The sequence below is a fragment of the Adiantum capillus-veneris genome, chromosome 13 (assembly GCF_014529385.1).
Source record: "Adiantum capillus-veneris isolate H3 chromosome 13, ASM1452938v2, whole genome shotgun sequence".
NCBI lineage: Eukaryota > Viridiplantae > Streptophyta > Polypodiopsida > Polypodiales > Pteridaceae > Adiantum > Adiantum capillus-veneris.
In genome coordinates this window covers 147556131-147628219 of record NC_140943.1, presented here as the reverse complement: position 1 = coordinate 147628219, position 72089 = coordinate 147556131, and the positions used below count along the sequence as shown (strand labels likewise).

The following is a 72089-nucleotide window of genomic DNA, read 5'->3' as shown; positions in this document are numbered from 1 at the left end:
AAACTGAAAAGCCCAAAATAATCAAAGTTTTGACTGAGTAGGTGCAAGGGCACGTAACTGTCCCATTGTTGCCGATAAAACAATCAATTGGATAGTAGGTGAAGTGTTTCGAGGATCTTCTCTCCCCATTTAGCCTGATGCGGTCGAGACTATATTGTATGGCCATCGATTGTACCTTCATGTATGCTTTGTGATGAGTTGTCCAAGGAGCTACCATTAGCTTCCGAGTTGTACATGTTTGTGAGCACGTACGCACGGATGGATATTCCAAATAAAATAAAACGAAGATTGCGTATGACAAGCATGTATAACACTCAAGGCATGTATTGTATGCTAGAATCATTGTGTGTGTGTGTGTGTGTGTGTGTGTGTGTGTGTGAGAGAGAGAGAGAGAGAGAGAGAGAGAGAGAGAGAGAGAGAGAGAGAGAGATGGAGGTAGTGTTAGAAAAAATCGGGGTCCAATGTATTTTAGCCGGTTAAAATTATAAAATCCCGGTTAAATTTTGAGCTTGTCTTTAAGAAAACCAAGAAATTTACACAAGTTCTAGTGTTATTACCAGCAAAAGCTTCAAATTTTGAACTAAAAATTGGAAGAATTTCAAGTTTACCCTTATTTTCATCGGTTAGGGAGAATCTATTTTTGTAGTTGCGTAGGGAGGGAGAGGGATATGATCTTCTTTATACATTTTTAATGCCTCACATCAATACCAATATAGAGACACCTTTTTAAAAATTAAAAAAAAAAGTAAAACTCACAATTGTAAGTGAATTATATTGATCATCTTGAAAACATTACGAGAACTTGCCTTGCTTGTGCCGAGACATGACACTATCCACATAACAAACTTACATCAGCTATCTGGGGAGCCACCCCTAACGACATGCCTCCATGCCCTTGATACACAAGGTTCATTATCATGTTCTTCACTAATCTTTTGGTTTCATGATTTTCCCCTTACCTAAGCATTCCACTGACATCAAGGCACAGGTAACCCTAGACCAATCATCCGAGTTTTGCTTGCGCCCGAGCGTCCATATTAGCACTCTGCTTTCTTGTATAATTTCTGCGAAGCTTGCCACCTCAAACTCTCCTTCAAACACACGGCGGTTCCTTGTTTGCCATACATTATGTAAAAAGCAAAACCTGATAATTTGAGTGCAGATGAGGATGGCAGGGCTACCCAGGTTCTTACCTCCAAGGAGTAAATCAGTCTTGAAAAAACCAATTTTCCATGTTCTTTGGACCCACTTGCAAATTTTTCCTGTAAGGCCTCTGATGGCTGGACATTCCATAAAAAGGTGGGTCATATCTTCCCTAGCCATCCTGCACCCCAGGCATCGATCTGTCCCTATCCCTCTCTCCTGAATCTTCACCCCGTCGGAAGAGCACCCTTAATTACTTTCCATAGAAATACCATCATGTTATACGAAACCTTTGGCACCCAGATGTTCTCCATTACTTGCTCCCACCTTTCCTCCGACCATTGTTTTTTCCATATCTTGTTAAGGGGGCTAGACCAATTCTTCTTTAGCATCATTGTATGGTAAATGCCTTTAGAATAGGGTTTCTATAAGAGGCTGCTTCCGGGCCATATCCAGGCATTCCAGTCAAACTCCAAGTCATAGATTGGCATCACTGCACTGTCAAGTTCTTTCATCACTTTGTCGACTAGCAAAACCTCCAAGCTATTAAGTTGGAATTGGGTTACCAGAAGTTCAATGAAGTTTTCTAGCTCTTGTTGTAACTGTCCCAGAAGTGCCCTAGTCGGTTCAGACCCTTATTATTCAGTTTCCTGACTACTTCTATCCAATAGGGATTTTGCGGCACATCTACAACTTTGGAAAGCAAGGGGGACCAATGCAGAATGGAGTTCTTGAAGTATCTGGTTTCTTCCCCCCACTTTAGGACTCCCGCTGCTCTGTTGCATTTCCTTACCAATTCCCTTGAGCCACCCCCTAGACTTAGGGTAGCCCACATCGGGGCTAAAAGTTTGCCATAAAACTCTACCCCTCTCCACTTTCCTCCTTTCGAGCCAAGTTTAGTTGCTTCTAGCATATCTCTGATCATGATAGCCCAAGCATGGTCTTGTTTAGCCAAGGAGACTACAAATTTGGCACAACAAGCTTCTACATGGGCCACAGGGTTGAGAATTCCCAGGCCTCCTTGATTTATTGGCCGAGCGAGTGACTCCCAATAGGCCCATTGCCATGGCTTGGAGGACTTTGTGTTATTTTTCCATAAAAACCTTTTTACCGGTTTTAAGAACTCTTTCCAGTGACATTTAGCTATCTTGAGAAGCAGGCTAGTGAAGGCAATATACGGGAGCATAAAGGCATTAACCACTGTTATCCCACTTGGGAATGGGAGAAGAACATACTCCCACCTACTCATTTTTGTTCTGATTTTTTCAAGGACCGTCTAACATCTTTGTTTGTGAGTTACCTCCACCCCCAAGGGGGCCCCCAGGTTTCTGAAAATATTCCCTTTTGTAACAATATTCCCTGACTAGTTGGAAGGGCCAAATGAGTCATTTTCTGATAGGGAGATCAGCCTTGACTTCTCTATATTGCACTGGGACCCCGAAGCTATAGAGAAAACTTGTACAATCTCCAGAGCTTTCCTTATGACCTGGGGACGTGCCCTCAAGAAGAGGAGAGAATCATCTGTAAACATTTTTGCAAGTAGTTGGTTGTTTCCTGGAAGAGCCAGGCCTTGCAACTCCCCACGCTCAGCACTAGCTTTGAGCGTCGTGATTAAAGGATGTGAACCTATGGCAAAAAGTAGGGGGGCCAGAGGGCATCCCTGCTTAATAGACCTTTTGACATCAAAAGAGCCCACTATTCTATCGTTGAATAGGAGCTCTGACTGGCTACCAATCCCTAGTGCATGAATAAGATGACATAGGCGAGGCCCAAAGCCCATAGCTTCCATGATTGCTTCTATATATGTCCATGTTATTCTATCATAAGCCTTATCTAGGTCAAAGCTGCAGAAAAATGCACTCTTGCTTTGTGAAAGTTGCGTATTCAATACCTACCATTGCGTATTCAACACCTTTTAAAAACACTAAAATGAAGAAAACATCATATTGTATGTGATTAGAGTGCAAACAAAGGTTATATTACATGATGAAAAGACTAAAGTGCAAACAAAGGTTATATTACATTTAATGTGACAATGAAGCTTTTGATGGTGAGAGATTTGCTCGTTTTCTCCACCACTCCCTAGTGGCCTTCTTAGGTCAAAAAATAGAGAGGAAATTTTCCCTCCTAGTGAACATCTGCTACATGCACTAGCAACGTCTTTCGTCCCTTTGTCCTGAATGCATGTAGCTCATGATCTAGCTCTTCCCTACAAATGCCAGTGCAGAACTCATCACCTATCGCTAGGCGTCCATAAGGCCAACCATCACCTCCCGTGCATCCTTGCCTTACCCTCATCTCACCTTCCTCCACTAGATCCCCACCTTGCCGCAACATCTCCCATTTATTCCACTATTTTTTGAATTAATTCCATTTGGTATCCCCTACTACTACTGTTATGAAGCAAGAGAATTTCCGCCCAAATAGAAGATGCCACACATAATTTTTGAATGCCCCAAGAAAAAAACACACATACTAGGCAACCCGAAAGGAACATTCACTCTCTTATTTTCCAGAGCACAAAATGGTCTGCCCTATATTTTCTCTCGCACATGTCAAATATTTCTCCCCTATCCATGCAAAATGTGTAAGGTTTTTGGGGCCAACTGATCCACGATGATGATGACCAATCTTTTGTGCTGCAAGGTAAATCGTTGGAGAGAGAGCTTGTAGATGCTTATTGCCCATGTGTGTGATGAAGTTGTCACTAAAAGGCCCTTGATGAAGAATATGTTGTGCTTTAATCACCTTCTATGCTCCAAAAATAGGATACTTTGGTCAACATGTATGCCAAATGTGGGGTACTTTTAGAAGCTCAAAAGTTGACAATGTGCTTTTTGGTTGGCATGCAATCGCTTGGAATGCATTGGTTGCAAAAGGGTCATGGCTAGGAAGCATTAGGCTGCTTGCATACATGACATCAGCATTTATGCTCATACTTACTAGGGGTACACATAAGAGTAGGCCAATCAATCTTGGATTGTGTCATCACATATGCAACAACAAGAGTGTATCTCCCTAGATGAAATCTCTTTTGTCAGTGAGGTCAATGATGTGTGCAAAATACAGGATGTAATCTTTGTTACAAAAATGTAATCTTTTGGGATGCATTGATTGCAAGATATGTACAAAAGGGGCATGGCCAAGAAGCCTTAGACTCTTTGCAAACTTGGAGGAAGGGAATACACATAATGGGGGGTAGCTCAAGCATGCCTGTACGATTTTTAGTGTAAGCACAAGAATGCATCTCCATGGATACAATTTCTTTTCTATTGAGGTCAAATAGAGTATTTTTAGCACATGCAACATGGGCTCATCTCTTTGGATGCAATCTCTTTGTTAGCAAGGTCAATGCATGTATGTGTGCATAATGTAGTGTGTTTTCATTGGATGCAAAGCCCGATGCAAAGAAAGGGTTAGTTGTAGATACAATACCTATGCTTGCATCTTGCCCTTGGTTGGCATGTATTCAAAATGCAATGTACTTCTGAAAGGATGAAAGATTTTGAACTACACTTTTGATTTGGGATGTAGTCTCATGGAAATTGTTGATTCAGGATATGCACAAGACGGTAATTGCTAGGAAGCCTTGGGTTGTTTCCAAACATGGAGGAAGGGCTTATCACCGAATGTAGTCTTTGTTCCAGGAATTGAGAGGATATACACAACACATGGGTGGACCTAGCAAGTTTGGATTGTTTTTGGCATTACAACATGATAGCAATCCTGGATGGCACTTTTAGGAGGATAAGCACAACAAGGGTAGGCCAACCAAGCTTATACTATTTTTTCGGGCATGCAACAAAAGTGCATGTTGCTGGATGCAAGTTCTTTTGTTAGAGAGGCCAATCCATGGATGTTTGCATAGTATAGGTTTGCAAAGCTAGGGCTTCTTTGAGATGGGTTAATTATATTTGCATTTTCACCTTGAAGGACATACATTTAAGAAGCGGTGTATTTTAAAGAGACCCATAAGTTTTTAGTGCACTTCTTTCTTGGATACAATCCCTTGGAATGCAAAGATTCGTGTATAGAAGAGGGGCAATGCCAAGAAGCTTTGGCTATTTGCAAACATGTAGGAAGGGTTTTTGTATGAATGCGGTGTTGGTTCACACTTATAGGTGGATTACACACGATAAATGTAGGCCAAGAAAGTTTAAACTCTTTGAAACACATGCAAATAAAGTGTTCCTCTCTAGATGTAATCTTATTTGTGAGCACGGTCAATGCATGTATGTGTGCATAGTAAAAGCTATTTTCATTGGATGTATGTGGAGCACCTCAGGCCTTCCTTGCGGATGCAGTGACTGTGATCACATCTTGAGTACTTCTAAAATCTCAAAATGTCATGTATTTTTGGGATGGCATGTATGCAATAGCAATGTACTTTCAAAAGCTCCAAAAGTCTTTATTGCACTTTCTAGCTTAGATGCATTTCTTGGAAAATGTTAAAGAGGTGCATGGCAAGGAAACTTTGGATTGTTTGCAAACCCGGAGGAAGGCATAGTTGCTCATCATCACTTATAGGACAAGGGTAGGGATTTCAGTGCTGCATGCAATAGAATTGCATCTCCCCATATGCATCTCCTTTGTTAGTGAGGTCATTGGACTCATTTCAGCCCACACAATGGAAGTGTGTCTCCTTAGCTAAAAAGTCCATCATTACAACAACACTACTAGCTTAGCAATACTTTGGACGAAAATGTGAATGTGCTTTATGAGAGGTGTAATACTAACCCAAGGAAATCACTTTTCAAAATGTGTATCATATCATGTGAGTGAACACGAGAGGGTTACTAGCAGTAGGATCAAAAGAGGCTTAGTCGTTAGTATCATATTTTACAGTAGAACCTAATTTTTTAATGTAAAAATTAGAGGGGTTTGGTAAATGGACAAATACTGTAAAGCTAACAGGTATAGTTGGCCAAATCAACTAGTGAAATATTCACATGAAGAGCACTAGAGTAGCAAAGAAGGTCTTATAAAAAGGGAATCGACACATTCACAACAAAAGTCTATTTTCTTTCTCTTTTAAGTATCCTTCTCTTAGAGGTATGTTTTGTTGGAGTTGTGGATTTTGTCGCATCTCACACCCATAAAAAAACCCCCTAGTTTAGAAGTCATGGGGAGCATGTGTGTCTTTATGAAGACAAAAGGTGTGTGTAAGAAAATAACTTGTGTGTGTGTGTGTGTGTGTAACTTGTGTGTCAGCAAATAACTTGTGTGTGTGTGTGTGTGTGTGACATGTGCAACAGGAAAGGTGCACGTGACAAGCTAACATATAAACAGCTCTTTGTAATCTCTTTTGTATGCAATAATCAACTTTATTTTGTATATACTCTATTGTGAAATTCTCTCTCTCTCTCTCTCTCTCTCTCTCAAACTTTGATACCACTTGTAGAGTTAAGGTGGGTAGATTAGTGTGCCATTCATGGTAATCTAAACCTTATTGCTTCACATCAATTTGCCCTCGCTACCCAGTTTTGCAGCATGTTGTCATGCTCGCCTTGCCTTACAGACGGCCACCATCACCTTGCATCGGCTCATAATTTGGCAAGTATCCCCCTTACTACTATCCTCGTCATGAAATTGTTTGGGCTTGGGTTTCAAGTCATCTGCAATGTTGTCATAGTTGATCGTCTCCTGCAGGTGGATGGAAGCAAAGCTTAGGAAAGCACCAAGGCTGTAAGAGGGGCAGCCCAAGGGAGGGCACTAGACCTAGTGCAGAAAGCCCTCAGTTTCTCTAGCAAAAACATCACTTGTGAGGTCGCATGATGACATGACTACAAATGGCGCTCTATTGCCCTCACAATCCACTAGACAACTGTTTTTTGCTCTGTGTTGCAGGCCGTCAACACCCGCGGCCCTCGCTTTGTTTTCCAGCCCTACTTTTTACTCACCCACTACCAATGTCTGCTCACTGTCAACATTAATTCTTCCAATTTCCAAAAGGCTTTAATTAAATTAAAGCCTCCAAAACATAAGAGGCCACTCCCACGACACCTTAAACCCCTAAGGGTTGCTTCTGTAGGTCTAGGGCGGATAAACAAGAGAGCCATTCATAATAAAAGGATGCAGAATTATTCGATTAGAAATTCATGTACAAAGTGCCTCATATATAGGCATAGTGATGGACGTAGCCTTCTAACACATAGCCTTCTAGGTGTCATCACATGCATAGGATTCAAGGTCTTTGTTACACATGGTTGTCAAGCTTTAGAGGGGTTTCACATGTAGAGGTATTTCCCATAGTCATTGAAGAGGGACATGTCTATCTCAACAATGCTCCCCTTAGGCATGGACTATACTAAAGCAAGCTGGGTTGAGACTCAATGCCACACAAGCAAGTTGTCACATAGACTGGGGTAGTCACATAGGCTATGGCAATCACACATACTAAATCAGGTCTCAAACAGACATGGTGTCACACAGAGTCAAGGATGTCTCCCCTTAAACATGAGAGGCGAAGGATAACCATATCTATAATTGTCAGTGTCTACTCTTAGTAGCACCTCCCTTGGTCCTAGTCGTCTTCATCATCTGATATGGTTTTTTGATGCCACCGTTGCAGCCTATGCATATTTTTTTGACGATAGCTTCACCTTTGGTTCTCTTCTTGACAAAGATATTTAGCAAACAATGTGCGAATGATGTCAGCACGAAGGTTTCTTTCGAGGAATGTCTTACTTCCAATTATAACTGGGGTAGTGTCTAGTCCTCTCACATCTCTTGTAGATAGTTTTGATAGACATAACAAAAGGCAAGGCTCTGTTATCATGCCTTGAGTGCAAGAGAAAATAAAATGCATGGTGAAACGAGAAGTATGCAGTGTTTTTTGTACAAATGCAAAATAAGTTTGTGCAATGCTTTCAATATGCTTGAAACTTGAGAGAATGTGCGAAGTTGAGAGGTTTCAAAAAAATTTGAAGCTCGATTGTGTGCCCGATGCAAGGCTGTGCAATTTGTAGGCGGATCTAAGAGCGACTTGCTTATCAAGTTCGTGGGCTGAACATGGGGTCGACTATGTTGGCTACAAGCGTGGGGATATCGATTGTATTATGCTCAGTCAGGTGAGATTGGACGAGCTGTGCATGGGTACAAGGGCTTATTTATCATAAAAGGTTACAAAGCATTAAAAAAATGAAAGCTTGCAAAATCTATTGATTGCCAAAATGAGCAGAAGCCGTCCAAGGGGCAATGAGAGTAGCTTGGAGCTATTCAATGAGCGAAAACTGCAAGAGGGGGCACCTTCCTGCCGTGATTGCATCCGTGAGGTCCGATTGGAAGCTACTGTTGTCAATCAGCTGACTTGTGTGTGTGTGTGTGTGTGTGTGTGTGTGTGTGTGTGTGTGTGTGTGTGTGTGAAGATAACCCTGTTGTGAAGCTTGAATTGAGTGCTGCAAAGTAGCATGTGCGTGGGAACCCGGGCAACAAGCAGAAATAGGTCAGCTGGCCGATCACACGGTGTTGGATGATGACAGGTAGAAGCAGTACCGGGACTATGAGACATGAACATCGCATGAGAAATGAACAACAGCAGGGTATGGCGGGTGAAGATTGAAAAGATGGTAGCTAAGGAGGTGCAGGTGTTTCTGTGGATGGCAAGCTCAACCTAAGATTAGTGCACGATGTATGGTTGAAATATGCTGAACGTTTCAGCAGTGCATGTTGGAGCTTGTGAAGTTGGGAGGAGGTAGAGATGATGGGCCAGAGGGTATGCACTAGCAACGAGCTGGGCATGTATTGATGGCAAGCTCTACAGAGACGAAAGGAAGCTTGGGTAAGGATGAGGGTGAGCATCCACTCGAGCCTTGGGAGAGATGAGCTCACCATGAATGGATAAGGTATAACGTGTAGCGTTATCCGTGCTTGACATGAGCCCTCAACTTGCCATGGCTTAGTTTAGGATTTTTGTTCGCTATTATTTTTTTTAAAAAGGGAACTCATGCTATTAAAAACAAAGCTATCAATGAGGACAATGAGAGAGAAGGAGGTATGGTGGCCACATGGCTCTGATACCAGTTGTAAGGTCTAGGGCGAATAAACAAGAGAACCATTCATAATAAAAGGATGCAGAATTATTCGATTAGAAATTCATGACAAAGTGCCTCATATATAGGCATAGTGAAGGATGTAGCCTTCTGACACATAGCCTTCTAGGTGTTATCACATGCATAGGATTCAAGGTCTTTGTTACACATGGTTGTCAAGCTTTAGAGGGGTTGCACATGTAGAGGTATTTCCCATAGTCGTTGAAGAAGGACATGCCTATCTCAACAGCTTCCCGATAGCAAAGCCCACCGACCATGGAAACCTACTCATAAATTGTTGTGGCTTGAAATATGGGTTTGATGCCTTTACGAGAGGCATAACATATATTTCAAAGTTAGCAAAAATGCACATGAAGGTGTTACCAGGCTACACATAGTTTGCCCTTGAGGAAGGTCTTGCTGTTGTAATGATAGAAGTATTTAGTCCTCTCACACTTATGGGTGTGAATGCCAAATCATGAATGTATACATATAAATCAAGTGTGAGGTCAAAATTATACACAAAATTTGCATACACGGCTTTGTCTTTCAATTCACATGTAAAGAGTGTGTTCACACTTATGGGTGTGAATGCCAAATCATGAATGTATAAATACAAATCAATTGCGAGGTCAAAATTATACATAAAATTTGCATACATAGCTTTGTCTGTCAGTGCACATGTAAAGAGTGTGTTGGTGCTCACAAATGGGCGCATTTAAGCAATGGCAAACATCATCAAAAACAAGGGCACAACACAGACAACAATCAATCAACATGGCAAAGCAACAATTATGGTTTGTCTGGGGGAGAAAATCCTCCAAGTGAGAAAATAACCTTGTGTATATATGAAGTACTCAGTTTGTGTATTCCTCATACCCTCATTCATGTTGTAGGGGAATATTTGTGTGATCTCACATTGTGTTTGGGGGATTTTGTGTTCCATACCATACTTTGTTCCAAGGGAGTTCGGTGTGCCTACACCCTCTATGTTAAGGGGAGGTAAAATTGTGTACCTACCCCCTAGTGTATTGTGAGGAGAGGATGTTTTGTGTGAATGCTACAATAAAAAACCCATAAGGGGGGGCTTTTTCGGGTTGTGGATTTTGTCACACCTCACACCCATAGGAAAACCCTCTAGTTTAGAAGTTATGTGGAGCATGTGTGTGACTTTATGAAGGCAAGAGGTGTGTGTGTGTGTGTGTGTGTGTGTGTGTAGCATCTGCAACAGGCAAGGTGCATGTGACAAGCTAACATATAAGCAACTCTTTGTAATCAGCTATAATTTTCATGTGCAATTGTCTCTCTCTCAAGATCTACACTAACCTATCCAAGCATGCCATTATCATAAATGGCACACTAATCTGCCCGCCTTAACTCTACATGTCTAACTTGTTGGCAAGCAAGGTAGGAGCACTAGAGTAGAAAACACGGTCTTGTAACAAGGGAACCCACCCACACGTTCACAACAAAAATCCCTCCAAAGGACTAAAGATAGTGCTAGGTCTAGGAAGGAGGAGGAGGAGGGGAGAGAGATATATATATATATATATATATATATATATATATATATATATATATATATATATATATATATATATATATATATATATATATATATATATAAAACGTCTACAAAAGGTCACTGTGGCCTATGAGACAAACACCAATACATCTATGTTTGATGTCATACAAGCCACCAAACATGCCAGAATACTTCAAATGACACTATCAAACTCAAATTGTTGCGTAGACACCTACCAACAATGCTATCAAAGAATCAAACATAATATTACATGCTATTCTTTGGTCTTCTCTTCACATCACAATTTTTTTCTCCTCACCAAAGAAATATGCATCATTCCACCATTGCTACAACCTAGTTTAGAAGAGAAACTACTTTCAATGTTAAAGAATTTTGCTTGCGTAACCATACACAATAGAATACCATTAAAGATATGCATCTTCTGGCTTTTCCAAACAATAGGTAGTTGAAATTTTCTTATTAAAAAAATCACTACCTACATAGTGCAAAGACACTTTAAAGAGAAGAAAATGATAGAGAGAAAATAAGAGAGAAGAAAAACACAAATATACCAATGTGAAGCCCACCACCTCTTTATATGGACACAAAATAAATGTAAGCCGGAGTGACAACCTCCCTAGAGTTTGCTTCTTGCGAAGCCGTTGAGCAGGGAGACTCTAATCAGTGCTACGACAGGGGGAGCTCTCGGGGGTGGTCACTAGGTTTGACAACTACAAGGTGGGCTTGTCTCCTGGAGTAGTGAGTGAATCGAGAGGGAAGATCCGGGGCTACATGGTGTGACAGTCTCTTTGCTACATGGTGGCTCCGGAATCTCCTAATGGTGGGCTGGGCTGCCCTCTTAGCCTAATGTGGTGATGGGTGGTCCAGCTTCTCTCTGGCGGCAAGATCTCCATTTCTAGAGGAGATTACCACCTAATTGGCTGGGGGTTTTGGTGGACGGTTCAATAATTTGAGATTCTACATTTTGTCTTGGCTTGGGCCTGCTCTATGGTGTAAGATACTTTAATTTATTTTGGGGACGAGTGGGAAACCTAGAGGTGATTATATTTTTTTTGAACGAAGCAAGTAGTAGGTAGTAGGAGACACACATATTGAAAGCAAAGCATGGAAAATCCCAGAAGATGATATGATGTTCCTTTTTAAAAAATTGCAACCACCAAGGACTCATAGCGTGTACTCCTAGAATACGAATGAGCGATGGAAGTTTTGATTGTGGCAAACATTGTCCGTTATTGCTTGAAACATTAGCATCTGCCACCATCTATAAATTTTTCATGCTCGCTTCCAAATTGATGAGGAAGCTAACTCGTAACTAAAAATGAAAAGCACACTACGAAATGCACATTTAAGCGCATAACTCTATACATAGGGGGGAAAAAGGCGTAGAAAGGTTGAATGAGGCTAATAACATCATGGAGAATCAAAATAAATTAACAATTATGGACAATAATTGCACACTTGATTTTACCAAAAGAGTCTTATCTTTATTTTGACAAAGGAAGAGGAACTTTATTCTCTAGATAGATGTTTGGGTCCTTGCTCATGTAGATGTCCTTTTCAAAGTGCCAAGGGGTGGCTCTACTATCAGTCTATGTATCTAGGGGTATTAGGACACATCATGGATCGGATCAATCATGATAAAAACTTTGTAATTTTTTGGTTAAGCTAATATATTACACTCACCATTGTGAGTGTAATATATTAGCCTCACCATTGTGAGTTTAGCAAGATTACACTCACCATTGTGAGTTCTACAACAACAAAAAAAAAAAGGTAGGAACTTTACAACGATGAAGTGCATTATGTGGTCTTTTTGCCTTTTAGAGTGAACACCATGAAATATTTCAAAGGTATTTCTTAAAAGTGTGACACATGAGCCTCTTACATGTTTCTAGAGGATTCATCAGTCCAAAAGGCATGACTTGGTAAGAAAATATGCCCCAATTTATGTCTAAGTTTGTTTTGTGATGTTGTCTCCTTAGCTAAAAAGTCCATTATTACAAGAACACTACTAGCTTAGCAATACTTTGGACTAAAAATGTGAATGTGTTTATGAGAGGTGTAATATCTTGAAAGATACCAACCCAAGGAAATCACTTTTCAAAATGTGTATGATATCATGTGAGTGAACACGAGAAGGGTTAGTAATAGTAGAACCTAATTTTTCAATGTAAAAATTAGAGGGGTTTGGTAAATGGGCAAATGTATAGTTGGCCAAATCAACTAGTGAAAGATTCACATGAAGAGCACTAGAGTAGCAAAGGTGGTCTTATAAAAAGGGAATCAACACATTCACAACAAAAGTCTATTTTCTTTCTCTTTTAAGTATCCTTCTCTTAGAGGTATGTCTTGTTAGAGTTGTGGATTTTGTCACATCTCACACCCATAAAAAAACCCCTTAATCATGTGGAGCATGTGTGTCATTATGAAGACAAAAGGTGTGTGTAAGAAAATAACTTGTGTGTATGTGTAACCTGTGTGTTAGCAAATAACTTGTGTGTGTGTGTGTGTGTGACATGTGCAACAGGCAAGGCGCACGTGACAAGCTAACATATAAACAGCTCTTTGTTATCTCTTTTGTATGCAATAATCAACTTTATTTTGTATATACTCTATTGTGCAATTCTCTCTCTCTCTCTCAAACTTTGATACCACTTGTAGAGTTAAGGTGGGTGGATTAGTGTGCCATTCATGGTAATCTAAATCTTATTGTTTCACATCAATTTGCCCTCGCTACCCAGTTTTGCAGCTTGTTGTCATGCTCGCCTTGCCTTACAGACGGCCACCATCACCTTTCATCGGCTCGTAATTTGGCAAGTATCCCCTTACTACTATTCTCGTCATCAAATTGTTTGGGCTTGGGTTTCAAGTCATCTGCAACATTGTTGTATTTGATGTCTCCTGAAGGTGGATGGAAGCAAAGCCGTGGAAAGCACCAAGGCTGTAAGAGGGGTAGCCCAAGGTAGGGCACTGGACCTAGTGAGGTCGCATGATGACATCACTACAAATGGCACTCTATTGGCCTCACAATCCACTAGACAACTGTTTTTTGCTCTGTGTTGCAGGCCATCAACACCCGGGGCCCTCGCTTTGTTTTCAACCCTGCTTTTTGCTCACCCACTACCAATGTCTGCTCACTGTCAACATTAATTCTTCCAATCCAAAAGGCTTTAATTAAATTAAAGCCTCCAAAACATAAGAGGCCACTCCCACAACACTTTAAACCCCTAAGGGTTGCTTCTGTAGGTCTACGGTGGATAAACAAGAGAGCCATTCATAATAAAAGGATGTAGAATTATTCCACTAGAAATTCATGTACAAAGTGCCTCATATATAGGAATAGTGAGGGATGTAGCCTTCTAACACATAGCCTTCTAGGTGTCATCACATGCATAGGATTCAAGGTCTTTGTTACACATGGTTGTCAAGCTTTAGAGGGGTTGCACATGTAGAGGTATTTCCCATAGTCGTTGAAGAAAGACATGCCTATCTCAACAATCCTCCCCTTAGGCATGGACTATACTAAAGCAAGCTGGGTTGAGACTCAATGCCACACAAGCAAGCAGTCACACAGACTGAGGTAGTCACACAGACTATGGCAATCATACAGACTAAATCATGGTCTCAAACAGACATGGTGTCACACAGACTCATGGATTTCTCCCCTTAAACATGAGCGATGAAGGATAACCATATCTATAATTGTCAGTGTCTACTCTTAGTAGCACCTCCCTTGGTCCTAGTCGTCTTCATCATCCGATATGGTTTGTTGATGCCACCGCTGCAGCCTGTGCATATTTTGTCGACGATAGCTTCACCTTTGGTTCTCTTCTTGACAAAGATATTTAGCATACATAACAACGTGCAAATGATGGCAACATGAAGGTTTCTCTTGAGGAAGGTCTTACTTCGAGTTATAACAGGGTAGTGTCTAGTCGTCTCACATCTCTTGTAGATAGTTTCGGTAGACATAATGAAAGGCAAGGCTCTGTTATCATGCCTTAAGTGCAAGAGAAAATAAAATGCATAGTGAAACGAGAAGTATGCAATGTTTTTTGTACAAATGAAAAATAGGTTCGTGCAATGCTTTCAAAATGATTGAAACTTGAGAGAATGTGCGAAGTTGAGAGGTTTCAAAAAAAATTGAAGCTCAATTGTGTGCCTTGAGTCGAAGCTTTTGGCCGTGTGTACTTTGAGAATTAGACTTTGAAATTTTTGAATGCCCAATGCAAGGCTGTGCAATTTGTAGGCGGGTTTGAGAGTGACTTGCTTATCAAGTTCGCGGGCTGAACATAGGGTCGACTATGTTGGCTACAAGGGTGGGGATATCGGTTGTATTATGTTGAGGCAAGTGAGATCGGACGAGTTGTGCATGGGTACAAGGGCTTATTTATCATAAAAGGTTACAAAGCATAAAAAAATGAAAGCTTGCAAAATCTGAAGATCGATAGTAGGTAATTTGGGGTCTCCATTGTCTTGGCTTAGATATTGCCAACATAGGAGAGACATCATCCAGATGGTGGAACCATCAAGCTAGGCTTAATTCTCCACTTTTATCATGGGAGGTGGGTCCCCTAGAAGAATAATCTTTTCCCAAGACTTCCATCCCCATTGAGTTCTTCCTTTTTGGGAAATTTGAGCTGAAAACAAGTGCTTGTGAAGTGTCTAATTGAGTCTTGTAGCTTGGGCCCGCGTGACCACCATTAAAGATGCTATTTCCTCTTCTTTTACTATAGTTAAAGAAGGTAAAATTGTTATTAAATTTAAAATATGATCTTAAGGGGATTTCTCCTCAGGCCTGTGAGATTAATTGTTACTTAGGTGATTCACATGACATTTAGCATAGTAGTTTCTCACCATTGGTCAAGGATTGTCTTTATCCCAAGGGAAATATCTTATTCAATAACTCCCACCACGTTTGTAATGGGCACTTCCATTTGGAGGTGTTTTGGGTAGTGGTGTTCCTCTCATACGGTTCATAATTATTATCAAATATGGCCCCTCACTTGGATTCTCATGATAAGCACTAGACTTGGCATCATTCCTTGGGAAGTAATAGTCCCCTTCATAATATGGCATCACTGGAACTAATTCCTTCCGTTTTCCCAAATTCTTGTCACCCATCACCTCTACATATCTAGCAGCCGTAGTCTTGAGTAATGGAGACCGTGATCCTCAAGTAAGAGTTAAGTGAGAGGCATTCCCCTTGCTAGGCCTTCTCCCCAAGTTTGAGTGGCTTGTCTTCTATAATCATCCATTTCTCTTGCTCAAAAGTAACAACTTTGTTTATCAATATTACCTACTTTTCTACAAATATTACACCACAACATACCACTTGAAGTAGGGGCAACATTAGCACCTATTTGGTAGACACTTGTGAGATGGCTACCTCTACACATATTGCAATTTTAAGGTCTTGGATTTCTTGTAGAAGCTTGGCCCCGTGTTCCTTTGCCTCATTCTCCTCGATTGACTGTTGGTCTACAATTGCCTACAAATTCACATGCCTTAAAGTTGCAATTGATAACTTTGAGTTGGCATGTGTTTCTTTAAGATACACCCTCCAATTCCATAATTATTTGAGGTTGACTCTCAAATAAATAAATATAAATTGTTTTATCCTTCAATCCTTCCAAGAAGCATGAGATGAGCTTTTCTTTGGATGGTGTAGGGAAAGGACCTCTTGTGTCCTTTCCCCGTAATACGTGCGACCTCGTGGCGATCGGCGTTAGCCGGGAGTCACGTGGGAGCACGCATTAGGGGGAGAGGACACAAGAGGTCCTTTCCCGGCCGTCAATGGTCCGGGGCGAGGGGGGCCAAATATGAACTAATTTTAGGCTTGCCTTTTGGAAAAGTGTCGGCTTCAGCTAACCAGACGTGCGAGTGAAGCGGGAAGCAGAGTTCGAGGGCAAGGCATGCACGAAAGGGTGGGCGAGGGCTGAGCCGAACTCTCTCAGTCAAATGGCAGAGGGTGAAGTGCCATCGTTTTGTCTACTGCCAGTTGATGTTGGCGAAAATGGATATGTAGATTCAGGTTGCACAGGAACTTGTGATGTGTTTTCTACAAGAGCTTGTGATGCGACTTCTGCACAAGACTTAAGAGCTCCCGACACCCTTTGTGGAGGAGGCTCTAACCTCCTTTGTGGAGGAGATTCTGCGCCAATTTCTGCAACAGGATCTGCTCCCCTTTGTGTAGGAAGCTTGGATGTAATTTCTGGAGGTAAGGTTTTCCACTGATTTGGCTTTCTTTCTGTAGGTTTATTTCTTTCTATTATAAGCTGCTTTTCGTTCCATTGCTGTTGCTAGCAATTAGGGGTTGTTGCGCCTGTAATTATGTTGTCCTCAGATTTGAGGAATGATTTCAGGGGAATTTGGAATCGCAAGAGCTCACCATTATATTAGAATAGGGTTTACCACTTATATTATGACTTTCTTGACACTGTACCTATAGTTGTTGTGTAGTCTTATGTAGGTTTTATTTGAAAAGCTTACCTCTATGGTGCTCTTTGACTTCTTTATAGAAGGTGATGTCAGCCAGCGTGCATGTGTTCCAGATCAGAGAAGTATTGGCAACAAGGGGCATTCTCTACGTGCAGGTGGTAGAAAAAATTCTGGTTTTCTTGTTACTGGGGGTCAGTTAGAGGAAGAGCTAGTCAGTTTGGGGGAAAGTAGCACCAAGAAAAAGGATAATTGGGCTCGAAAGAAGTTCGACGAGTGGAGAAAGATTTGTGGCTTTGAATGTCAGGTTCCACTTGAGAAGCTAGATCTCTGTCAGTTGAATGACATGCTGTCACAGTTCTTTGTTGTTGTGTGCAAGCAAAATGGATCATTGTTTCCATCTGACACACTGATGGGCATGCTTTGTTGTTTTGGCCGGATGATTAAGAAGGAGCAAGAATTGAGGGTAGCACTTACGGGTGTAACTGAAGTTCCCTTTGATATAGTAAAGAATCCAATTTTCAAATCGACCCAGAATGCAGTGATTTCAACGATGCGAAGATCGGTAGCTCGTGGAGTATGCAAAGAGCGAAAGAAATCATCAGTTCTTGGCGTCACATTGGAACAAGAGATCTTGCGTGACATCGACTTCAGTATTCAGCATAGCCGTGGTTGTCAGTCTAGGTTTGCCTTTTTTTGCATGTTACACTTTTGTGTGAGAGGTGGGTTGGAGTTATACAAGCTGGAACGAGCTATGTTTGCTACGGGTGCTGATGAGCTTGGCCCTTTTGTGCGTGGGTTCTTGTGAAAGTCTACTCCTGCGTTTTAGTTTTTTAAAAAAATTTGTGTACTTTTTCTATTAGCTCATAAGGTTTTATGTTCTATTGCTTTGCAGCTTCTCTGAGCGCTTGAGTAAAAACTATAAAGTAGACCTGATGCATTACCATCCAGAGCACTTTCGACCTCCAGTTATAGTTCGTGATAGTGATGTGTTGGATACCTTCGATCACTTGATGCGTCACATGCCTCCAATTGTGGAGGGTGACAAGAACCTATTGCATGTGTTTTTGCAGTCGATTAGTAGTCCTCGAACTCAGGTAGGTCTTGTAAGTCTTCTTGCAGTACATGGTATTGAATTGACTCACGATTGGCTGTTTTGCTTGTGTATGCAGACTTGGTACAATAGAAATCGAGTTTCAGTGAAGGTGCTTGGTGGTTTGGTGAAGTTCATTTGTGAGTGTTCTGGGGTCGGTGGTAATTTCTCAAACAAGAGCCTGCGTAGCACCTCTATGACTAGGATGAGCCTAGGACAGGTTCCTCCTGATGTTGGAATGTTAGTAACTGGCCACAAGCGAGCAACTTCATATGAGAAGTATGACCTTTCAAGTGAGGTCAGGATTGCTGCAGCTCAAGACATTTTATCGCATCCATATGATGATTCAGGAAAGCTAAAAGCTTATCCACAGGTCTTGAAAGAAAAATTTAATAACTTCTGTCAAAACGTCGAAGGTGGGGTGTTGTTTTGTATTACAGTTGGGTTTGAACACTGATATTGTTATGTTCATAGTTGTTTTCCTCTTGTTTTGGTGTGCAGGTGCTAGTAGGGATATACGTGAAGATGTTTGCCATCTAAGTGCAGGTCTCTTGTCAGTTGGTTCTGTTGATAACAATGTTGGTGGTGAATCTAAGTCGAAGATTTCTTGTGGTCACTTGTCTACTTCTGTTGACAAAGTTGCTAGTGGGAAATCTAAGTTAAAGAGTTCAGATGGGATATGCTTTGGGTCTTACAAGTTGGGGGATGATATACCATTTGACGAAAAGCTACTGCAAGATCTTCCTCCAGAATCTGCTCGAGCTGTTGGGATTGTTCCTCGTTCGCCTGGAGTTTCGATGTTTCCATCGTGTAATATGCATAATTGTGTTGTGAATGTTTACTTGGGAAAGGAGAATACGCTGCCAGGTGCTTCTAAAAATAACTAGCGTTTGATTAGTGTAAATGGTGTAAATAGCAGTTGAGTTGGCACACACATGGACCATAGCAGCTGCTGAAATTACATATGCAAGTTAAATTATGAATGTGTCTTTTGGTTGATTATGAATTTGTGTAATTCTCTGTGGTGGCCAGTGTATTCTACAGGTGTGGTGAAACTCCTCTTCTTTTAAATTTGTAAAACTGTTGTTTGTTTAGCGCGTGAAGCAGCTCTTATTAAGTTGTGTGTCATGCTACAGTTATATTCGCTCTGCTGAGATGTCAATTTTCTGTTGAATTCCCTCTGCTGATGTGTCATGCAGAGCTTCATATTCTTGTTTGCTGATGTGTCGAGCATTGGTGAAATTCCCTTTGCTGAGCTGTCTATTTATTATTTGATGTTGGTGAGTTGACAAATCTGCAAGTAACAGTGTGTCCTCTGACATTCTGCCTGCTGACTTGTCATACATCCAATGATTGGTTGTGACATTCCTTGATTTAATGTATCCTAGATGTATGGCTGGGATCTGCAGCCCCCCTCCCTTGGACCTTGACGGTTTCTCTATGATTCTGCATGTTGCTATGTATCTATTAATGTCGTCTATTGTATCCCTTATGGGCTCCTTTTGCATCTCATGCAAAACTCAAAATTTGCATTTGGGGGTTGTTCCTAATTTTGATCATCATTAGAAGTCATATAAGATTGGAACATCCAAGGTTTGGAACTAATCCAAAGCTTTGCCCTCTAAAGTAAGGCCAAACCCTTGGATCATGGTGTGGGTAAATATGAACTAAGTTGCATTGTACATTATACGAGGTACGTATAAATCCGATTTAATCAGACGTATTTTACAAGAATGCCACTTAAACGGACGTATTATATGATGACACATCAATAAAATCATTGTTTCATAAAATGTTTTAGTAATTCGATCAATATATAGTTCTTTCGAACTAAATTGTTATATATTACTATGATCTACGAGCCTTTTACCATTGTGAGCATCTTCATTGAAAGTTTTGCCTTGAATTCACCCCAAAGGTGAATGCTAAACCCCCAAAAACAAAAAAAAATTCAACTTTTTATTCATTGAGCTTTTAATTAGAAATACAGTTATTTTAGTGAAAAATAAAAAGTTTAAAATCTAGTTTGAATTGTGATATGTAGAAATGGTGTAGTGATTAGAAACTATTAATACATTTCGTGTAGAGTTTTACTCACACTTAGAAGTAAGTTGGTTAAAGTAAATCTAGTGATTGCGAGGATTAGAATGGAGCGAGCTTTGGACTGAGCTTTTTTAAGATATTGCTCAATTGTCCAAATCTTTAAAAAAAGCTCACCCCAAAAACAGTCTTAGAAGTGAGATTTTTTCTCTCCCCCCCCCCCCCCCCCCTCTCTCTCTCTCTCTCTCTCCCCCTCTCCCTTCCCTTTATCTCCTTTCTCTCACTCCCCTTTGGTGTCCCACTACCTCTCCCTAACTCTATTTCTCCTATCTCTTGTGACTCCAACCTCTCTCTCTCTCTCTCTCTCTCTCTCTCTCTCTCTCTCTCTCTCTCTCTCTCTCTCTCTCTCTCTCTCCATTAAAATCCAATGCCCAGTAAAAATACACAAACAATACTTCATTTTAATGTTCTAATTGCACTCAATAAGATGCACAGTTTGGGGCACGAAAATTTATTCAATGCAAAATCACGTACACATGTAGGCTTACAACATGTACACACAAAATAGTGGTAATAACCAAGACGATTACTTTGGTAAATTGTTTATATATTGCCTTGCTTGCTCAACCATTATATCATATAGATGCTTTCCATTAAAAATCAAAGGAAAAAAGTGCTTGCGGGCCCTGAAGCCATTGAATCATCTCCAACCTGTTTGGGATTCTTCCACTGAACCCAAATACAATAGGACTACGGTTTGTGCGGTGCCTTGGGGGCCAATGTTCGACTCAGCTAATTCTCTTCAAGGCTTCAATCCTGTCTGGGTTGAGTTTGTGGGTCTGCCTAGCTGGCTTTGGGACAACCTCAGGATGCTTGCCAGTCAGCTGGGCACCCCCCTATTTATTCCTAGCAAGAGAGGGTTTGGCAGAACATCAAATAGGGTTTGTATAGACTGGGATGTTTCTAAAACGCCACCTAAGAGCATGGTAATCAATGTTGGAGCTGGGCTTGTTACTATCCCGCTAAACTTTGGGACATACTTTGGAGCATGTTTTAAATGCAACACCTTTCGACACTTCGCCAAGGATTGCGCCAAGAAGGCTAATGGTACTGCAGCTCCGGCAAGACAGGTCCCCAGTGAAAAGGAAACCCCGATGGAAGGGTTGGAGAAGCAAGGAGGTAGTAACGAAGGGGCAAGTGTAGGGAAGGGTAAAGAAGCTATGGTATGCGACAAAATGGATATAAAGATGCAGGAAAAGGTTGTGGAGAAATCGATTCCCATGCAATGAATCCCAGAAGGCTCATGCAAGGATAAGGTAATCATTACTCTCGTTGCTCCCCTGAAATTCATGACGGTCACAACGGTGACAGCTGTTCAAGTCCCTGGTCTGAAAAGAGCCAAAAGGGTGAAGGCACTGGCAAGAGACTCCAAAGTGCTCGAAGTCGTGAGAACACTAGAGGGGAAAGGATTTGCTTCATCCCCCACCCCCTTGCAAGGAGGGGGGTGCACTATCCCACTTCACAATTCATTTGCAGTATTGCAAGAAAAGAAATTCCCTCACCTGAAACCCTCGGACTCTCTTGAGACCAAGGAGAGGGAGTGTGTGCACGATTCGGATGCTGAAGAATTTGTTCCTCTTTCCCAATGAGCCCTCTTTAATGATGGAGTCTCTCACTATACAATCTTGGAATGTAAAGGGAGTGAAGACCCAAAAGAAGAGTACCCTTTTCTGGGAGGAAATAAAAAAGGAAAAGGCAGTCAACTGCTGGGCCATCCAAGAACATCACTTGGATGCTCATAGCAAGAGGAAGGGGGCTCTAGGAAAGAAATTGTTTTCTATGGAGAAGGAAGTAACGGTTTCAGTGGTGTCCTCAGTATTGTGGACAGGGAATTGGAGCCGAAGCTGGTTCTGAACCACCCCTCTGGCAGAATCTTGGGAATTAGAATCAGATGGGAAGGGCATCCCTTCACCATTGTGAATGTGTACGGACCTTGCAGTGCAAAAGATAGAGCTAAACTATGGATGCAACTTAGAGATACTCCTATAGAAGGAGAGTGGTTGTTAGTTGGCGACTTCAATATGGTGGAAAAGAGCAAGGACAGAATAGGATCCTCTGGTATGCTGGCCGGATTGGAAAGGACTAAATGGAAAAGTTTGTGCGAAAAGTGGGCGATGATCGACTTATGGCAAGTTGGCCCATGGAACAGCACGCCAGGTTTCACCTACACAAGTCTCCAATATGCCCGCACTACCTCCAGGCTAGACAAATGTTACTGCTCACACCAAGCTGACTGGATACCGTGGATTCTAGAGATGAAGGTAGTCCCAACAAAAATCCTTTCGGATCACATACCCCTACACATACATCTTAAGAAGAATAAAGAGGAGGACCAGACCCCAGGAGGTAGGAAAAAATTGCTAGTTACAAGGGCACACCTATTCAAAGATCCTCTTTTCAGGAATTTAACCAAGAAAGCACTGGGTAAGCTCAGAAAATATGTCGATCTCAACAAGCAGAATGCGTGGGACCTATTTGCTCGAAGTATTCAGAAAGCAATCAAAACCTTGGACCCCTGATTTAAAAAATCTAGGGATGCGCACCTTCTTCATCTGACAGGTGAGGTACGACGACTTACCTCCACAAAAGCCAATGGGCTTGCTACAGAGGAAGAGCACAAGCAATGGCTTGAAGCCAAAGATTTCCTAGCTAACAAGCAATTGGAAGATATCAGAAAGCAAGGATTCTCTCCAGGGAAACTTCCTTACAACCAGAAGCCTCTAATCAAGCTCATTTTTTTAGGGCTTTGAAAATCAAGAAGAGTCGGGGTCACGTCCACTCGCTCTATGATGAGAAAGGGATAGCAGTTCATAACCAAGATGAGATGGCCGACCTGATGTTGAACTGTCTTAGCCAAATCATTGGACGACCAGAAATTCAGTCCCGGGAAGTAGATGAAGCCAGAAGGACCTTGCTTCAGAGTGTCAAGAAGAAGATTCCCCAGTCAGAAGCTAAAATCCTGGAAGGGGCATTTTCCGATGATGAATGCTCACTAGCTTTGCAAACCCTTGGGATGGGATGGGATGATGACAAAATTCTTTAGAGAATTTTGGGATGATTTGAAGGCCCCTTTCACAAGTTTGGCCAACAAAGCCATTGTCCAAGGGTCGTTGGAGATAAGTGTAAAGAGAGAGCTTATCAAACCCATCCCCAAACAGTTTTGTTGTTCTCAACTAAAACATTGGTGTCCCATAACGATGATGACGGTGGCCTACAAGATTTTTGCCAAGGCAGCAGCCCTCAGACTAGCCCCCTTACTTAACAAGATCATATCTCCCCATCAACATGGGGTCATCAAAGGAAGGTCCATATACGATAACATCTTGGCAGCAATGGTAGCTATTGAATACGCAACTTTCACAAAGCAAGAGTGCATTTTGCTGCAACTTGACCTGCATAAGGCTTATGATAGAATAACATGGACATATATAGAAGCAGTCATGGAAGCTCTGGGCTTTGGGCCTCACCTATGTCGTCTTATTCAGACACTAGGGGCTAGTAGCCAGTCAGAGCTCCTATTCAACGATATAATGGTGGACTCTTTTGAGGTCAAAAGGTCTACTAAGCAGGGATGCCCTCTGGCCCCCCTGCTTTTTGCCATAGGTTCACATCCTTTAATCACAACGCTCGAAGCTAGTGCTGAGCGTGGGGAGTTGCAAGGCCTGGCTCTCCCAGGAAACAACCAACTACTTGCAAAAATGTTTGCAGACAATTCTCTCCTCTTCTTGAAGGCGCGTCCCCAGGTCGTAAGGAAAGCTCTCAAGATTGTACAAATGTTCTCTATAGCTTCGGGGTCCCAGTGCAATATAGAGAAGTCAAGGCTGATCTCCCTGTCTGAAAATGACTCATTTGACCCTTCCGACTGGTCGGGGGAGATTGTTACAAAAGGGACTATTTTCACACATCTGGGGGACCCCTTGGGGGTGGAGGTAACTCACAAACAAAGATGTTAGACGGTCCTTGAAAAAATCAGAACAAAAATGAGTAGGTGGGAGTATGTTCTTCTCCCATTCCCAAGTGGGATAAAAGTGATTAATGCCTTTATGCTCCCGTATATTGCCTTCACTAGCCCGCTTCTCAAGATAGCTAAATGTCACTGGAAAGAGTTCTTAAAACCGGTAAAAAGGTTTTTATGGAAAAATAACACAAAGTCCTCCAAGCCATGGCAATGGGCCTATTGGGAGTCACTCGCTCGGCCAATAAATCAAGGAGGCCTGGGAATTCTCAACCCTGTGGCCCATGTAGAAGCTTGTTGTGCCAAATTTGTAGTCTCCTTGGCTAAACAAGACCAAGCTTGGGCTATCACGATCAAAGATATGCTAGAAGCAGCTAAACCTAGTTCAAAAGGAGGAAAGTGGAGAGGGGTAGAGTTTCATCACAAACTTTTAGCCCCGGCATGGGCTACACTAAGTCTGGAGGGCAGCTCAGGGGACTTGGTAAGGAAATGCAACAGAGCAGCGAGAGTCCTAAAGTGGGGGAAAGAAACCAGATACTTCAAGAACTCCATTCTGCATTGGTCCCCTTGGCCTTCCAAAGTTGTAGATCTGCCGCAAAATCCCTATTGGATAGAAGGAGCCAAGAAACTAAATAATAAGGGTCTGAACGGATTGGGGCACTTCTGGGACAGTAACGGCAAGAGCTGGAAAACCACTGAACTTCTGGTAACCCAATTTCAACATAATAGCTTGGAGGTTTTGCTAGTCAACAAAGTGATGAAAGAGCTTGACAATGCATTGATGCCAATCTGTGACTCGGAGTTTGACTGGAATGCCTAGAAATGGCCCGGAAGCAGCCTCTTATGGAAACCTACTCTAAAGGCACTTACCATACAATGATGGTAAAGAAGAATTGGTCTAGCCCCCTTAACAAGATATGGAAAAAACAATGGTCGGAGGGAAGGTGGGAGCAAGTAATGGAGAACATATGGGTGCGAAAGGTTCCGTATCACATGAAGGCATTTCTATGGAAATTAATTAGGGGTGCTCTTCCAACGGGGGTGAAGATTCAAGAGAGAGGAATAGGGACAGATCGATGCCTGGGGTGCAGGATGGCTAGTGAGGATCTGACCCACCTTTTTATGGAATGCCCAGCTATCAGAGGCCTTACAAGAAAAACTTGCAAGTGGGTCCAAAGAACATGGAAAATTGGTTTTTTCAAGACTGATTTACTCCTTGGAGGTAAGAACTTGGGTAGCCCTGCCATCCTCATCTGCACTCAAATTATCAGGTTTTGCTGTTTACATAATGTATGGCAACAAGGAACTGCTGTGTGTTCGAAGGAGTTCCTGAGGTGGCAAGCTTCACAGAAATTATACAAGAAAGCAAAGAGCTAATATGGTCGCTCGAGTGCAAGCAAAACTCGGATGATTGGTCTAGGGTTACTTGTGCCTTGTTATCAGTGGAATGCTTAGGTAAGGGGAAAATCATGAAACCAGAAGATTAGTGAAGAACATGATAATGAACCTGGTGTATCAAGGGCATGGGGGCAGGTCGTTAGGGGTGGCTCCCCAGATAACTGATGTAAGTTTGGTCTCTGGATGGTGTCATGGCTCGGCACGAGAATGGCAAGTTCTTGTAATTTTTTGAGATGATCAATATAATTCACTCACAATTGTGAGTTTTGCACCCAAAACAAAATATCAAAGGAAAAAAGTCGACTTGGCCGTTGGGTTTTGTTTGAAGTAAATGACAATTAGAAAATTGGGCCATCACTCTATCAATGCCCTACTCCAAGAAAAAAGTAAGAGAAATGTGAACAAGAACTCATTGTAGCTACGCCAACAACAATGACACCTTCAAGCTTGTTGGGCATCGGGGATTTTGTCACATTGGCCAATCCTACCCACATGAGGGTCTTCCCACAGTTGCAAGCCTAATCTTCCATTGAGCGATGTCATATTGCTACAAAATCCGCTCACAAAATGCTACAGAAGCAGAATGCAAAGAACCCACCATTGTAGCATGCACTCCACCTTCAACAATCCACTAGACATCTCCCAACCAAGCTTCAACTTAACAAAAAGACAACTCATTCTCATGAATAACCTTACCCACACACCCCAAGCTTGCTAAATCCCATTCCTCTATCATCCAATGTAAAAGTGATCTAGCCTCTTCAATTGTAGCCTTTTCCAAAAGCAACAATTCACTCACACAGTGTAGCTTGGTACCTCACTGATGTTCAAGATGATGCTCATCATAAAAGGGGTTGTAAGTGTCATTCAAAAAAATATCATGAAGAAAGCTTCACAATTGTGTGTGTGTGTGTGTGTGTGTGTGTGTGTGTGTGTGTGTGTGTGTGTGTGTGTGTGTGTGTGTGTGTGTGTTCATTGCATGCGTGCAAGCATGTGCATGTGTAGGTGCACAAAAACAGCCACAATACCCTGCGGTTACATATAGATGTGTTCACTATCTTGTGTGCAAATTGTGTCCAAAGAAGTATATACATGTGCACACTATCAAGCAGGATGTTGTGAATTAAACAAACAGTATTATAGACATGTGCAAACAATCATGAACCAGCACAACATGCACATAAATTGTACCACTGTAATAGAAAGGGTTTACAATATACCTCTCAAGAACCATCATGGTGATGATGTTATCCTTAAGCAAAGGGCCTCCCAATCCAAGCCTTCGCTGAAATCCATGGTTGCTTGTGCCTCAAAGAGGATAAGCAAATTGATTTGACCCAAACGTTTAGAATCTCGCAGGAGTGGATCTGAGGAAGAGGGAGGTAAGGATATGTACGTGTGAGATGAACACAGGTATTATGGGTAGGATGGGTGTTGATGGGTGTGAGGAGGGCAACATGGCAATGCAACTTTCAACAGAAAGAACATAACAGAGCTGCTCATCATAGGGGCCAGTGAGGAAGTCACCTTACTACAAATTGCCGAGGGCACAATAGATAGTGGCAACAACCACAGCCAATGAGCCACCCACCCTCATCTAGATGTTCTCTCTCTCTCTCTCTCTCTCTCTCTCTCTCTCTCTCTCTCTCTCTCTCTCTCTCTCTCAGCTTGAGAGAGAGAGAGAGGTCCTAACTGTAGCTAGATTATGGGCTGAAGGGGGGTACGACAACCATGGCTTCTTACACATTTGAGCTTGAATGTTTGGCCAACCTGATGAAAACATCATAACCAAGATGTGAATTCTCTTAGGCTCATATCGACCCCCAAGACAGCATAGGTAGTGGAGGTATTGAAGTGATGAGCGTGGCTTACTTAGTGGGGCTTTGCCAGGCCATTGATTGACCATCTGGAGGACAACTTGCATGCGGTGTCGCTGGAGGAAAAGAAGATACGACTGGTGGAAATGGGGTCTTATTAGCATCTCACTTTTGCAAGGAGGGCCTACCTCAGCACTAAAGGGCACGAGAAATTTAATAAAGCCCAAGCGGTGGGATCTACGACAGCGAAACTAGGACACAGAGATCGAGACGCGTGCAGCCGTAAGATGAGCCAGAGTAAACTAGGACACGAAAAAGTAAACTTGGACAAGCAGGGGGCCTGTCCAAGTTTATTATCATTTCATGGTTTGCCCACATGTCAACAAAAACTTCGCGGGCGTAGCGGTTAGTGCATTGGGCTCTCGACAATGGCGAGGGTTTGAGTCCGGGTGCCTTCGAGACGAGCACCTATTTTTGTCCACCTTCCATTCGCCTCGAGATCCATGCGTTTCTCTCCAACCCGTTGATCCCACCGCTCGCCCCTCATTAAAGCTCCATGCCCTTTAGTGTTGAGGGAGGGCCTGGTATAGGTGGTGGATCATGAGCATGTCTTCATGTACGCAAACAATCCCATGTAAAAATCCATCCAATGAACAAGATGAAGCCACATGGGTCATGACAAGAATTCCCCTTTCAAAGAGGAGAAATTATCGATAGACTTGGTGAATGTCCGGGCTAATTTCAACAAGGGCTACCCAGCCATACCCAGCAAAATCGAGGAGTGTCGCTCTTTCCCATTGTATTAGTTCGTTTGGACACAACTAGGCACTCAGCTTCTTGCCAACACCCACAACCAGTCACTCGGACAAGATTTTGAGGTAGTATTTGATGTTGTTTCTGATGGTTTGCTCATGGGTCCCCTCCTTCAGTGTTTGGAAGATAGACCCCCTCTACACCAGTCTACATATAGATTCCATCGCTTCTCCAATAATGATAATGTTGTTGAGTTGTCTGGTGCGCAAAACCTCCTCCTCACTTATGTATAATTTTCATTCAATGTTTGTTAATTTTGCTCCTTCCATAGCGATAAGCATGCCAAAAGTGTTTCCTAATTCTTGTCTCGTCTTCACATTTTTAATGCCATGCTAGACTGTGAGAGAGAGAGAGAGAGAGAGAGAGAGAGAGAGAGAGAGAGAGGTTGATAAAAAGGGGGACGGGATAGAGGAAGATATATATATATATATATATATATATATATATATAGAGAGAGAGAGAGAGAGAGAGAGAGAGAGAGAGGGATATAAAGAGAGATAGATATATATTTTTTATTAGCATAATGTGCAGAATTGATTTGACTCTTCTCCATTGCCCCAACCCCCTATCTCACATCCAAGGGAGTGGGAGCTAAGAACATGGTTCTGTAGTCGTGGGCAATATAGGTGGTGTAATGTATGAAACGTGACCACCAGATTCCTCCCAAGCCGTAATATATTGGTGTTGTAGAAAAGATTCATTCACTTGGGAGTCTATTGAAGCATCATGTAGCAAGAGTAATGCATCCCATCTCCCAAACCACTTCTTTATGTCTTGCATCCATCTTGTGCTCAAGATCTTGCTTTTATGCATCTTTTGAACTTTGTTGCTTGCTTCCCATACAATTGTAGGAAGTAGGTGTGAGGGGTTTTGATGCATATTTATCATGTACTCCACAACCCTTTCCATGCTCATAACCTCATATAGAAGAGATCCCTACTCAAGAAGTAGGAGCATATATGGTGTTTGTGTCTTAACTTAAAGAAAGTTTGTGAGAAAACGCTTTTGGACATTCTCAAATTGTTTCCAAGTAGACTTTGAGATGCTTATGTCCCACACTTCAACTCCATAAAAAAGAATCGGTGTCACCAATGTGTCAAAAAGATACTTCTTGAGAACCCAACACTTGATGTTTTTCGCATTACACATGTTCTCAAATGCATAGTATGCTCTCTTTTCGGCTTCCAAAGGACGCATAGCACATTCATGCCACTTGTGATTGGCCGGAATCTCAAGGCCAAGGTACTTAAAGCTCTCAACAACTTCAAGTGTCTCATTGTTGTACATAATGCATGGCTTCTCCTTATGGTTGGTTTTCACAAGCATAATCTTTGTTTTGGATTCATTCACAATTAGCCCACTATGCAACAAAAAGTTCTCAAGGACAACCATAGGCTTTTGTGCATCCTCTAAAGTGTGTGCTAGAAGCACTACATCATCCACATACGACAAAAGCATGATTACCGCATTGCAAATAGTGACCTCTTTAATGCCTTCTTCTTGCATAAAGTCAAGTACCATTCGTTTCAATTGATCGATGCATAGACCAAAGAGTGTCGGTGACAACAGACATCCTCGTTTAACCCCTATAGTGCTTGCATTTTTTTTGAAAATCCTCTTCCCATACGTAGTTGACGCATCACCTTCTCATAGCTTCATGAAACCGCAAGCATAAACTCACTTAGCACTTCTCCACAAATTTTTATGTGGAATCATATCAAAGGCTTTCTTGAAGTCCACAAAGCAACAATACAATCGCTTGTCTTTCGATTGAATTTCTTCTATGAGAACACAAAGAGTGACAAGATGATCAATGGTGCTATGGCATCAACAAAAAATCTGTTTGTCCTTTTGCACGCTTGTCATTCTCTTCACCCCAATCACTCAATTTCATCTCCATTATGTACCCAAATTTTTTTAGTCTGGTAGTTATTTACATTCTTTACACATAGTAAAAAAGTGTTCAAGATGTGATAAGTTTAAACTTGTAAACTTTAAAGTTAACTTGATCACCGATTTACTTAAATCACTACCCTTGATAATCCATGCTTGTATAAGAATTTAATAGCAACATTTCTTGCACAATCTTTGCTTGACTAATGCAAGAAATCGTGGCCTTGTTGAGTGATTTGTCTGAACTATGTTGCTTATGGCCATTTTCACAACCCTTGCTTGTGCCTTGATAGTTTGAATTGCACAAATATGGAAAAAATTCCATGGCATCACGCATGATCGTTGCATGCCATAGACACTCATCATGTTCTTGAAAATTTGTCTTACAAAATCAAAATCTACTCCATACCTCATTAATTACTTGCGTCCACTTGCCTTGCTGGTGGCTGCATGGCTTGTGTGTTTGAGCTTTGCATTTCTTGTGCATGGTTGCTTATGGGCCTTCCCAAACCAAGAAGCAGAACTCCCTTGAGCCATCCTTCTTGGGTTGCCTAGCATTTTCCATCGTGGCTACTTAATTATTAACTCTGGTCAAGCTTTGACGACGTGTTCAGGCATCTGCATGACCATACATGCAGCTTTCCATGTTCAGATCCTTGATGAAACTTTTGTCGTAGCATAACCCATCACTCCACCATGTTCTCTCGTAGCCTTGCTAAAACCCTAGGAATTATCCTTCGAGTAATTTCCCTATCGGTGTGCTCTATCTGGTGCATGCATAAGGAGAAGCCATGCTCGTATCCATCTTGTTTTGACTTGGTATGACACTCTCGTCACTATATGCCTTGAGAAATCAAAGCATTGGTTTCATATTTTGTATGATCCCCTGTTCAATCACTTACATGACCATGAAGCTTGAACTTCTAATCTTGTGAAATCGTAAGGGCCTCAAAACTAGACATGGAACACTATTGGCTTGCTTAGGTACACAATTGGTGCCAGTTCTTGCAAAATTGTTGACAACAATCAGAAACAAAAATCTAAATGAAGTGTTTTTACCTCATGGGATCCGGCTCGAATCCATCACTAGGTTGAATCAAGCAGGTTGACAGCCTTTTGTTTGCGAGAACCAACTCCCTTTGAAGGATTTTCCAACAAATTTTTTTTGTCAACTTGCCACTAAAGGGGTGTCAAGGTGTGAAACACCTTGTGAAGCAAATATGGTGATGGCTCTTGTAAACCCAGTGCAGAATCACGTAGGATGTTTGACAGGTTTTTGCAAGTCATCGTTTCTAAAAACTAAGGTGCCTAATGTATAGCTCTACTCAATACGAATGCGTGGATATGCTGAAATGCAAAAACAGACACCGTATGCTTACCGAATCACTAGAAATAGCTTATACGTCAATCTCGCGAAGCCGGGCCGTACTCACGCAATGTAGGTGTTGACGCGTATCTCTCTTCAGGGGCAACACGTTCCACTTCTCCGCACTCGATTCCGACCACCAGTGTGCGCGTAGTGTCAAGATAAGCTCTCACTCTCTCTCGTACACAGAATACGCTTCTCACAGACACTTCTTAACAATGAAAAAAGGGATTTTTTCATTAAGGTCAAAATTTGGTATATATACCTTCCAAATACAAAACCTCATGTTCCAAAATAAAATCCTACTCAGTCTAATAACAAAAATAATATACAAAATTGGAAACTTCTCTAAGCCCCAAGTATTTACAAATGAAATTACAGGTTTTCTTAATCAGAAGATGACTACATAGTATTTCTTTCTTTTCTCATTTTGTCAGTTGAGTGTAGCCGCCAGTCTTCAGCTAACACTCCCCTCCAGTTCATGTCGTCCCCAACATGACAGTAGAGCTACTGCTACAGTGGAGGCTATCGTGCATCTTCAAAACAGACTCGTACCGTGCATGCTAAGCCACTAATGTAGGGCTGAATATATCTGTGTCAATGATGAAGAAGCCGGTGTAGAAGGCTTCTTCAAAGACCTGGAGGTGGTATGAGAGCAAGAACATTATTCTTTGGTAGAGGGCATGTATCACCTCATGGGAAGGTTGAGCAGACAGTTCATAAGCACATCTATAAGTATCTTGGAAGAAGAATATGCTGTCTGTGGCTTGTCCACGTTTGAAGACCTCAAAGACTGCCAGAAGTGTTTTACATATCTTCCTAAGCATAATGCAAGAGAGGTCAAGCGAGCCAACGAAAAATTTAATGGCGCCCCGTTAGGGTTTTCACCATGTATTGCTCGCTCATTCTCTTGCTTGCCTTCAAGCCTGGCAGCTTCGGGTAGTTGAGCCACGTGGGGTGGATTCTTTTTAGCAATTCATGCTCCTTCCATGTCCGCATCCGTGGTAGAGGGCAAAAGACGAGGTCATTTCTGATCATTCTAGGCGCCTCTACCAAATGTACTAAATACTGTGGGTCTTTAGTGAGCCATGCCTTCCTCCATCTTGGTTGAGAGTCTACATTGAGCCTAACCCCTTCTGGTTTGGTGATGTCTTCATTGTACAGTGGCACTATGGGCTCCCCTTTAATCCTCTTGTTGATTGTAGCAGCCTCATAGTTTAGCAGAGGATAGGGGAGAGAGGGTTGCAGCCATTGATGTCGAACGACATTTGCATCTAATTTTTGAATGGTCATTGACTTCAGTATCCTCTGCTCCCACTGCATTGCTTCTTTGGCAGTGTCTTTTATGGCTGCTTCTATTGCTTTCTATAGATTGTCTTCTTCTTCTTGTGTCAGATCCCGGGGCTCTTGTAATGATCCCTCAGGAATGTCATCTTGTATTGTTGTGTCCACTGGATCTGACACATTCTCTATATCAATTCCTTCCATAGCAGCCGGTCCATGACTTTGTTGATGTTCTTCACTTGTTTGGCTCCGAAGTTCGTCCAGCTGCTTCTGTAAATTGTCCTTCGCTATCTGAGCTTGTTCTGTCACGGATACTAATAGGTCATTAAGTTCCGCATTGACTCTATCAGCTTCTTCTAGCTTCTGTTTTACCTCATCCTTCTCTATCTGCAACGTTTGTGTATTATCTTCTAGTCTTTTCTGAAGCTTCATCAATTCTGCTTTTAATGATTTGTTCTCATCTTCCAATCTGTTGTGTATCACCATTGATCCCTCTGCCAGCATCACTCTCTGCCTCTTTTCAAGCATCAGCTCTTTTTGAAGTTCTATCATCTGTTCTTCAAATGCATCTCTATCTTGGCTAGTGCTAGTTGCAGCTGCAGTCCTTGCTCTGCCTGGAGATGCTCTCAACCTCTGAATTGTTTGCTCTTTTACTTTGATTTGATCCTTGAGTTCAATTAGCTTATCTTGGCTAGCTTCATATTATATTTTAGCCTTGTCCTTAGCCTCTTTCAAGCTCTCCACTTGTGTTGACTCTTTCGCCAACTGTAGGGTTAGCTCATCCCTTTGCTTCTCGGCTTCAAAAAGAGCATTGCTGACTTTTTGATATTCTTCTTCAGAGTTTAGCAGCTTCTGATTGATTTCCCGCCTTTGATTTTCTAATTCTTGACATTTCTGCAGTCCTACTTCTAATTTAGCTTGCATTTGTGCTTGGCCATGCATCTGCTCCAAGTTTTGCTTATGAAGTGTTTCCACTTCAACTTTCACCTTTTCTTCACTCAACCTCAGCCCTTCATACTCCATTTCTTTGGCCATTGACCTGGTTCTCAATCCATGCAGTCTCTGTATCACTTCTTCCCAGTCTTCCGCGTGTGGTTGCAAATCCATGGTATCTGTGGCATTCTCCTTTAGCTCCACCAAACTAGAGCTCAGCGTGTATTCTTCTGGTTTAGGGGTTGATAATTGAAAAGCCGTATGAGCTGCCTCCTCTCGAGTGTATCCAATAGCTAGCAGATCCAAGAATATTGCATAATTTCTCGCCTTCGGCCTTCTGCTCTTTCTCTTTGTTCTGCTCTTTCTTGAAGTCTTGTTGCTTCTCAGATTTATTCAACTCCTCAGTTTGTCAAGGTTGAGGAGGACTAGGAGGAGGTGGTGGTGATGGTGGAGTACTTGACTCGCGGATTGATGGTGGGGTTGATGGATTCTTTTTGAAGTCTCGGTCAGCTTTTGTTTTCCTTTCTCGCTCTTCACCTTCCTGCTCTTCTAGCAGCCTGCTGCCTCACATCATCAACCTCTTCTTCAGTAAAAGGTATGACTAGAATGTTCTCAGCCGCCGCATCTAGGATCTCAAAATTCTTTATGTAATCTTCGAAGCGATCCCTATTCGTCCTTCGAGAAGATCCAGAAATGGCCTCAAGTGAGGGCTTCCATAATTCATTTAGATCTCCTTTAAGCATTTGTTGGGCTCTAAAACTCTCCATCAACCTCTCTAGCCGAGCAGCCTTCTTGGATTTGGTCTCTTTTGCTGGCATTTGAATAGTAGCTTTCTTTCCTTTCTTTGGCTGAGTCAGCTCTTCTTCTACTGTCTCTAGTCTTCTCTTCAGTCTGGTGGTTACCCTGGGAGCTGTAGTTGCTCCTCTTCCTTGTCCTTTGTCAGCTTCAATCAGTCAATCTGTGATAGAGGAAGAGGCCACTGGCCCTTAGCATGTAGAGCTTCATATATCACCTTTGTGAGCATCTCCCCTGCTGCAATATATGTAGGGTTCTGGGTTCCCATCCTCACAATGTTGTACTGCGGGTATGCTGCATAATCTATCTCTCTTCGGCTGCTTGTCTTCATTGCCCATATGAATGTTGTTACAATTGCTGCAGGTGGCACAGTGTACTTTTGAGGCCTCTTTGTGTAAATATGGAAATATTGGTTGTAAAGTTGGCACATGGTTGCCACCATTGGATTTGCAATATCCTCGAAGGTATAGTTCTTTTTAGTTTCTTTGTATACCTTCACCTCTTCTCGCCTCTTGTTGACACTGTCTCCACCATTAGAGAGGTTCAAGGCATTTGCGACCACCTCTGGCGTGATTACAATCACTCTGTTCTTCCCTTGCATATCTGTCACCTTGGCTATGCCATTCTCCTTGATTGTGGTGACAAATTCCCAAACTCTCTGAATGTCAACTCATGCTGCTGGCAAAGCCTCAAAATAATTGTGTAAGTATAGCTTTTCCAAGATAGACACTATTTCTGGCTTTCTCGTGAACTCATTGAGTTCTTGTGGTATCATTGGCAGCTCTATGGCATTGCCCTCTGGGTCCTTGAACAGGCCTTGGTATATCCTGAGGTCATTTGCTTCCAGTAAGTTGCTTTGTAGCCAAGTGGTAGTGGGTTTTATGGTTCCTGCTATTATAAATGGCTCCACCTCATCTAGGTAATCTTTGTTGGTCATTCTTTTCTTCTTTGCTGGCGACTTAGCGGCTGCCATGGATCCTGTTGCACTCAGTAGTTCAAAATTAGCGTTCTTTACAGATTAGCTGATAAACTGAGTTTTGACTATCCAATTGACTTGAAAATTGAAACATGAGCTCAAGAAGGACTAAGGATGCCCTACAAATGAAAACAGTAGGAATTGTGCTTAAAATAAGCCTGAAGACATCCTACGTGTAGGATGTCTTTTTCCTTAGAATGACTTGAAACTTGTCATGATGATAGCCTATGACCTGTGCATCACAGCTATGTGCTTGGATTTTGATTTAGACACCAAAAAGTGGAATTTTTGACTATTTTAAGCTTTTGGTGCACAAATGAGTAGGATGTCCTATAATGATGAGCAAATGTTATCCAAATGACTTGAAAATTGGTATGTAGGCTTCTTGTAGCATGATGATCCCATTTATGATATCAAACTTTGCTCAGTAGGTCAATATGACTCTAGAGACATACTACACGTAGAATGTCTTTTTGCTCAGAATTGCATGAAACTTGTCAGGATGATAGGGCATAGCCTGTGGATCATCATCATGGTCTTAGATTTGAATTTGGATAAGTTTTGAGGGTAGGAAGACCACTTCTAGTGTTTGGGAATCTGAAAAGTCCATCTATAGAGCTTCGAGGCCAAAAAGTGATTTGATTGGCTGGAAACTTGGTGGGTGGGCTTGTATGAATGTGATAAAGATGTATGAAGATCAAAAAATCCATCTGGAGGCCATTCGAAGCTTAGAGACATACTACGTGTAGGATGTCTTTTTCATGATTTTGAAGATGTGACCTCATAGTTAGCTTTGACATGGTGGGAAGAGTGTGTGGTTCAAGTTTCACTTGATTTGGATCATTTTTGATGGGTCCATGACCATTTCTTGCTTCTATGCTCTGACTTTATGTTTTTGATGTATAAGAGGTCAAACTTGGTCCAAATGGAGTGAAACTTGAAGGATTAGATGTAAATGACATGTAGAAGCTGTGTGTATGGCTGAATGATGAGTTGGGTGTCCTAAAGTGGCCTTGAGACATCCTACGCGTAGTATGTCTCTTGTGCATTTTTTTGGAACAAGTCCTACTACCATGTGCATATGACCTCCCTAAGTCCCTTTGTGCTTTATTTCAATTTAAAAAAACAAATGGTTAGTTAGAAACTCCCTTCTTGGCTTTCGGAGCCTCAGAGGTGATTTCTGACTCTTGGAGTGCTTTTCCGCGATGAAATTTCTAGATGATGACCAGCATAGCTTCATAAACCCTTGGGGAACTTCACCATGTGATTCTTGTTGGCTTTGGCTTCACTTGAGCTTCGTTTGGTGATTTTTTTTGCTCTGGAAGCACCCATGATTGCGTTTGCATGCCTCCGATGATTTGTAGTGGTTTACCACCATAGAACTTGGTTGTTGAAGGCCTTGGTAAGTCGCTCGTGAAGTTTGGTGGCAAACGGACATCCCGCTTGGCCGTGAGAGCCAAGTGACGCTTTGCGTTTCCGATGCCGTTTCTCAAGCTTAGGCCTACTTTGGGTCGCCTTTTGGCCATGTGGCCCATGTAGCCTTGTAGAGCTCGTCGAGAAGCTCCTACCCATGAGTTTTGGTATCATTCGGGTCACTTTTGCCGGATTTCCCTCTTTGTAGCCTCTTGCACGGCTTGAGATGTCAGGGTTTTTTTCGTTGCTTTCTTGCCTCCTTTGGGCATCCAAGATTGGTCTTCTAGGATAAGGTAAACCCCCTATGAAGTCTTGTTGGTATTGGGTTAGCCGTTAGGTGGTTAAGTATGCTCACAGGTTTCTACCCTGCAAACCCCATTGGAGTTCTATGCTAGCCTTGGCGACAAAACATCACATATACACAAAGAGCATAAGGTGCTGAGCCTACCTCTCATATTTGGTGGTCGTCGGATGACTATGCGCGACATATCGGCTGCTGGAAGTCCTGCACGCTCTAGGTGGCTAGAGCTCTCTCTCACAAGTGAATAGTAGAAATGAGCTCTAAATGAAAAAATCTTATAATGGGGGTCCCAAAAACCTCTTTTCATGAAATTTGACATGTGCTCCTAACTTTTTGCGAGACGCGGTTTAGACTCGAAAAGTTCCCCATTTGGACTCCGTTTGTCCAATTTCTGAGAATTTTGACGATTCGGTCAAAACCTAGCCTCAACACGCCTCCCGCTTCGTTCTCATAATTGCACCCTCACTGTACCCTGGGTTTCTTATAGTCACTGATCATCCCCATCTTTTTTGTTTTTCATTACGTTCACATTTCACCTGCTTTTTGTATTTTTGAAGTTTTTCTACCAATAATTAGTAAAATTAAAAGAAAAATAGCAAAATCAATTAGAAAAAACCCCAAAAATCAAAATAAATCAAAAACTTCACCCCGACACACTATGTACACTCACATGTAATTTTTATGGCCGTATTTCTCCATTTTACCAATATTTGGTCTAAAACATGACTATTTATATATATATACACACTTATAGGCCTCAATTTGGCGTTTGGCCTCATATACCTGTAGATTAATGATGTATAAGGACATATGTACTTAGGTTAGTTCAGAAAATTTCACAATCAAACGTAAACCCCTCAAAAATAGTCAAAACATGCCCTTTTTGCTGCTTTTTACGGTCATCGGATTCGTATTGAGAATGCCTCGCCCCCTCCTCATCGGATTCCTCCCTGACGTGACAAGTTATCGCCTCAGGGTATGTGCGGTGCATGGGTTAAAATCGTGCTAATGCGCGGCCTTGTAACGTGGCCCTACCTGGTGCATACTTGGTCAATGCATGTTAAAATTAACGCAGTGCGAGAGGAGGGTATAAGCAAGATGCTTATTGGCATTCGATGTCAAGGTTTCCTATTTGTTCTTGGTTTGGTTGGCAGATTTTCTTTGCAATTAAAAGTTGTAATTCTGTCGCTCGTTGTTTGATCGTCTTCTTTGGGAAAGTGGCTTGGTTGGCCGCTACTGTAGATATGGCCGTTAAGATCTCCTTGGATGGGATTGTGTTGTCCGATGTGGCCATAATCTGTTTCTCTTTTGATTGCCATTTGTAGCTTTGATTTGGAGGTGTTTGTAGGTTTATGGCCTCTTCTTTGTTTGCAGTTCTTTTGATCAGCACCCACATAGATCGATTTGCCAATGTCGGATTTAGTGATTGTTTGGCTGCTTGTGTTGCTTGTACTGAAGGGAGTTCATGTAGCTTCGCTTTTGGGGATCCAAATGCGTGTCTCGTGTAGTTGGCAATTGAGCATGTTTTTTGGTATCCATATCTGTTTTATGACCCTGTTCGGTGTTGGTTTAACATTGTCAATCGGAGGTCGTCTGCTATTCCACTGTGGTTTGTAGGCTCGTTCACTTCCATCCTTTCGTACCCATACCTGTTGGTTGCGTCTCGTTGACCTTGATCTATTCATTGTCGCCTGTGGTGTCTCATTTTTTGATTGAGTATGGTGGGCGGTTTCCTGGTTATCCTTCATAGGTATCTTTTGTTGGTTAAGTGGCACCCATCTTTTTTGCTCTTTATCAAGTGATTGTGGAACCATTATCTGGTTCTTCCGGGTTGTCTGAGCAAATGATACCACCTGGTGTTGTTGTGCTTGTTGAATTTTGACCGTATTCGAACTCCAATCTATCTACACATTATACTCTTTCTGCCATGGTTTTCCCAACATCATTGGATGTAGTGTGCTCAAATTCTCAACCACATAAAACTTATGGGGATAAACATATTAATGTATTTGTACAGGAAATATCATCGAACCCAACATGCTTAATGAATGTGATGTATTGCTTTCCAGTGCTTGTTGAGTAGGATGGAGTTATTCTTCAAGCTTGAGCTGTTTATATAGTTTGCAAGAAATTAGATTTGCTTGAGCTCCTGAATCAAGCAATTCTATCGATTCAACTTGATTGCTACCCACTTTGACTGCAATTATCGGATCCATTGTGTCTTCTTTAAAATTCATTAATTGAATAGCATTTATTCGCAACGGTGATCCAATTTGTTGTTGTTGTCGTAGAAGTTTTTTTTTTGCAATGCATTCTTTTGCTTCTGCTTGTGCTTCTTCTTGTACCCTCTGTTTCTCCTTTGTCCGTTGTTTTTCTTGATGAATTTGTTGAAACATATCCTGTGTTAGTGGTAAATGATACTTTTTTAACCGGCACCCACTAATCCAATTTGGCATTTCTTCACCTTCCAATGTCGCAAGTCTGACGGCTCCGCTTTGTGGTAAGTCACTAATCACAAAGGGTTCCATCCCTCGCTTTTTAAGTTTTTTGGCATGTTGCTTCAAAGTGTAAACAAGTACATAATCACCTATTTTAAAATCTTTCGTGCGCACATGCTTGTCAAAAAACTCCTTTTGTCTTCTCTTCTGAGCATATACCAAAGCTACAGCTCTCAGTCGAAGTTCATCTAGCTTTTCAAGATCATCTATTCTTGAAGAGAGTTCATGGCCTCTCCATTCTAAGCGTTTCTCTACTCATAGAGTTGGAATTAAAAACTCTATGGGTAATATAGCGTTTAGACCAAATACCATGTTATACAGTGTTGTTCCAATCGATGTTTTATAAGCTACCTTGTATGCCCATAATGTTGAGTGTAATTGTTGATCCCAGTCTACCCTTGATTCTGATACAATTTTAGTCAAAACAGTGCATAGGGTTTTATTTGTGGCCTCGGCTTGTCCATTTGCTTGTGGATGATATGGAGCAGATTTTTTATGGATGACCATGAATTCCTCCAGCAGGTATTCAATGACTTATTAAGAAAATGTGTTTCTCGATCACTGACAATTTCTATTGGTAATCCGTATCTTACAAAGAAATTCTCATACAAAAATTGTGAAGTGGTCCTTGCATCTGCTTTTTGTGTCGCTTTGGCTATAACCCATTTTGTGAGATAGTCTGTAGCCACAATGATATATTGGGTATGGGTGCGATACACAGGGGGTGAAATAGGCCCCACAAAATCAATTCCCCATTTTGCAAATGCTCATGCTCCCATCATTGGCCATAGTGGCATCTCATCTCTTTTTATCGGCACTTTAATGCGCTGACATGCGTCACAACGCTTTACAAATTCCTCAACATCCATGTGCAATGTAGGCCACCATATCCCCGCAGTTAAGACAATTTTTGCCGTCTTATCGCCTGAAAAATGGCCTCCGCTTATTTCTCCATGTGCGTGTTCTAGAATCAGCAGGTATTCACTTTCACTTGCACAGATTCTAAGTTGATTGTCTTTTCCTTGCTTGTACAGTTTACTTTCAATTAAATTAAAGTCTCGAGTCTGCAACTCTATAGCCCTTTTTCGTGCTTTTGTTATGTTTTCAAGAAATGTCCTTGTTGTTAAGAAATCAATGATATATTGACTCCATACAGGTGCAATGGTTACCTGAAACAATGTCGTGTGATCCATCGATCGTTTGGCACTACATATAGTACAATTGTTAACATAAGCATGTGTGTCAGCATACATAGTTGGCCAATAAACTCCTAAGTGTTTCAATCTTTGGTGTGTTTTCATTGTTGAACAATGAAATGCGCAGTCTTGGCTATGTGCTTCCTCAAGATAACACTCAAATTCCTCTAGATTTATACATAATCATAGAATTTGGTTCGAGCCTAGATGGTACAGTCGTCCCGCAATCAACTGAAAGTTTTTTGTTTGTCGACTCTCTTTTTCTTTATCAAATCTACCTCCAAAGGAAAGAATGGTAACAATTTCTTGAGACCATTTGGGTATCATTTCAATATTGAAAAGATAAGCATCAGGTATGTCATCATCTACTCCTTCGGGAGCTTCCCCGTTTTGTAGCCTTGAAAGATGATCCTCTCATAGATGAGTTTTACCTTTTTTTACTACCACTCTGAAGTCAAACTCTAACAATATAATAAACCAGAGTACAATTCTCCTAGTATTGCATGGTTTATTTACTAGATACAGAAGAGCTTGATGATCTATGAAGAACACAAATTTGTTTGCAAGCAGATAATGTCAAAATTTCTTTACAGCATATATCATTCCTAATTCCTCTCTTTCAGTGGTGGTGTAGTTCTTTTCTACACTATTTAGTTGTCGACTCGCATAACAAACTGGGAAATCCATTGTTCCGTCTCCAGGTTGAGGCAGAATACTCCTAATCGCACATGCAGAGACATCAATGTGAACATGAAATATTTTTCTCCCAATCTGGTGCTTTAAGTACAGGTGTTGATACAAGGTTTTCCTTAAGCTTTTTGATTGAAGTTTCACACTTCTCAGTCCAGTCGAAACTGACTAATAAGCGATATAGTGGTTGTGCAATGACCGCATACATATATATGAATCTTCGATAATATCCGCAGTATCCCATGAAAGATTGTACTTGTTTGGCATTAGTAGGCCTGGGCAAGTCTGCTATGACTCTAATTTTGTCTAGGTCAGTGGTTATGCCATTTCTTGAGACAATATGTCCTAAGATGCGGCCTTGCCTTACCATAAAAATGCACTTTTCTAGATTGAGACATATTCGATATGTTCTGCACTTCTCAAATACCTTTTGTAAATGGTCAATATGTTCTTCCCGAATAAGAGAGTGGACACAGAGATCATCCATATATATTTCTAAGAATATTCTTAGATATTCTTTGAATGCATAAGTATTAACCTTTGGAAGGTGGCTGGGGCATTTGTTAAGCCAAAAGGCATAACTCTATACGCATATATTCCCCATTCCGTGGCAAATGTTGTTTTGTGTTGATTCTCTATTGCTATTGTCAATTGGTTGTACCCCGAAAACCCATCCAGAAATGAATAGGCATGTTTTCTCTCTACCCTCTCAAGCACATATTCTATGATTGGCAAGGGGTAATTATCCCTTATTGTTGTTGCGTTTACCTTTTTGAGGTTCACACACACATGCAACTTTTCGTTCTTTTTGGGGACAACCACAATGGGTGACACCCAATCTGTATGCTCGATTTCATAGATAAATTCGACATCCATCAGCTTGTCAATCTCTTCTTTGATTCGTTTAGTGAATGTGTCATTATATGTGTAAGGATGTTGTTTGCTTGGTTTGGCATCTGATTTAACGGAATTGTATGTTGGTATATCGATGGATCAACTCCCTTGAGGTCTTTGTAAGACCATGAAAACACATCTTTATACTTCTGGAGAAGTTGTGTTAGCATTTCTTCTTCCTCAGGACCTAAATCAGTTGATATATAGACAGGATGAGGCTCTTCGCTTGGCGCAGCAAGGTCAATTCGTTTTGCATTTTCCAGCCCAGCATAAGATTCTTGGTTTATTCTTTCCCTTATTGGTGGTGTCATTATGATTTTTCTATCTTGGATGGTGAATTTTTTATAATGGGGGGGTACATTCATGTTTTCTTTTCTGAATCCTCCTTAGCGTCACTTTCTACCTCATTAGTCCATACCTCTCGTAACGTCCGTTTAAGTTCTTGGTATTTCTTTTTACACTCATTTTGGTCCACTATGGATCATTGGTCTTTTCTCGTTTTAATTATTGAGATTTTCTTGATTTTGTTTCCATTTTAGTTTTCCGTGCTTGTCTTATGTCCTCATGTGTCCTTTCTCTTCGAACTCTTGAGAATCTCCCTGATATTTTGTCTTTTACACAATTTTAGTTTTCCGTGCTTGTTTTATGTCCACATGTGTCCTTTCTCTTCGAACTCTTGAGAATCTCCCTGATATTTTGTCTTTTACACAATCCTCTGCCTTGACTAGCATTAGATAGTGATTTTTATCTTTTATCCTAGGCATCAAGTTTTCTCTAATCTTGTTTCCTGCTCTTTTTTTCATGTAGCGTTCCTAGCGTCTAGGGTGTTGATTTGCAAAATCATAAAACTTGATATATGCGGTTGTCTCCCCACGCTCGCTTAAGCTGTCTGAATACTCGTTATCTGCATCATTACTTACTTCCAGATGCTCAGAGGAGTTATAAAACTCTTCTTGTTCTGGTGAGTCTACATTTTCATCTCCTACTGGTATAAGGTTTACCATGTAATATGGTAGCACATCATAGCCGTCCTTATCGCAAAATTTTGTCGTTGGGCTATCTATAATGGCACAGACGTCGAACATTGCTAGTATGTGTTTCCATTCCATAGGTTCTAATGCATCTTCGAGAAAAGGTTCTGGAATATAATCCTCGTCTTCAATAGCTCTTTCTAAGATGCATTCCTCTCTTTTCAAGCTCCCACAATGTGAAGCTCCACACATCCATAGCTCTTTTTTCTACCCTAACCGTGTTGGGAGTTTGAACCCTGCCAATGTAGCCGAATCAAACTCTTCCACTGGTGTTTGGTTCACGTCCTTGTAACTATGGTCTTTTAGGTATATTTTGGTTGTAGTCTCCCCTCACTTGAGATATATGTGGTCATAACCCCAATCCTGTACCATCTTTCATTGTCGCATGAACGGTCTTCCCAAAATGACCTCGTAATTGTTCTTTTTGCCAAAATCAACTATTGCAAATGTATGCTCATACTCGATTCCGCAAGAGGTGACAATAACTTGTTCTAAAAGTCCTAGAGGCTTTTCCATGAACCCATCTGTCAGTTGCAATTTCATTTTGGTTGCTCTCAAAGCCGGTTTTTCCCACTTTTTCCAGATTTCTTTTGTGGCAATAGCGACTCCCACTCCACTATCGAGAATAGCCTTGGATGCTACTCCTTGGAATTCTACTGGTAGTGTGGTATTTCCATCTTCTCCCTCACAATATTCTCCAACCTTGTTTAAAGGTACAGGCCAAGTGTTCAGTTGAGGCTTGTCCAATTCTCTGATCCCTTCTTGAATTCTCGAGGTAGGGTCTTTTACTCCAAATTTTTCTAAGCATTTTCCTATTGTGGACCACATGTTTGTTCGTAACCTCAAAAGTTCGGCTAATGTGATTGTGCATGCCACAGGTGAGGACAATAACTCAATCAACCCTTGTGAATCCATCATTCTATTGGGAGAAAGTCTTTGAGATGGGATTGCTCTCAAAGAGGGTAGAGATTTTAGTGAGTCTGGTTGGCTGTGCCCCGAACTAATTGACCCCTGGTCCCCCCCTTGTGAATGCATATCAAAGTTCATTTGTGATCTTGCCTCAAATTCTTCAATGGGAGGTAAGATCTTATTTTTATCCTTTCTAGTGCGATTTAGTTGGTAGTTTACCCCATTAGCTTCATTTGCTTCCACAGGTCATCTAGACTGTCACACTCTTTACCCATCCCCACCGATGTTTTGAGTTGGAAACCATCAAATGTCTCATCAGTTGTATTTGGCACTATGATAGGTTCTCGCTTAGACTCTGAGGCAGTCGTGAGTCCCTCCATTGTGTCCACTTGTTTCTCTAGAGTTGGTGTGATAGGGTTGGACTGGCACCTTGTGCCAACTTGCAGGTTTATTAAGTGGGTTTTCTATCAAATATTGGGCTGTTTCAATCATCTTCCGACACATTTCCAACCTCTGTTTTTCTAGTTCCGCATATGGATAAGTCATCCATCTTTGCTCTTGACTTTGGTTGTTTTTTAGTCTGGCTTCGTATGCTTTTAAAAGTGTGTCAAGTTTCTCATTTACTTTTTCTACCAGTATTGATCCTCCCAGTCCTGCACTTTTGAGTTCCACTATTTCCTTGGGCCCTATGGTTGTAGCAGTGTGTGAACTTAAACTAGTTAGATCATCTAGCCTCTCCAATCTATCCTTTGTGTGTTTTAACTCTTCGGATAGAGCCGTTTGCTCTCGTTCCCTCCTGGTTTTCATACGAGCCTTTCTAGCTTTCCAAGTGCTTCATTGATTCTTCATTTCTGCACTAGGGGCATTGGTCTTTGGCTCTTCAACTATGGGTTCGTTTGTCCTTCTTTGGGCTTGTGCCCGTGTGACTGCCTGAATCGGTATTATTGTTTCGTTTTCTGACCCTCCACTGGATGGCACTGCTTCCAGCATGTTTAAAGTAGTTTTTGATCCTTTGTTCGGGTTCTTAGGGCAATCAGGAATCAAGTGAGTAATTCCACACTCGGTGCAATACGTAATGATTTCATCGTGGGGACAATCCCTTAGCCAATGATCTCCGCCACACTTGTAGCAGGGTCCCTTAGGCTGTTGAGGTGCTCCTTGATCTCCTCTCTGTTGGTAAGCATGCCTCTGCCCACCCATGCCTCCGTTGGCTATGAACAACAGTGTTCGTTCATCCAAGATGTATCTTGCTTCTCCTGTAGCCAGTGCAGCTTTTGGTGGTCCTGTACTTCCAATCATGCTCCAAGGTTCTTGCATCTTAAGTTCTTCCGATGGATAATAGACAAGATTTGTTGCATATCCATTGGGATCTTCGTAATATGCATGCATAGGTACCAAAGCCTTCTCTTCTGGTTCGTTTACCATTGGTGCATATCTTATGCCGACCGGTCATACTCCTGGTAGGGGTGGTTGTTGCCCCAATACTGGTTGTGGTCTTTCAACTCCTACAGGTCCGGGTAGGTTACCTGCTTGATACCTAGGCATCGGTGGGATTTGAGGAGATGCTACTTGAGCTTGGGGAGCATAAGGTCGCTCTCTCACATATCCCTTGTTAAAATAACTTTTCATCCATCACATGGTCTGTCCATTTTTGTTCGATTGCACACCACTTTGGCTGCTTAGCCTGAGGCTTGGCAAACATATTAATTTTTTTTAGCACTTCCTCCACAAGCTGCTCTTGGCTTACAGCTACTTCTCCTTTCGGTGCTGTCTTAGCGGACTTGCTTCCACTTTGTTGTGAGGATGAATCGTCATCAAGATCCTTGAATTCACCCTTATTGTAGACCGCACAATTGTCTACAAGGTAAACAGCTTCCTTATTTAACTCATTTAACGTTGTGCTCCTCTTCATATGTAAGTCCTTCTGGAGATCTGTGTTTCTCAGTCCTTGAATAAATATAAGCATAAGTCTGGACTGGGTTGGTAGTTCTTCCACAGGGCAGAACTTCACATATCTCTTTAGTCATAGGGCTGCCTTTCTCATAGATTCCCCTTCTATCTGTTTGAATTTATGGATTTGTGAGACTGTATTATGAGCTATCCCCCTTTGTGAGAATTCCTCAATAAACTCGTCAAAACCCTCCTCCATAGACTCAAAATCTCTACGCTCCACAGAATCAAACCAAGTGGCGGCATCCTCTTCTAGGGTAAGTCCAAACCCTGCAAATTGAGTAGGAAAATCCAAAACTTCTTCAGCTCTAATTACACGCACAAAGGCTGTTACATGATCCCTAGGATCTCTGTTTCCCGTATTTCTTGTTTATCCATTTTTGCACGTGAGAAGGTCTAATTCTACGATGGTCTACAAATCTCATCATTGGTTCTCCTCGTCTACTCTATATACCTCCTCAGGCCTTTGGTAGTGGGAGGGTTCCTCTCCCAGAGGTTCTCCTAAGCCATTATTTCTGACGGTTCTTGCAAGAGGTGGTTCATCTCTCCGAACTCATTCTCTTTGATCTCGTTCTCTCGGTTGTCTTCCGGGCTCTGCCGACTCTTGAGTTTTTGGCTTACTCTTGCCTTGATATTGTGAATGGAGTGGTGGTTCTTGTAAATCTCTTAGCCCTCGTGCGGCTGGATAACCTCCTCTGTTTCGGTCTTGTTCGAATGTTACATTTTGTTGAAGCCATGCCTGCAATGATGGTTGGGTTGCCTGTTGGTTCTGGTAGTTGACCGTCTGCTATCGGTTAGAATGTGATGTTGCATCGTACTCTTCTGAAAATGGATTTGTTGACTTGCTAGGGGTATAGGTGGACCTTGGTACTTCTTCGGGGGCATATGTTGATGTTTCTGGAACTGTTGCCTTATCTACCTCCTCTGGCAGAATTCGCTTGTATTCTCGTCCGTACCTGTCAACAAAAATGATATCCTTCCCCATAGCAATTTCATAAGAGAACAAGTAAAGAACCTTCTCATTGCTTAATTCATTTGGGTAGGGTTCTTTGCATTGAAAGTAAGAGACTACTCCGTCGCTCTCATGCTTGTAAATTCCCACATCCTCATTATAGGTAGAGACTCTGGTTGTTTTTTTATCATACATAAAAAGAGCTCCAAGTCAACCAATTTTAGGAGGCGGCTCTTGAGTTTCTGAGACCATTTTTCCTTTTGCCACATTATCTCCATACCTGTTGTAATCCTCAGGGTTGCTAACTATCAAATAGTGGTTCCCCTTTTCATCTCGGAATTTATCTCCATCATCATAGACTTGAATTATCTCCAGTCTCTGAGAAGGCCGTTCCTCTATACAAATACACTTGCGTCCCCAATAGCCAGAATAAACTAGGGCTCCCCAAGAGTTTGTTCCTTCTAAGAAGATGATAGTGAACTTGGCCTTGTTCAAAGGGTTTTGGGAGGTGCTTCCCCCTAGCATTGGTCCTTCACCGGAGAATCCTCCCGGCTGTTGACTACCCATCATGAAGAAGGACTTGTCTGATGAAGTGTCACTATCACTACCTTCCTCAATGATTGGGGCTAATGGATCTAGCCTTGCCTGAGTTACACTCTCCTCAGTGGATACTAAGCTACCCTGATCACCTGCCACTTTTTGGTCTCTTAGAATGTGTCTTCCTGATCTTAAATTCATCAAACTTAGCAATGCTATTTATCACAAATCCAACCACTCACCTGGCAAGGGATCAGTTTCCGCACAACTTCTTGCCTTGCTGTTAAATATACATGTACACAAGCGTTTAATTTTGGTAATCGAATCAAAGCATTTAACCGCTAGAGGTGGTCTTAGTAATGATTGGTATAACTGGAGGGTTAATCCCAACCACTACTGTACTCTATACACTTCTGATGTTCTTGATTAGGTCCACTAATCTTGAATTGTACACCACCCAAGTGTTTGTCCGTCTAGAGGTAAAGTCTTAATTCCGTCTTTGCTCCGTCACAAGGTCAAACAAAGTCCAATTTCATTTCTAAAAGAAGTTCTGGTACCCTTAAGTCAATTAGAACCTCCTTGTATGTCCAAAGTTTAATATTGTCTAAAAAATGACCCTGTCGTGTAGGATGTCTTTTTGCTCTGTTTCAGCTAAAATTTGCAATGTAGCCTTCCTTTGATGTGTTGAGCTCACAATTGTTCTTACTTTTTGGTTTGGACATCTATAAGCTGGTCAATTGACTTGAAATCTGTTTCAGAAGCCTTATGTCCGTTCTGATGAATTCACCAGTCAAATAAGCTCCAATTTGAACCAAACTTGACTAGGAGGTTTGTCTAAGGCTATATGAGAGCCTGGTATGTCTCAAATACAATGTTGGCCTTTTAATCATGCATTAGACATCCTACGCATCATAGTTTAAGCCAACTTGGCCCACAGCTTTTCCTTGATGTGTTGAGCTCACTGGTGGTGTTTAGATCTGTGTTTGAATGTCAAAAGACCCCAAACTTAGCTATTCTAGCCTTTTTCTGTCAAAAATGCTAAAGTCTGCTTAAACTCTAATTTTCTCGCCCAATTGAGATGAAACCTTTCACATGCACTCAATAAATCATGTAGATCATGCACATGAAGACATCCTATGGTTTTGGTCTCACAATTATACCTTGGCACAATTTGGGTAGGATGTCTGGCAATTCCTGTCTTTTGGCCACAATCTATCAAGATATGGTCAATCTTCCACTTTCCAGGTGAAAATAGGGTAAAACCTACCTTCTAAATACTCTGGTCAACTCAAATTCTCTAAATTCCTGCTTGATCACCCTGTAGACATCCTACGTGTAGGATGTCTCCTGCCTTAAAATTTAATTTTTCTCTGCCGGTGGGCTTTCCTATGCTCTGCAGATCTCTCAGCAATATTCACAGAAACTTTTGGACTTCAAATCAGCTTCTGAACACAATTTACTGTCTTTTATAGTTCTTTGATGAGCCTAACAACAAATATAACATGCATGAAGTGCTCCAGATCATAAATCATGATGTCCTACTTACCCTACTCCTACTCGTCATGTGAGATGGTGATTTGGTGTCTCGGTTGCATCCTGGCCTCCCACGGACTCTCAAGCTATCTTCTCACCGCATCTACCACTCCAATTCCTACTCTCCATACCACAACCTAACTAATACTACCTAAGTCAAAGGATATAGGCCAAACACACGCTCCCTAGACTCCTCCTAAGACCTAGAGAATCCACCACTCTCTGATCCTATCTAAATGTGAAATAAAACTCTGGCAAGCCAGAGAATCCCTATCCTCAAGGACTAGTCTCGATAATCTTCCTAGGGTTTTCGTCCTCGGCAGCGGTGCCAATGTTGGCGGATATGCCGCGATGGACGTCAGCACAGCGAGAACTCACCTAACAAGGATTGTCAGCTAAGGACGAGCTCGATCCACAGGCGCGTGGAAGCAAGCATAGGGTGTCAACCTACACTCAACCAACTATTCACTACTTCCTATAGAGGTCTCTACCCAATGTCTAAGTTACAGCCTACTATTGTGCATAGGAGGAGATTTTCTACAATGCTTCCATGAGCCAAATACCCGTCAGACATTCTCGAAATGCTACAAAACTTGAGGGATATCCTATTGACACCAATAGGCAACTCTCCCTAAGGTCCGTGACCCAAAACCCTACCCAAAAACACCTAGTGCAAAATCACGTAGGATGTCTGACAGGTTTTTGCAGGTCATCGTTTCTAAAAACTAAGGTGCCTAATGTGTAGCTCTACTCAATACAAACCCGTGATATGTTGAAATGCGAAAACAAACACCGTATACTTACCGAATCACTAGAAATAGCTCGCATTCAATCTCGCGAAGCCGGGCCGTACACACGCAATGTAGGTGTTGACGCGTAACTCTCTCCGGGGGCAACACACTACACTTCTCGCACTCAATTCCGACCACCAATGTGCGCGTAGTGTCAAGATAAGCTCTCACTCTCTCTCGTACACAAAATACGCTTTTCACAGACACTTCATAACAATGAACAAAGGGTTTTTTTCATTAAGGTCAAAATTTGGTATATATACCTTCCAAATACAAAACCTCATGTTCCAAAATAAAATCCTACTCAATCTAATGGCAAAAATAATATACAAAATTGGAAACTTCTGTAAGCCCCAAGTATTTACAAATGAAATTACAGGTTCTCTTAATCAGAGAATGACTACATAGGATTTCTTTCTTTTCTCATTTCGTCAATCTTCAGTTGAGTGTAGCCGCCAGTCTTCAGCTAACACTCCCCCCTCCTAGTTCATGTCGTCCCCAACATGACACTAGATCTAGCCTCTCGGTCTTTATGGCTAGATGATCAATGCTACAACCTACACAATGGCTAGTTATATATGGCCAACTCACCCTTTTCCTCTCTAAGTCCTTGTCAAAGTCTAAGGTAAGACTTTAGCCATTGTGAGTCAAAATATTTTGAGCATGTCAAGATTGTAGCTGGTTAGTCTCTTACTATTTCTCTACCTACATCATTACTCGTGTTAGCACTAGTGTTAGGCATGTCCTCTTTATGGTACATCAAGTTGGAATTAGCAATTCTTTGCCTTCAATTATCCCGGTCAAAGTTTCCTTAGGATGTAACATGTTTGGTACAATGGCAAGAGGCACACTCTATGATTTGTCAATTGGGTCGTAACTCGTTGAGTGGCCATGCTCTTCCATTCAATCCGTTCAATGTTGATAATAAGAGAGCTCATGATTCGTACAAAAAGTAGAAAAAAATAACAGCAAATGGTCAATTTGTGAGCTTGCTTGATAGAATTCTACTTTGCGCAATGGGGCTGTTGTTGCATCCACACATTAGGCATAGATGGACACCTCGCTCTACAAACAGTCTAGAAGCAAAAAGATTTTCATACCTTGAGTGTCTACTTAGGCTTTGGGAAGTGTGTAGAAAGATCTTCATCAAAATGCATGTGTTTCCTTCAATACACGATTGCAGGCCGTTGAACATAGTGGTGACAAATTCCTATCATCTAGCTCTAAGCTAGCCATCAAAAGAGAAAATACTTGTCAACAACATGCTTATTTTTAGGCTCACTAGCCAGCCCAGATGGTTGAGTGACAGGGATGTCAATATCCATTGGCCCAATGTCACCAAGGAGGATGGCCTCTTAACAATAGTTGTCCAAATTTCCGCATCTCTTGCAAGAAAATGAGCATAAATATATTGCGTTATCAAGAACTTCATGAAGCATGACACTAAGTTGGTAGTTCATTGGCCCCTAATATCTAGTTGTGTATTGCTTCACACAAGTAACACATCATGGATTTGTCCTATTTCTGCTTAAAGTGCAAGATCAATGTGAGGGTGTTGTGTCGCCTTGTTGTCAACAACTTCTATGAGGACCTTGATAAAGGTCTCAAACTCATGTACTACATTAGGATTTAGCATGTAATGCTTGTCCCTCTAAAGTGATACCAAATTGTGCAGAATTGTGTGTGCATCTATCGCTTTCTGAGCATATACCGCTTTTTTAAAATGGGAAATATGATCATATAGATCACGCATGCCATCAAAATTGTTGCACAATCATCTAACTTGAATGGGCTCCTTTTCTATTGCCCAATATTTGGGGGCCTATTGTGAGCTCTTTCCATTCTAGTCTATGTTAGATACTCTAAATATAGTCAAAACTTTCCACAATGCTCAAATCCAGGTGCTACCCCATTGTTGCGGTCCCCATCAACCCATTCAATTTCATGGTTGTCATAGTAGCCAAATAAAGATGTTGTATTCATGGTGTCTTTTTTTTAAAATGATCATCAATTTTTCATTGTTAAAGGAGGACGCGACTTGCATATTATGACCATCTTCTAATCCCCTTGCATGCTTTCTTGCCTTAGGTCACTAGACTTGAAAAGTGGCTTCCCACGCCATATATGGTTACCAAATATGTGACCTTCAACGTGTGCATACTCAATACCCCATTGGTCATTGTAGAGAAAGTGCATATGAGTGACTCCTCTATACATGTATGACACAGAACTTGAGGTGTAACAATCATCTTTAGTAGAGTCTCGAGGTGTCAAGTTGATATTTCCTTAAAGAGCACTTTAAAATATTACTCTTCAACAAAGACTCCCCAAAGTGGAAAAGTAGCAAGAAAACCTCCATGATCTATGGAAGAGGTGTGTACCTTGTTGGCATGATGGTCCATGGTTGTCACGCTCCTCTCAAACTTGTTGAGTATCCCATTTTGCATATGAGCTCGCCTTTGACCTTCACCACTTGTTGAGTACTCTGATGGATTCTTGGAAACAAAAATATTGTCAGTTTCCACTATGGGAATATGTAGATGCTTATTTCCTTAGCTTTTGAAGTAGAGAGGTCCTTACATTGATTCCATGGTTCTACACACTTGATTTTTCCTACTTCATAAGTTCATGCCTTACGAGTGTATTGACCAAATTTTATCAAGATACTTGAGTCCAAGGGTTAGTGGAAGAGCTTCCCTTGTAGTCCATTCACTAGGTAGGGTTGCGCTAGTCATAAGGTAGTGCCACGTCCAAAATAGTGACTCAATTCCCCCAAAACTACCAAAAATTTGGCTTTTGACAACCCTAACTACATGGAAAAATTTGGCACTTTAAACCTCAATTTTAAAAGAAATATTATAAATGAAATTTGTAGAGTGACTTGCAATCTTTGTTTCAATTTTTTTCCAAATGTATGAGAAAGTTATAATAGTTTTAGCAAAAGTCTTTTTGCTCACATCATTTCTTGTTTTCAAAAATTTGCACTTTGTTATGTTCCCAAGGTAAATCCACCCTTCATTGTTGCTAGTTTACGCAAATTCTACTCACATCTCCCTTTGTAGGCTCGCACCATTTTGAATGTTTCCCCCCAAAAAAGTGTACTTCAGCACGTTTGATAGGATACAATAGCCCTTTTTAGTATACTAGTGGGCTCTGATTATTTCTAGAAACTTGTACAAAAAGTCATTTTGACATTTCTATGGACGGGTTGCGAAGCCTCACCAAATCTATGGTAGCAGAGCGAAAACCACAAACACATAAAATATCAATCCATGGGATGAAGCTGACCCTACTAGTGCATGGAGGCTATGAGAGGTTTTCAATACCTCAAAAAAGCATCACAACTTACTACTCTCAAGTGTCAATCTCTAGTGAGTGTCAATCACCAAAAACTAGTCTTCCAACTGCAAGCACACGTGTGTATTTCACTCAGCTAAAGTGCTTCAATTGGAACCAAACTTGCTAGGATGGTAAATACGACCAAATAGAATAAAACCCAAAAAAAACATGTCTATTTTCGTGGGCCTATTTTTAGCAAGTTGGTTGTCACCAAATTTCATTTTTAGTCTACTTAAATGAATTTTCTCTCTCTAAAATTGGCCATTTTAGTGAGAGAAAATAAAAATAGTATAAGGGTCAATTATGTATAATGGGCACAAAAATGTGTTTGTGAACTAGATAGTTCCAAATTTGAACACATTCTTCAAAATTAACAACAAAATTCGATAAGGATTCAATCGAGATTTTATGGGGTGAATATGAGATGTGCCAGCTTTGGTTGGGGGGATATGCACAGGGATGTGTAGAGAATATTTTGGCACTGTTCTTTTCTCCACCTAGAGATCTATTAGTGTTGAAACTTCAATTGAAGGTGTTGAATCAACTTCTTCCTTTGGTGGAAACAATTCTGCATAAATGTTTTCTTAGTCATGAACAATTACATCTTTCTCCACTTTCCAAGACATTATCAAAGGTAAGTTGTACCTCACTTGAAAATTACTCTCCCAAAGTAAAGATGATCAAATAGTATTTGTTGTCTTCTCTTGGATAGACTCCATTTGGCAGTTGAGGATGACTAATTTAGGCGGCCATGATCTTCTTAGACGGAGCTCAACTTACTATAGAAACCTTCAAGTCATGTTGGCTATAGCATTATGGTCTATGAAAATGTTCATAGGAATTGAAAAAATATTCTCGTGTATTCATGAGCCTTGGCAATGAAGAATTTGTAGCCACAAGATGACACCCATTCCTTATTCACAATCCGGGGTGGATAAACCCCCACCCAAGGTTCAGGGTGCCCATACACCAAACCAGTTGCCCATACAACCGGGCAACTCCCCTATGATAAAAACGGTATCCTAACATATGTAGAAACATCAAGGCATGACGCGGAGTAGAAACTCATCGTTCATGGGGGTAACCGACTTATCCGTGGCTAGAAAGCCATCATTATTCATCAAAATATATCAAGGAGTCGGAGGTGCCTTGAGACAAGCTGTTTTAAGGATGATCAATCATATCTTTCCTAATTCAACCAATCTTAAATCAAACAATTCTTTCCTAATTTATAAACAAAAACACATTGATTTCTAGGAAGATGTCTTCCATTTCAACAAGTTTTTATTTTCCTACTTCCTTACTTCCTCTTTACGTATGCAATGTTCTTATTTAAAGAAACTTGAATTAACCAAACTTAACTATAATGAAGACCCACCTGGGACTGATGTGGCTTTTGTTGTAGCACCGGGGCATGTACACTCTAATCAGTCGGCCTACTACTAGGCCTGGCTTCGTCGTCGTGCGATGCTCTAATTCTTTTTGGAGCTCCCCTTTCATCATCATATGTAAGATTTTTTCGGGTCCTTTGAGGTGCCATAACTTCTTATCCTTATAAAAAATGACGTCTAATCATTAGGTAAATTATCCAAAAGTTAGACTTAACCTTTGTATTCAATCTTAACCCAATCAAGGTTAAATTTGTAGTCTCCATTGGTAAATTCTTGACCTAATATTTTTTTTTTCCTATATAGGTATGATAACTTTTTCCAAAGCTTCTTTAAGGATTGTCTAAGCTCTCCTAATTTTCTATATCTCTTTCCTAATTTCCCCATCAAATTTTAAGCTTGGAATCTACTTATTTTGACCCTAATATTTATTCTATTTATATTTTTTTAAAGATTCTATTTCCTCAACTTTATATCACTATTTTACACTTCTTGTAATTTTTCTATAAACTTTTGAGCGCAAAGTCTATTTATTTTATTAATCTTTAGCTAAAACTAAGACTTTTGGTCAATTATAATTTTCAAAATTAAATTATAAATTATGGTATAATTATCACAAAAAGATAATGATATTTTTGACCGCTGATAATTATCTTTAAATTTTTCAAGTTAATTATCTAATTTTTCCCTCTAATTTTAAACTAGAATTAGTCTAATTTAACTTAGTTAAATAGCTTTATTAATTTTATAACCTTATTATAGATTTCATGGATTTTTTATCATATAATCTAACTTTGAGAAATAGCATGTAATTATCTAACATGATTTACTAATTTCCTCTTTTAACTTTCAGCTAGAAATAGTATAATTTGACTTAGATACATACCTATATTAATTTTTTAACCTTAAGATAATTATCATAGATTTTTTATCATGTAATATAACTGTGATAAATAGCATGTAATTATCTTACATGATTTACTAATTTCCCCCTTTAATTTTCAACTAGAATTAGTCTAATTTGACTTAGATAAATAGCTATATTCATTTTCAAACCTTAAGAAAACTATCACAGATTTCTTATTATATAATTTTACTCTGATAAATATCATGTAATTATCTAACAATATTTACTAATTTCTCCTATTCATTTTTAGCTAGAATTAGTATAATTTTACTTTGATAAATATCTATATTAATTTTCTATCCTTAAGATAATTATCATGGCTTTTATATTTTGTAATCTAACTTTTATAAGTAACATATAATTATCTTAATGAATTACTAATTTTCCCCTTTAATTTTTAACTAGAATTAGTATAATTTGACATAGATAAATATCTTTATTGATTTTATAACCTTAATATAATTATCATGGCTTTTGTATCATGTAATCTACCTTTGATAATTACCACCTAATTATCTATCATCATTTTTTAATTTCCCCATTCAATTTATGCTTAAAATCAAATAATTTTAGCCTAATTAATTAGTTAAACTAATATTTTGTGCATTGCCTAATTATTTCAGCTTTCTAATAGTGACTTCTAACTGTGATAATTGTTGTATAATTATCTAAGTGATTTAGCTAATTTCTCCCTTCAATTTTTTCTTAAAAACAAATAATTTTAGAATAATTATTATTTAAACTGATTTTCTATGCATGGCATAATTATCTTAGCTTTCTAATAGTGATTTCTAGCTTTGATTATTATTGTATAATTATCTAAGTTATTTAGCTAATTTTTCCCTTCAGTTTATGCCTAAAAATAGATACTTTTAGCCTAATTAATTAGTTTAAATAATCTTTTGTGCATGGCCTCATTACCTCAGCTTTCTAACAAAGATTTCTAGCTCTAATAATTACTGTACAATTATCTAAGTGATTTAGCTAATTTCCCCCTTTAGTTTATGCTTAAAAATGGATAATTTTAGCCTAATTAATTAGTTAAACTATTTTTTTGTGCATGGCCTAAATACCTTGGCTTTCTAGCAAGGTTTCCTAGCTCTGATAATTATTGTGTAATTATCTAAGTGTGTTAACTAATTTTCCCTTCATTTTATGTTTAAAAATAGTTAATTTTTGCCTGATTAAATAGGTGAATTACTCAAAAAATTAAGATCTAATTTCCGTGGCTTCTAGAGAGCATAATCAAGCTCTGAAATTTATACTTTAAATATTTAGGCTTAAAAACGTTTTTTCTTCATAAATCAACCTAAAATTAATCATTTTCAGCTTAATATGCAGTAATTAATTAATTAGATTAGCGATCAAGCTTAAGAAATTAGTGATCAACAGCCTAATAATAATTTAGAGAGTAGTTAATAATAGGAATTCTTAATCTCCTTAATTAATAATTTAATTAGAAAAAATAATCAAAACTTAAGCTATTTTCTTAATTAACTAAAATTTAACTAATAACCTCGATTAATTACAAAGACTAGTAGACCAACAATATGTAAAGAGTTTTAAGAAGTATCATACCAAGAGTTCTTTTTGGCTTCATTTAGTCTCGTACATTAATACTTCCATATCTAGGCCATTTTTCAAGAAAGGCTATCGTGTGCACAAAGAATGTGAGTTGGTTTCTTGATAACTATCTCATTCTTAAGATTCAAATTCTTGTCTTACTATGGAGAACCTCTTTCTCATTTGTTAGATCAACCCTTAATTTCTTGATTGAATGCTAACTTAACTTTAGATTCTTTAAGTAATGTGGAGGAAAAAATGTATACCATTATAATATATAAGTAACTCAAAATCTTTCATTATCGATTTATAGTGGTTTACAAAATTTTCTATTGTTGCTGAGCTCTAAGATTGCTAGTTGTGGCCAAACAAGTGGCTCTTTCATCTTCTTCGTTCATTAAGGTTTGTTCTCCCATGATTGCATAAGCTCTGGCTCCTCTTGCTCTTCTTCTACCTCATCCTCCATTTCTACCTCCTATTAGATTGTCTCCTTGATTTTGAGGAATGGCTCTAGCAGTAGTTCGAGGGTTTTTCTCTTCAGGCCAGTTACTTCTATAGTGCCCCATTTGATTGCATCCATAGCACCTAACGTTTGGGAAGGTTTGCTCCAAGTTCACTGCTGCAGCTACTCCACGTTGTTGATATCCTTGGTTGAAAGTTCCCCTAGCTCTTCCCCTAAAGTTATTAAATCCATTATAGTTCCTTGTAGAGTTGATTCCTTAAGCTGCAAGAGGCTTGGCCCTGAGAAGGGCGTCCTGAATTGATGTAGGCCTCATGGCTTCGAGACATGTACTCAAGGGTTTATTGAGGCCTTGACAGAACCGAGCAACCTCCTGCTCCATTGTCATCTGGGGAGCATAGCATTGTAAGGACACAAATTTTGCGTAGTACTCCTCCAGAGAGAGTCCTAGATGGCGTAGACCAAAGAATTCATTCATCTTGATAGCCTGATGTGCGGGAGGGAGATAGCGTTCTTTGATTGCCTGCTTCATTTTCTCCCAAGACGAACTACTCGTGGGATTATCTCTGCAGTGTTGCTTCCACCAAAGTTTTCCATCTCCGCTGAGACGGAACATACCCAACATTTTTTGTTTTCTTGAGCAGTTCATGCAGCTTTAAAATAGTCATCCATAGCATCTAACCATACTTCGGCATTAGATCCCTCTCCGTTGAAGGTAGAGAGTTGGACTTGCTCTAGTATTAATTTTTTCTCTTGAGTAACCGTGTAAAGGCTATTTACACGAGTATTTCCCTAGGACTGAATTAGTGGAATTTAGTACCAAATGAAATCTCTCTTACTTATGATTTTAATTTATCTCATACTAAAAACTTTTGCACATAGGATGAAGACAATTGCCAAACCATAAACAAAATTGTTTATAGCATACCCATGAGAACCATAGTATGTACAAAAGTTAATACAATCCATGAAGATCCTAATATGTACAAAGGTGAGGACAATCCTATACTAACATTTTGTGGACTTTGGGTCGATCAGTATAGGACCAAAATATGCAACATCTTTTGGTCCAATAAACTAGGGCCTTCACTTATGGGCCTAATTCTACCTGGGTAGATTACTTTCGACACCTGATCAAACACCCATTGATTTTGTGATACTTGGACATCATCTATTACAAAGGTTTCCTCTGGATTCTTCGTCCCAATGAAAAATTATATGTCATAATAACTAATATCTAATTCTTCTAAATGATTTTCTCATGTTAAATTGACCATTTAATATGGGGAAGTACTAGGGGAGAAAAAGCTAGATTATTGGTAAGGCTAGCAGACCGGCCACAGTAGGGATCCAAAGGAGGGAAAATAGGGATCCAAAGGGGGGGGGGCATCTGCAAAAGAGCAATGTGCATGCTTTGTGAGTGTACACAAAAGTCTTCAAGACTCCTACATAGGAGGGGCAAGCCCTGTAAGTAAGGGTTGAGAGAGAAACATGCACACACACACACACACACACACACACTCACTCACTCACTCATGCAAGCCCCTTTACACAAAGGGCATAGTGGACACATGTCAGCTCCCTAGCCCAATTGCCCACAAGGTGCACTCAAATCCTATTGGATGGCCATATAGGTGGACCAATGAGAATTAGGCTAGAGTAAATCTAGTTTAATTCATTAAAAAACACTTGATAAAAGAACCAATAAGAAGTAAGCTCTCTAGAAGACTATTGGACAGTCTCCCAAGGGGTCCAATGAGCATTCAGCAGCCCAATGGCTTGCCTGATTCCTATTGGCTAGAAGACAAAGGGGTACAATGAGAGTTTAGTTGCATTATTCAATTACCTAAAGCTCTCACAAAAGGGGAAAGGGGGACACATGTCACAAGGCTATCACTTATGCTTCTCAATTATGATTGGCTAAGCTTTGCAGGGTCCAATGGGGTGCCAACAAGAGTAAATTGCAAGAGGGGTCGACCAAGAGAGAGGGGGGGTGATTTTGGCAAGGCATTATCACACACACACTCACACAATCTCATGTGTGAAGCAAGAAGACTCTCTCTCTCCTTCTCAAGCTTTAATGGAAAGCTCATCATCTACTCCAAGCTTGTGAGAAGGGAGGCCTACACCAACAACTATTGGCTTTGTGATGCAAATCCAACCAAGAACCAAGCTTCAAAGCATGCTTATCTCCTCTTTCATGCTATTTACTATGCTATGCTAAGATTTTATGAGTGATTATGTGAGGAGATATACTTCTTTCTCGTAAGACTACTCCTTCTTCCTTTCAATCTACTCTCATACCCCACTAGCTCTCACCATCTTTGAAGTGTGTGAGTTCTTGGGTCTGAGACTGTGAGGGAATTGATGTTGTGTTTTATAAGTGTGTGCATGGTGCTTAAGCTTCCATCTTCATTGCACCATCAAGTTATTGAAGGAACACAAAGTATTGTATTGTAAAATGTCTCCCTTGATGGGGGAAACCTATAATACAAAGCCTTTTGGAGGGGGGACCGGCTCCATGTAAATCCAGTCCTCAACTGTTGTCAATAGCTTAATTTCTCTCTCTTTTGAAGTATTGTTCATGTCTATCTAACTAGGCGTTATGCTTTTTTTTGCTCTCTCCATCCAAGCACTCTTGCTATGCTCATTAGGAATCTATTCTAATGAAATGCTCACTATGTCTATGCTATTTTCCGCTACACACAAGTTACTAGGCCATTAAATGTTACATTGGTATTAGAGCACAAGGTTTCTCTTTTCTTGCTCAAGAAGAGAGGTCCTCAAGCTAGCTCTAAATGGTTAGTATTATTAATTGCAATTGAGTAAGTAGAATAGGGATTTTTCAGCCTTGCAGTGCGCCTGCCTTCGTGCAGATAATGGGGCATCATCGTCAAGAGGTATGGTCTTAATAGTGGAGTCCTACGGGGCTTGCCTACGGCTTAACCATTATTGAGCTATAAGAAGCTTGACAGGAACCTATACTTTTTTGGTGTTGAAAGACCCTCTCTTCTATTCCTTGCAATTAATGATATTTGAGCCACGGGTACAGTAGCTTGAGTGCATTTCTAAAGGGGTAAAGAGGAGTAGCAACTAGGTCTTGAAGTGCCAAAGTACACCTTAAAAAGTTTACACCTAAAAGTTGTTAGAATGGCTGACAATAGTAAAGTGAGTGAAATTAATGTTGATAGATTTGATTTTGCTAATGAGCAGGCTGTTAATGATGCCCCTATGCAATCCATCCCTCCAAAGTGAAGTGCAACGGCAGCTTCGTGCTCATGGGATTCTCCAAACTCCCCACCATGACGAGAGAGTACTTAGGAAGCCTCCTTGCGAGACTTCCAAAAAAGGCATCTCTCCAATTCGAAAAGAAGAAGAGAATCCATACAAAGGGCTCAAAAATTTACTTCTTGATGATGCATCTCCTTCCCAAAGGAGAACTCAAGAGCCCCTACCAAAAGAACGAGAAAGAAGTGAGTATCCTGCCACCTCGACGGAGATGGCTCCACAAAGACGGCGGGAAAAATGCTCTCCATCACCTCCTAAACGGACAAGACCATTGCCTTGGAGCTGTTTTGCTCCAAGAAGGGCACGCCATAACCTATGAAAGTAGAAGGCTCGACCCTATTGAGCAAGCTCTAGGCATATATGAAAAGGAACTCCTCGCACTTCTACATGCCTTTAGACTTGTGGAAGCACTATTTATTGGGGACACCTTTCATTCTACGGACGGATCACCAAAGCCTTAAGTACTTCATGATGCAGACCAAGCTCTCCAACAAACAAATAAGGTGGTTAAATTTGCTTTCACAATTTCATTTTCATATTGCTCACATTGTTGGCAAGCATAATCAAGTAGCCGATGCACTCTCAAGATGACCGAGAGTGAATGCGGTTTCCATAGCAACTCACAATGATCTATCTTCTATGATAGATGAGTACGCTATTGATTTCGATTTTAGAAATGTAATTTCAGCCCTTGCATTAGGGAAGAAAGAGGAACCATTTACTTTACAAGATGGTTATCTTCTCTATGGCAATAGACTATGTGTTACTAACCCATTACGTGAGAAAGTAATGTTGGAATTAGGGTTGCAGAGAAACACACACAGCTTGGAGAAGACGAAGGAAGCTCAAGGCACACAATAGAGAGAGTGTTACTTAGTGTGCAATGGAAAGATAGATAGCCCTAGAGTGATGGGCGTATATACAATGCATGGGGGGAAAAATCTCCTAAAGAGGGAAAAAATGCCCCAACGGTCCTAGTGTGTTCACACACATCACTACCACATGTATATGGTAACAAATCCCCCCTGGAGTGATGCGGTGAACGAGAGCTGGCATATGAGTCAAGGGAAGTGCCATGCCTTGAGGACATCATCAGTCCACAAAGGGGAGTAAGCCCAAAGCTTTGCGGAAAGCTTCAAGCTTCTCACGAGACAATGCCTTTGTGAAAAGATCTGCAAGGTTGTCCTGTGTTGGCACATAAGCCAAGCTGATCTCTCCAGTTGAGAGCCTCTCCCTGACATAGTGGTAATGCACCTCAATGTGCTTTGTGCGAGCATGAAAAATTGGGTTCCTCGCAACTGCCAATGCGCTCTGACTGTTAGTGTAGATAGTGTTGGCAGTGTCCTGTCCAACACCCAAATCAGCCATAAGGCGTCTGAGCCATACACACTCAACCGTAGCTATGAAGACTGCCCTATACTCAGCCTCACAAATCGAAGTGGCTACAGTAGGTTGCTTCTTGCTCAACCATGATATACATGAACTGCCAAGCATGAAACAAAAACCATTTGTGGACACTCGCGTGTCAAAACAACTAGCCCAATCTGAGTCCAAAAAAGCATGTAAGTCTGGAGGCAATGATCCCCCCTTGGGATAAAAAAAGCCAAGATGTAAAGTGCCACTAAGGTAGCGAAAAATCCTCTTGACAGTCTGCCAATGCTTAGACCCTGGGCTATGCATAAATCTGTTGACCTGTGAGACTGCAAATTGAATATCCGGCCTTGTGTAGCATACATAAATGAGGTAGCCAACAGCAATTTGGTAAAGAGTGACATCAGCAGGGTCACCAGCATCATGTAGACTCAACTTCAAACCTGTTACCATGGGAGTGGCAATAGGTTTGCAATCCTCAAGTCCAAACTTACATAGCAATGTCTCTATGTAACTTTCTGACACAAGGCAATACCACCATCACATTGCTTAAACTGTATACCCAAATAATGATGCAACAGCCCCAAATCTTTCATCTTGAAAGTAGCATTCAAATCAGCCTTAAATTCAGAAATATGTCTCTCATTTGGTCCAGTGATCAGCAAATCATCAACATAAAGAACCACAATGAGAAGTACATCACCCTCACGCTTTACATACAATGTGCTTTCTGTTGGACTGTTACGAAAGCCTTGTTTGACCAAATGAGTGTCAGCTTTCTCATACCAAGCACGAGGAGATTGCTTCAACCCATACAAAGCCTTCTTACATCTTCACACTTTGTCCTCTTGTCCTTTTATGACAAAACCGCGAGGCTGCGTTACATAAACTTCCTCAAATATGTCACCATTCAAGAAAGCAGTAACAATGTCTGATCGATGTACATCCCAACCAAAATGAGCTGCCAATGGACATAGAAAATGCACAGTAGTCATTCGACAAGTGGGAGCAAAAGTCTCTTCATAATCTATGCCTTTTTGCTGTGCATAACCCTTTGCAACAAGTCGAGCCTTATGGCGATCGATCTCACCATCCGGCTTGCGTTTCAACTTGTAAACCCACTTCGTACCAATGGCCTTTTTGCCAGGAGGCAAATCACATAAAGTCCATGTGTCATTCTCTATAAGTGCATCATATTCTGATTGCATGGCAGCCATCCAATTTTCTGAATTTTGTGCTTCATCAAAAGACAGAGGCTCCTCAACATCATGTAAGCTAGACACAGCCAAAGCATAACAATCTGATGCATAAGATGCATGGCGAGAGCCTGAACGAGTACGACTAGAAAAAGGTGCATCCAATTTACTGTCACGCAAAGTGTGCACCAGCCATTTTGGCATACCTCTAGCCTGCTCATTTTCAGCCCTTTCCTCATCAAGTACATCATGTACATCTGCATCAGTAATAGGCTGATCTAGAACATTTTCACAAACCCCCATAGGCTGTACATTTGCCTCATTGGAACTTACATTCGTATTTCCACCATTGAAAAGAGGCAACAAAGTGTCATAAATGTCCTGTGAGCTTACATTACTGTCTCTAGTACATGACAGCAAGGGCTGAACAGAATCTTCCACAAACACTACATCCCGAGAAACCAGAATACGTTTTGTTTGCGGATGATACAACCTGTAACCTTTGCTTTCAGCACTATAACCAACAAAAATACATTTGACAGCCTTATCATCCAATTTTCTTCGTTGCACTTGTGGCACCAAAGCATATGCCAAACAGCCAAAAACACGCATGTGCTCAATAGAAGGTTTTCTATCATGCCATGCTTCATATGGAGTAATAGACTGCAAAGCTTTCGTAGGACACCTGTTAAGTACATAAGTGGCACACATAATGGCCTCAAGCCAAAAAGAATGCGGTAAAGCTTGACTTTTCACCATACATCGTGCCATTTCCGTCAGTGACCTGTTTTTCCGCCCAGCATCACCATTTTGCTGAACCGGATAAGAGGCAACTCCCTGAACTGGATAAGAGGCATTGTTGGCACAAGTGACTGAATTCCCATGAGGGACAGACTCGAGAGAGGTAAACAATTCACGATGTGAGGTAATGTGCTTTGTAGCGCCACTGTCGAAATACCACACATGTGAATCTACAGCAACTGACAAGCATGCATCATCGACAGCAGGATTGTAAGTGCACTCTGCGCTAAAAGCCCATTCTGCATCAACATCAGCAACACAGTCTCCTTTCACAAAAGACTCAACAATGGCTGCATTTGTAGTGGAACCAGCATTTGCAGTGGAACCACCCTCTTTCTTCTTAGCCTCTTTGGCCTTCAACTTAGGGCACGACTTGATCAAGTGATCATTGGCTTTACAATAATGGCAACGCATCTTCTTTTTGCCCTTATCACCAAAATTTACAGACGAATTGCTGCTAGCAGAAGCATTAGGAACAGAATTTGTGCCACTCGTAGCAGAACCATAAGAAGTGGCTGCATTGCTGTTACCACCCTTTTTTTGAGAAGCAATAAAAGCCTGTTCAACTGCACGCTGTCTAGTCTTGTTTTATCTGGAAAGTGACTCTTGCAACAGCAATGTGCATAATGCATCAAACTTGACAACTTCTAGATTTCCTTGAGTCATAAGTCTCCAAGTACTAGCAAAAGTCTGGTAAGAATCTGGTAAGGCATCAAGAACTGTCTGAAATAACTTCACTTGCAGAAATAAGTTGCTCATTGATATCCTTGACACTAGCAAGGAAAGTGTCCATATCATCTTCCTCATGCATAATCTTCGACTCCAGCTCTTTACGCAGCAAAGAAATTTTAGCCTCATTGCGGCTTGCATAAAGACCTGCTAGAATATCCCAAGCCTGTTTTGTAGATTTTGCTGAACGGATGTGAGGAACAATTGTGCTCTTCACAGACAACGCAATCAATGCATGAGCCTGCGCATCCTTAACATCCCAACGAGCTTGTTCTGCCATAGGCAAAACAACTCTAACAGTTGTAATCCTTGCAGCAAGACTTGCAACATCCTCAACATTGCCTACATCCTCAGAACTAGGACGTACATCAATGCCCTACACGATGTTCCAGACACCCTTTGACACAAGAACATGTTGCATCATATAAGCCCACATAGGGTAGTTGTCCCCATCCAACCTGTCCTCAGCAGCAAACATCTTGAACACATCTGTGTTGTTGTTGTCAGCCATGCTAAATGCTGCACCTGATGTGAAAACTGCCCTATAATAGGAGAAATGGAGCGGGAACAACACGTGCTATATAGCACAAAATGTAGAAGACTATAAGGCACCTATTATGCAGAAAATGACACTGACAGAAATTCTGCACAAAATGACGAAATAGCATGTGCAGTACTGCTTGTAGTGGAAATGGAGGCCGAAATGAGCCCAAATCGAAAATCTGAGCAGACCGTGCTCTACGACCATGCCCAAAGTATTTGTCGACCTGCGAACGCTCGCCAAAGCTCACTGAAATCGGAGAAAGTGAGCAGGCGTGTACTGGAACAGCTGGCGACTAAGCCCGGGAGGACGCAACCTGCTCTGATACCAATTGTTGGAATTAGGATTGTAGAGAAACACACACAGCTTGGAGAAGATGAAGGAAGATCAAGGCACACAATAGAGAGTGTGTTACTTAGTGCGCAATGGAAAGATAGATAGCCCTAGAGTGATGGGCGTATATACAATGCACGGGGGGAAAAACCTCCTAAATAGGGAAAAAATGCCCCGGCGGTCCTAGTGTGTTCACACACATCACTACCACATGTATATGGTAACAAGTAATGTATGAATCTCATACTCCTCCTTATGCGGGGCATAGAGGGATTTAGTCTACCCTAAAAGGGATTGAAACATATATCTATTGGCCTACCATGAAAGCAAACATACAAGAGTATGTTTCTAAATGTGTGGTATGCCAAAAGACAAATTTTTGATAGAGGGAAGCAACATCTTCGCTCTGCAGATGAGTATAGCCAAGACCTACAAGAATCTTTCCAAAAGATTAAGGATGCCATCTCTATCTCACGGCAAAGGCAAAAGGCTGCTGTTGATAAGCACAGAAGAGCCCAAGCCTTTAAAGAAAATGATTGGGTCTTGCTTAAATTTCCCAAGGCTTGATTAAGGCACGCCACGGGCAAGAATCCTACGGGACACCAAAAGTACTATGCTAGGTTAGCAAAAAGGTACTATGGTCCCTTCCAGATTCTTCGACCAATCAATGAGATGGCCTATCAACTCAAGTTGCCCAGCCATTGGCTCATACACAATGCTTTCCATGTGAGCCTACTAAAGCCTTACAAAGGAGAGCCACCTCGAGAACCAACTATTGAAGACCCACCGCAGATCGAGGACCAAGAAGTGGTGCTGCAGCACGAGTCCGTTCTCCGACATGAAACAAGGTATTAAGAGGCATTAAGACTATCCGACGGTATCTTATTAAGTTTAAGAATTATCCCTTTGAAGATGCTAAATGGATGCAAGGTATACAATTAAAGGATAAACTAAACCTTTTCAATGCTTACAATGCTTCCCTAGAGTAAGAAAATGTAGAAATGTTTAAAATGAACAAAGTTTTTGCCTTATAAGACTCTCTTTTTGTTATTTGTGCACAAACGTTAAGTAGTATGCATGCTTAGAATCAAGTTTGTGGAGACGACGTCTTCCAAACACCAAGTAGAGCTTGTCACTCTACTATGGAAGATTGATAGGACTAATGCGCAGACATGCTTGCGGCAGCCTTAGGCTCTCAAGCGCCAAATGGATTAGTCATCCATTCTGGAACGATGTCGTAGGGTAAGATAGGGATCCTCTACCCGCTAGAAAAAGGACTAATGAATAGGCTTTATCTTCTCTATCCCATAGTCAAGGACGACTATGATATCAAGAGAGAGGTAATGTCATAATAACTAATATCTAATTCTCCTAAATGATTTTCTCATGTTAAACTGATCATTTAATATGGGGAAGTACCAAGGGAGAAAAATCTAGATTATTGGTAAGGCTAGCAAACCGGCCACAATAGGGATCCAAAGGAGGGAAAATAGGGATCCAAAGGGGGGCCATCCGCAAAAGAGCAATGTGCAACAATGGGCTTTAAAGACCCTAAGGTTCAGCCCATTAAAACTTCCAAAATTCAAAGGTTGTGTCCAATGGTCAAATTTTAGGGAAATTGGATGCTTTGTGAGTGTACACAAAAGTCTTCAAGACTCCTATATAGGAGGGGGCGAGCCGTGTAAGTAGGGGATGAGAGAGAAACACACACACACACACACACACACACACACACACACACACACACATGCAAGCCCCTTTACACAAAGGGCATATTGGACACATGTCATCTCCCTAGCCCAATTGCCCATAAGGTGCACTCAAATCCTATTGGATGGCCATACAGGTGGACCAATGAGAATTAGGCTAGAGTAAATCTAGTTTAATTCATTTAAAAACACTTGATAAAAGAACCAATAAGAATTAAGCTCTCTAGAAGACTATTGGACAATCTCCCAAGGGGTCCAATGAGCATTCAACAGCCCAATGGCTTGCCTGATTCCTATTGGCTAGAAGGCAAAGGGGTACAATGAGAGTTTAGTTGCATTATTTAATTACCTAAAGCTCTCACAAAAGGGGAAAGGGGGACACATGTCACAAGGCTATCACTTATGCTTCTCAATTATAATTGGCTAAGCTTTGCAGGGTCCAATGGGGTGCCAGCAAGAGTAAATTGCAAGAGGGGTCGACCAAGAGAGAGAGGGGGCTGATTTTGGCAAGGCATTATCACACACACACTCGCACAATCTCATGTGTGAATCAAGAAGACTCTCTCTCTCCTTCTCAAGCTTTAATGGAAAGCTCATCATCTACTCCAAGCTTGTGAGAAGGGAGGCCTACACCAACTACTCTTGGCTTTGTGATGCAAATCCAACCAAGAACCAAGCTTCAAAGCATTCTCATCTCCTCTACCATGCTATTTACTATGCTATGCTAAGCTTTTATGAGTGATTATGTGAGGAGATATACTTCTTTCTCGTAAGACTACTCCTTCTTCCTCTCAATCTACTCTCATACCCCACTAGCTCTCACCATCTTCGAAGGTGTGTGAGGTCTTGGGACAGAGACCGTGAGGGAATTGATGTTGTGTTTTATAAGTGTGTGCACGGTGCTTGAACCTTCCATCTTCATTGCGCCATCAAGTTATTGAAGGAACACAAAGTATTGTATTGTAAAATGTCTCCCTTGTGATGGGGGAAACCTATAATACAAAGCCTTTTGGAGGGGGACCGGCTCCACGTAAATCAAGTCCTCAATTGTTGTCAATACTTAATTTATCTATCTTCTGAAGTATTGTTCATACCTAACTAACTAGGTGTTATGATTTTTGTTTCTCTCTCCATCCAAGCACTCTTGCTATTCTCATTAGGAATCTATTCTAATGAAATGCTCACTATGTCTATGCTATTTTCCGCTATACACAAGTTACTAGGCCACTAAATGTCACAATATACTTCAATCACTTGAAGATCTTCGGCCCATTTGAGTCTCTTCATATTTAGTTTGAAACCTTCTAACTCTCCCGCATTAATGAAGAAAATTCCACCAAATCCTGACCACTTGATCCTCCAAGTGGAAGGAGAAAATGTCTTATCTATCCATTTCATCACACTTTTTGGCATTGAATAGTGTCGAGATAGGCAAGACTTCATAAATCTAATGTTGAAATCCATGAGTTTGTGGTAGGCCTGATGGAAATCTTCCTACAAAGATGGGGATAATTCTCTCTATCTTTCTTTCTCTCCCTCTTTTCAATTAAATACGTCTTTAATTGAATTTGTCAAAGATCACTTATTTCAACCTAACACCTTAAACTTTTCTCTAGGTCCAAGATTTTAATTAACACACGCTTTGATACCACTTGTAAGATCCCCAACCCACCAATACCAAAATTGGGATGGGGTCCTTGATAGGTTTCTAGGCCTAATAAAAATCAGAGTTTTTAAACAAGACAAATCCAAGGAATAGACCTTTACCATTGACAATGGCTTGGGTCTATAGCCCTAGAAGAAGACCTAGTCATGTCTTGCATCAGAAACGATACAACATATCAAAAGTCCAAAACTATTTTGGCCCTATAACTTCCACAAGTTGGGCTAAGGTATCTTCAACCAACGCTTTTTTCCCCCTAATAGATGTGAGGGCATGATCGTTGTCATAAAATCTAATATCTCACTAACCCAAATGGTTTTCTCATATTAAACTGATCATTTAATGTGGGAGAATAAATGGGAACGAGAGTTAGAATAGAGACATGTGCTTCTAGACCTATCTCAGCAGGGGACCAAAAGGAGAGATGGTTGCATCTCAATTGGGGTCCAAAAGGAGACGGACTACCAAAGAGCAATGTGCAATAAGTGCTTCTAGACTTATCTCAACAGGGGACCAAGAGGAGAGATGGTTGCATCTCAATACGGATCCAAAAGGAGGTAGTCTATCAAAAAGCAACATGCATGTAATGGAGCTTAAAAGACCTTAGGGTTAGCTTCATTAAAGACCTCCAATAGTTAGTGTTAGAAAGTCCTTTGACCTTAGGCAAGCTAGGGTTGATCTTGAGGTGGGAACCCGACCTAAGCTTGAGGTGCTTGTCGTGCTTGCTGAATAAGGTGCTTGAGGTGCTTGTCGTGCTTGGTGACTACGGTGCTTGAAGTGCTTATCGTGCTTGATGACTAAGGTGCTTGTCGTGCTTGATGACTAAGGTGCTTGAGGTGCTTGTCATGCTTGATGAGGAAGGTGCTTGAGAAGCTTCCTATGCATGGGGGGTAAGGTGCTTGAGTCAAAAAGAGACCCTACAAAGGAGGGGAAAAGCCCCAAAGTTACGGGAATCTTTGACTTAACCTCCCACTCACCCAAAGGGCACCCTTTTCTCAAGGGGCACATGGGACACATGTCAGACTCTCCCTATGCTTAGCCACATGGTGTGCTTGAATGCTATTGGTTAGGCTAACGAGGGTTTTAATGAACTTCTAGTTCCATTCAACAAATATTTAGATATTTTCAAGCTCTCTCTCTCTAAGGGGTAAGGAGGACACTTGTCCAAAGACTACCCATGTACTTGAAATGCATGGGTGCATATGATTGGCTAGGGGGGGAGGGGTCCAATGAGCTTGAGGCATGAGCAAAACTTAGAACTCGCCCCAAGCAAGCAAGGGGTGTGTTGGGGGGGGGGGGGGGGGGGTATACACCACTCACACATTCATTTTGTGGATTCATTCTCACTTGGTGAAAGTAGAGAAACTCCACCTCCTTCTCCAAGCTTGTGATAAGTGAGAGCCTACACCAACACTTTTGGCTATGGAATGTAAATCCAACCAAGAGCCATGCTTCAATGCTTAAGCTTGCCATCTTCTCCGTCTTCATTACTATGCTATTATGTATGCTAGCAAGAAGAGTGATGATAAGTGAGGAACTATTTCTTTCTCCTATGGAATGTTTATTCTTCCTCTTCCCTACCCTCATTCCCTGCTAGCTCTTTCCACTATCGAAGGTGTTTGAGGCCTTGGGACTGAGGCTTGGAATAGTTAATGCTTTCTGCAAAGTTTATGTTATGCTTGTGATGCATGAAGCTTTCCATCTTCATTGCATCACCTAGGTCACAAGGAGCACAAAGATTGTATTGTACCAAGCCTCTCTTGATGGGAGAAACTATAATACAAATGCCTATTGGAGGGGGGACCGGCTCTATATGAATCCGGTTCTCAACTATTGTCATGTTCTCTAAACTCTCTCTCAGCTTGCAAAAGTATTGTTCATGCCAAGTTAACTAAGTACCAGGTTTATGTTGGTACCATCAATTAAGTTCACCCACTATGCTCACAAAGTAATCTCACAAAAGTGCTTCATCTAATTTCCTAATTCCTCTACTCTCAAAATTCATATGCCATTTTCATTATAATCGCTGGTGGACTCCTCTTCCAAGTGAAGAAATTTTCTAAACATTTTTAGTGCGCAGAGATGGATAGTTACCTGACTAATCAGGTCCACCCGTCCATGATTGATAACCTTAGTCAATCCCCACTTACCACCCCGCACTCACACATGATTCTTTTGTTTTCTACTTACTATCACATTGTTTTAACATTTAAAATAATGGTTTCTTTTAACTTTACGTCACAGTGATTCCTTCGATCAAGTATTAAAGACAGCTTTGAAAAGCATTCTTTTAGCAAACAAACATCTTTAAACTTAAGACAGGGTACTGTCAATCAAAAATATTGTCCATAATAACCATGAAGAGTAGTCTTCTTGTCTCAAGATCACCTAAGGGTGAAAAAAGGCACCCATTCCTTGCTCACAATCCGGGGTGGATAAACCCCCACCCAGGGTTCGGGGTGCCCATACACCAAACCAGTTGCCCATACAACCGGGCGGCTTCCCTAGGATAAAAACGGTATCCTA

General features: G+C 41.0%; 1 protein-coding gene and 1 pseudogene across 1 annotated transcript; both read left to right on the top strand.

Annotated features, from left to right (window-relative positions):
* Window positions 1-16680: 16680 nt before the first annotated feature.
* On the top strand, window positions 16681-19252 carry LOC147445049 (uncharacterized). Its single transcript, XM_086527997.1, has 5 exons — window positions 16681-16939; window positions 17241-17841; window positions 18053-18254; window positions 18330-18666; window positions 18752-19252. The coding sequence occupies exons 1-5, from the start codon at window positions 16681-16683 to the stop codon at window positions 19135-19137; spliced, it is 1785 nt and encodes a 594-aa protein (XP_086384123.1). The 3' UTR covers window positions 19138-19252.
* A 5494-nt stretch (window positions 19253-24746) lies between these two features.
* Window positions 24747-28566, top strand: LOC147445048 (phenylalanine ammonia-lyase-like; annotated as a pseudogene).
* The last annotated feature ends 43523 nt before the right edge of the window (window positions 28567-72089 follow it).

Excerpts from the sequence above, each read along its gene's own strand:
- LOC147445049 (XM_086527997.1), top strand. The coding sequence starts at position 16,681 with ATGGCAGAGGGTGAAGTGCCATCGTTTTGTCTACTGCCAGTTGATGTT. Across the intron at positions 18,255-18,329 it reads TTAGTAGTCCTCGAACTCAG|ACTTGGTACAATAGAAATCG; the intron begins GTAGGTCTTGTA and ends TTGTGTATGCAG. Across the intron at positions 18,667-18,751 it reads CTTCTGTCAAAACGTCGAAG|GTGCTAGTAGGGATATACGT; the intron begins GTGGGGTGTTGT and ends TTTGGTGTGCAG.